Genomic DNA, 72,089 nt, shown 5'->3' with positions numbered 1-72,089 from the left:
ATGCCTCTGGTCCTGGGGGCAAAGGTCCAGGTCGAGGTTCCCAGCGGGCTCCCTGGACCCGGGTTGGTGGGCTAGGCACCTCCCCTAGTACTCCAATCTCGGAGGGTTGCTCCCCCTTGGGTTCTCTTCTTCCTCTCCCCCTCCCTACTATTCCCCTAGGGCAGTCACAGCTGCAGAGGGCACTGGAAGGCAGGAGACCAACTCTGACGCCCAACAGGCTTCCCAGGGCCTGCCCATTGCCTAGCCTCTCCCTGGACTACTGTAACGCCTGCCGCACTTCCCCACATCTCCCTGTCTGGTAGGGTCCCTGTCTGTCTCTCTTCCTCTCCCCCGCCCCCTACTCTCCTAGGTCCGAAGCAGCTGGAGGGGGCCCTGGAGTGTGAAACACAAGGTCCGTGTGCCTAGCAGGCTTCCCAGGGCTAGTGGGCAGGGGAAATACCTTCTCTGCCTCCCTTGATCCTCCAATCCCAGAAGGCCCCCTCTCCTGCCCAGCTCTCCTCTTCTCCCCTGCTTTCCTTCTACACCCCTAGAACCAGTGAGACCTAGAGGGTCCCCTGGAGGACTGAAGACCATGCCTGGGGGCACAACAGGCCTCCCAGTGCCAAGTGGGTAGGGAGATTTCCCACACCATCTCCCCTGATTCTCTGGTCCTGCAAGGTCCCCCCCCCACCACTGTCTGCCTCTCTTCCTCTTCTCCTCTCCTCCCTCCCTCCCACACCTGTATGACCCACTCAGCCGGAGAGACCAAGGAACCAAACTCAGGAGCCCAGCAGGCCCGCCGGGCCCAAGTGGGCAGGGGAAAGGTCCTCCACACCTCCCCTGGTCCTCTGCCCTGGACCATGCCACCACCAGTCTGCCTCTCTTCCTCTTCCCCTGCCATGGTCCAACATCCCTGGGACCAGCACATCTGGGAGGGGACCCTGGAGAGCTGGAGACCAGGCTCAGGAGCCCAGCAGGCTTCCTGGACAAGTGGGCAGCTGAAATGCCTTCCGCTCCTCCCCCGATCCTCTGATCCCAGAGGGTCCCTCCCCACTTCCGCCTATCTTCTTTTCCCCCCACCACATCCCTCCTGCACTTCTAGGACCAACGGCTGGGAGGAGCTTTGGAAGGTGGAGGACCCGCCCAGAAGAAATACCCAGTGGCGCCTCCCCTATTCTGACCTGGAGAGATCCCTTCCCACCCCCACTGTCTGCCTCTCTCCCCCCGTCCCCCTCCCCCCCATGCCCCCAGGATCCTCGTGCCAGAGGGGGACCCAGAAAGTGAAGGACCAGGCCTGGGAGCGCAGTCAGCCTCCCTGGCCAAGAGGGCAGCCAAAACGCCCTCTCACCTCCCTGTCCCCCAATCTCAAAGCCCCCAACCCCACCTGTCTGCCTCTGCACCTCCTCGCCCCTCCTCCCTCCTTCCCACACCCCCAGGACCCAGGCAGCCCAGAGGGGGCCCTGGAGGGTGGAGGACCCCACTGGGGAGCCCAGCAGGCCCCCAAGCCGGGGCGCTCAGCAGGCCTCCTGGCCTCCCGGGTGGGAGAAACCGAGTTGCGATTTCGGATCTCCCCAGCCCCCAATGGTCCCTCCAGGCAGGAACCTCCTCCCTCACCCAGCCACCCCCCAGGGGTGCCAGTCCCATCTGGCTTCCCCTTCCCCACCCCCCTGACTTCCTCCAGGTCCTACCCAGTTGCTCCGGGGTTCCTGCGATCTGCTTGGGCCTCAGGTCCCCCACAGGCCTCCAGCAACCTATCTATTTGTGGGGAGACACAATCTGCACATCTTCCCATACCGCCATCTTGACTCCGCCCCAGCTCTTCTTTATATGTTTGGTAGAATTGCCTTGTGAAGCCATCCAGTCCTGGACTTCTGCTTGCTGGGATTTTATTACAAATTCAATTTCACTACTAGAGATGAGTCTGTTCAGATTGTTTATTTCTTCTTGACTCAGCCTTGGAAGATGTTATGTTTTTAGAAATTTTTCCATGTCTTCTAGGTTGTCCAATTTATTGACTATACCCGTTCATAGTGTTCATATTATTTTTTGTATCTCTATGATATGGATTATTATTTCTCCTCTTTCATTCCTCATTTTATTTGGGTCCTCTTTTTTTCTTGATGAGCCCGACTAAAGATTTATCAATTTTATTTATATTGTAAAAAAACCAGCTCTTGGTTTTATTGATCTTTTCTATTGTTGTTTGATCTCTATTTTATTTATTTCCTCTCTGATATTTATTATTTCCTTCCTTCTGCTGACTTTGAGCTTTGTTTTTTCCTCTTTTTCTAATTCCTTTAGATGGCTGGTTAGAGTGTCTATTTGAGATTTTTGTTTCTTGAGGTAGGCTTATATCATTATAAGCTTCTCTCTTTGAACTGCTTTTGCTGCATCCCATAGATTTTGGAAAGTTGTGTTTCCATTTTCATTTGTCTCAAGGTATTTTCTGATTTCCTCTTTGCCTTCCTCATTGACCATTTGGTTTTTTAGTAGCATGTTTTTTAGTCTCCACCTCTTTGTGCTTTCCTACTTTTCTTCCTGTAATTGATATCTGATTTAATAGCATTGTGGTCAGAAAGAATGTTTGATATGATTTCTAACATCTTAAATTTGTTGAGACTTGTTTTGTGCCCCAGCATGTGACCTATCCTGGAGAACATTCCATGTGGACTTGAAAAGAATGTGTATTCTGCTGTTTTTGGATGGAATATCCTGTAAATATTAAGTCCAACTGGTCTAATGTGTCTTAAAAGACTACCGTTTCTTTATTGATTTTCTGCCTGGATGATATGACCATTGGTATAAGTAGGGTGTTAAAGTCCCCTAGTATTATTGTCAATTTCTTCATGTCTGTTAATATTTGCTTTATGTATTTAGGTGTTCCTGTATTAGGTGCATATATGTTAATGAGTGTTATATCTTCTTATTACATTTATCCCTTTATCATTATATAATGTCCCCCTTTGTCTTTTGTTATAGACTTTGTTTTAACATCTATTTTGTCTGCGTATTGCTATCCCTACTTTTTTGTCATTTCCATTTGCATGAAATACCTTTTCCCATTCCCTTTCAGTCTCTGTGTATCTTTAGCTCTGAAGTAAGTCTCTTGTAAGCAGCATATGGATGGGTCTTATGCTTTTTTTCATCCAATCAGTCACTCTACATCTTTTGATTGGGGCATTTAGTGCATTGACATTTAAAGTGATTATTGATAGGTATGTTCTTATTGCCATTTTGTTTTCTGGTTGTTTTTGTAGTTCTTCTCTGTTCTTTTCTTTTAGTTTATTCAGTTGTGGTTTGATGATTTCCTTTTGTGGTATGCTAGACTCCCTTTCTATCTATTTTTTGTGTATGTATTGTAGGTTTTTGATTTGTGGTTACATGGGGTTCATATATGTTGACTTATAACTATATTTACCAGTTTTACACTGGTAGTCAAATTCAAACACATTTTAAAAGATCTACATTTTTCTCCTCTCCTCTGCCACATTTTGTGTTTTTGATGTCCTACATTACATCTTCCTGTTCATCCCTACTCATTATTGTAGTTATAGTTGTTTTACAATTGTTGTCTTTTACTATTTGTACTAGCTTATTTAACTGGTTGAACCTCAGCCTTTAATATATTTTTGCCTTTACTAGTCGGATTTTTCTTTTCCTATAGATACTTACTTCTTGTTATAGCCTTTTCTTTTCCTCTTAGAGAAGACCCTGTAACATTTCTTTTAGGGTCAGTTTAGTGTTGATGAACTCTTTTGGTTTTTGCTTGTCTGAGAAGTTCTTTACCTCTCCTTCAATTCTAAATGATAATCTTGCTGGGTAGAGTATCTTAGGTTGCATGTTTTTCCCTTCAGCACTTTAAATATATTATGCCACTCACTTCTAGACTGCAAGGTTTCTGCAGAAAAATCAGGCAATTGCCTTACAGGGGCTCTCTTGGATATGACTCTTTGTTTTTCTCTTGCTGCCTTTAGAATTCTATATCTTTAACTTTTGCCATTTTAATTATACAATGTCTTGGTGTAGGTCTGTTTGGGTTAATCTTCTTTAGGACCCTCTGCTTCCTGTACCTGGATATCTGTTTCCTTCTTCATATTTGGAAAGTTTTCAGCCATAATTTCATCAAGCACATTTTTTACTTCCTTCTCTTTCTCTTCTCCTTCTGCAACCCCTATAATGTGAATGTAGGTATGCTTAATATTGTCCCAGAGATCCCCTTCTAATTTTCTTTATTTGCTTTTCTTTTTGCTGTTCTGATTGGGTGATTTCTACTAGCCTATCTTATAGACCACTTACGTTTTCTTCTGTATAACCTAGCTGCTGTTAATTCTTTCTAGTGTGTTTTTCATTTCAGTTATTGAAATCATCAGTTCTGACTGGATCATTTTAATATGTTCTATTTCCTTGTTAAAATTCTCACTGTGTTCATCTATTTTTTTTCATAATTCAATTAACATTATTACTACTAATGCTTTGAATTCTTTTTCACGTAAATTGTTTATTTCTAGGGAGAAGAAATGATGGCAGCGAAGTAGAAGGACATGGAGATCATCTCCCTCCACAGATGCATCAGGAATACATCAAAAGATGCAATAATTCCCACAGAAAACCAGCTGAACACCAGCAGAAGACCCTGGACACCAGAAAGGACTGCAAAGATACCTATATAACTGGGTACCACGGAGGGGAAAAAAAAAGGAGGAAGAGGAGGAGAAGAAAGGAAAGGAACAGGTTCTACACCATGGGGCGGAGGGAGGTGAAACAGAGGAGAGGTTGCTCAATTCAGGGAAACTCCCCTTATCTGACAGGGAAACCCCCTCTCCAATGGGGAATTTGGTTGGGTCAGAAGGGAGGCATTTGGGACTGTCCAAAGAGGGTGAAGCAGCCAATCTGTGGCAGACGTGAAAGAGTGAGAAACACACAGAGGGTCCGCACCACAGCCCTGCGTGTCCTGGACTGAGACTTGGGTTCACAGCAGTACAGGGGTTGTAGGAGCTAGAATGTGGGAACTGGAGAACTGGTTCAGGGTGAGAAGCACTGTTGGCTGTGGGAAGACGGACTGAGGGGACAGGAGGGAAGAAATCTGCAGCAGAGAATGTCCACCATGGACAGCTGGGCAGCAATGGTGGTTGGCACTACTGCTGAGTCACACGCAGTAGGGAAGAGCCACTGTTGTAGCCACTCTCTTTCTGCACCTGCAACAAACAAAGGGAGGCCCCTTCTGGGCCTGGCTGTCACAGTCAACAAGTGATAGAAAAAGCCCCCTGGCACAGCTGGCCTGATGTGCCTGCTGCCAAGAGTCAGAAGAAGTCCACAGAGCAAGCCATCTCTGGAGACATTTCACTTATACCCCAGCCCACTGGCTTCCCTCTGCAATTGGCACCGCCACTGCCACCAGGGCTCCTGTGATTCAAGCAGGGCACTAGGCTAACTCACACGCAGGGGAAGAAGCCACTATTGTACCCTCTCTCTCCCCACACACCAGCACCTACAGATGAACAATAAAGGAAGCTCTGCTAGTCGCAGAGTAATACAAAAAGCCTCCAAGACTTGCGCCAGGCACGAGGAAAGAACTACACTAAGACCAGATTTCCTATGCCCATGGTTGCCAGCATCCCTGTGCATTTGGCATCACCCCCGGGGCTCCAGCGGTCCAAGCAGGGCAATATTGTTGAACCACACACAGGGAGAGAAGCCACTATCAAAGCCTCTCTCTCACACACCTACATTTGCAGATGAACAATAAAGGAAACCCTTACTGAGGCAGACCCAAAGAGCTCCAAGGCAGCCTCAGGACCAGACTCTGGTGGTTAGACCACACGCAGAAGCAGGGACAAAACCAAAGCTGAAAGCTATGGACAGGGGGACTAAGGAAGAGATTCTAAAACCTTTCCATCAGATATAGAGGCTGCAGACTAAATCTCCATGATCAGCTGGGTAGCCCCTGTCTTTGGAATATCTGAGTAGACAATGAATGTTCCTACAAATGAAAAAGGTCTAGCCCCAGCAGCTGTGGACTGTGGGAGCAAGCACACACAGGAATTGGGCCAGATCAAAGCCTAAGTGGACTCCATAGGACCCACAGCAGGTCCAGAGTCCAACCCAGAGGCAGAGGCAGGGCTCTTGGGGAGGCAAAGGTGGCTTGAGGCTCAAGGCGTCTACAAGGACACTTACAGCTGAGAACCCAAGGAAACAGAATTATTATTATTAATTCTATTGATCTGATCCATTCCTTTGCCAGTTCTAGCTTTTTCTTTTTTAATTACACTCTTAGTCCTAAGGGATCTTCATGTTTTATAACATATTTTTTATTCTATTTTTTACTTTTTATTTTTTGCCTTTTTATATATTTGTATTTCTAGCTAGCTTTTCTGTAGTACTGAGTTTATCTCCCCTATCTTCTTTTCTTCTTTATCTTTAATACATTTCTATTTTTTCTTTTTATTTTTATCTTTCCAGTCATACTATGCTCTTCTGTTGCTCTGTGTTTTACCCATTATTATTTTATTTTATTTTGATTTATTATACTTTTAATCAAGATTATTTGTCTCCTCTGTTTCCTTACTTTACTCTTCAGATGACACACTGCATTGGTTTCTGTTATTAGGTTTTGTCTTTATCTTAGTTCTAATTATAATTGTTTGATTTTGTTTTGGGGATCTTCAGTATATCTGCTTGTTCTCTTGCTCTTCGTTATATTTGCTCCATGTTTCTATTTGGTCCCTGTTATATTTGGTCCTCGTTTTCACAATTCCTCTGTTTGTTTGTTTTGTTTCTTGTTTCTTTTTTTTACCATGCCTGTCACTTTGTTTTGTTTCTTTGCATCACTCTTTAGTTGGCACACTGTTTAGGTTTTTTTTGTTTGTTTGTCTGTTTGTTTTTGGTTTTGAATTTTTGTTGGTTTTCTCTTTAATTGTCTGATTGCATTCTGGGGTTTTTCTGTCAGGTGGTTCTAGTGCTTTATGTTCTATTAGGCTCTGCTTTTGTTTTTCTTGTGAGTGTATGTGTTTCCTTGATTCAATATTTGTTTGTTTGACTGAACCTTTACCATTAGCCTGGGGCTTGGATAGCCTTTTGTAATCCCTTTTACTGCCAGGACAAGTGCTGTCTGTAGTCTGGATTCCTCAACCAGAAGTAAAGTCTGAGGCTCTGGGGAGGGAACACACTTAAGACACTGAACCAACCTCACCACAGGGGGCAGAGAACAGAAACAAGAGGAATTACTACCAGGCAGCATAAGAAAAGGAGACAGCAAATACTATAAATTAGACAAAATGAGAAAACAAAGAAACATCTTGCAGGCAAAGGAGCAAGATAAATACCCAGAAGACCAAATAAATGAAGAGGAAATAGGAAAATTGCCTGAAAAAGAATTGAGAGTAATGATAGTAAAGATCATCCAAAATCTTGAAAACAAAATAGAGAAAATACAAGAAACATTTAATAAGGACCTAGAAGAACTAAAGAGCAAACAAACAGTAATGAACAACATAATATTGAAATTAAAAATACTCTCGATGGTATAAACAGCAGAATAACTGAGGCAGAAGAACGAATAAGTGAGTTGGAAGATAGAATGGGGGAAATAACTGCCACAGAGCAGGAAAAAGAAAAAAGAATAAAAAGAAGGGAAGACAGTCTCAGAGATCTTGGTGACAATATTAAGTGCACTAACATTCAAATCATAGGCGTCCCAGAAGAAGAAGAAAAAAAGAAAGGGTCTGAGAAAATATTTCAAGAGATTATAATGGAAAAATTCCCCAACATGTGAAAAGAAATAGTCAATCAAGTCCAAGAAGGGTGGAGAGTCCCATGCAGAATAAACCCAAGGAAAACACACCGAGGCACATATTAATCAAACTAACAAAAATTAAACACAAAGAAAAAATATTAAAAGCAGCAAGAGAAAAGCAACAAATAACATATAAGGGAAAAACCCATAAGGATGACAGCTGATCTTCTGCAGAAACTCTGCAGGCCAGAAGGGAGTGGCAGGATATACTGAAAGTCTTGAGAGAGAAAAACCTACAGCCAAGAATACTCTACCCAGCAAGATTCTCATTCAGATTCGACAGAGAAATCAAAAGCTTTACACAGAAGCAAAAGAATTCAGCACCACCAAACCAGCCTTACAACAATTGCTAAAGGAACGGTTCTAGGCAGGAAACACAAGAGAAGGAAAAGACCTACAAAAACAAACCCAAAACAATTAAGAAAATGGTAATAGGAACACACATGTCAATAATCACCTTAAATGTAAATAGATTAAATGCTCCAACCAAAAGATACAGACTGGCTAAATGGATACAAAAACAAGACCCTTATATATGCTGTCAACAAGAAACCCACTTCAGACCAAGGGACACATATAGACTGAAAGTTAAGGGGATGGAAAAAGATATTCCATGCAAAGGGAAGTCAAAAGAAAGCTGGAGTAGCAATACTCATATCAGACAAATTAGACTTTAAAGACTATTACAAGACACAAGGAAGGACACTACATAATGATCAAGGGATCAATCCAAGAAGAAGATATAACATTTGTAAATATCTATGCACCCAACATAGGAGCACCTCCATACATAAGGCAAATGCTAACAGCCATAAAAGGGGAAATTGACAGTAACACAATAATAGTAGGAGACTTTAACACCCCACTTACACCAATGCACAGATCATCCAAACAGAAAATAAATAAGGACACACAAGCTTTAAATGACACATTGGACGAGATGGACTTAATTGATATTCATAGGACATTCCAACTAAAAACTACAGAATACACTTTCTTCTCAAGTGCACATGAAACATTTTCCAGGATAGATCACATATTGGGTCACAAATTAAGCCTTGGCAAATTCAAGAAAACTGAAATCATATCAAGCATTTTCTCCAACCACAACACCATGAGACTAGATATCAATTACAGGAAAAAAATCTGTAAAAAGTACAAACATATGGAGGATAAATAATATGCTATTAAACAACCAAGAAATCACTGAAGAAATCAAAGAGGAAATCAAAAAATACTGAGAAACAAAGGACAATTAAAACACAATGATCCAAAACCTATGGGATGCAGCAAAAGCAGTTCTAAGAGGGAAGTTCATAGCAATACAGTCCTACCTCAAGAAACAAGAAAAATCTTGAATAAACAACCTGACCTTACACCTAAAACAATCAGAGAAAGAAGAACAAAAAAACCCCAAAGTGAACAGAAGGAAAGAAATCATAAAGAACAGATCAGAAATAAATGAAAAAGAAATGAAGGAAAGAATAGCAAAGATCAATAAAACTAAAAGCTGGTTCTTTGAGAAGATAAACAAAATTGATAAACCATTAGCCAGACCCATCAGGAAAAAAGGGAAAAGATGCAAATTAACAATTAGAAATGAAAAAGAAGAGGTAACAATGGACACTGCAGAAATACAAAAGATCATGAGAGACTAATAGAAGCAACTATATGCCAATAAATTGGATAACCTGGAAGAAATGGATACATTCTTAGAAAAGTACAATCTTCCAAGGCTGAACCAGTAAGAAATAGAAAATATGAACAGACCAATCTCAAGTATGGAAATTGAAACTGTGATTAAAAATCTACCAACAAACAAAAGCCCAGGGTCAGATGGCTTCACAGATGAATTCTATCAAACATTTAGAGAAGAGCTAACACCTATCCTTCTCAAACCCTTCCAAAATATAGCAGAAGGAGGAACACTCCCAAACTCATTCTACGAGGCCACCATCACCCTGATACCAAAACCAGGCAAAGATGTCACAAAAAAAGAAAATTAGAGGCCAATATCACTGATGAATATACATGCAAAAATCCTCAACAAAATACTAGCAAACAAAATCTAACAGCACATTAAAAAGATCATACATCATGATCAAGTGGGGTTTAATCCCTGGAATGCAAGGATTCTTCAATATACACAAATCAATCAGTGTGATACATCATATTAACCAATTGAAGGCTAAAAACCATATGATAATCTCAATAGATGGGGAAAAAGCTTTTGACAAAATTCCACATCCATTTATGATAAAAACTCTCCAGAAAATGGACATAGAAGGAAGTTACCTCAACAGAATAAAAGCCATATATGACAAACCAACAGCCAACATCATTCTAAATGGTGAAAAACTGAAAGCATTCCTTCTAAGAACAGGAACAAGACAAGGGTGCCCACTCTTACCACTATTATTCAGCATAGTTTTGGAAGTATTAGCCACAGCAGAGAAGAAAACGAAATAAAAGAAATCCAAATTGGAAAAGAAGTAAAATTCCCACTCTTTGCAGATGCCATGATATTATACAGAGAAAACCTGAAAGATGCTACCAGAAAACTGCTAGCACTGATCAATGCATTTAGTAAAGTATCAGGATACAAAATTAATGCATAGAAATCTCTCACATTCCTACACACTAGCAACAAAAGAGCAGAAAGAGAAATTAAGAAAGAATAACATACTTAGGAATAAACCTACCTAAGGAGGCAAAAGACCTGTATGCAGAAAACTATAAGACATGGATGAAAGAAATCAAAGACGATACAAACAGATGGAGAGACATACCATGTTCTTGGATTGGAAGAATCAACATTGTGAAAATGACTATACTACCCACAGCAATTTACAGATTCAATGCAATCCCTCTCAAATTACCAATGGCATTTTTCACAAAACTAGAACAAAAAAATTTTACGATTTGTATGGGAACGCAAAAGACCCCGAATAGCCAAAGCAATCTTGAGAAGGAAAGATGGAGCTGAATGAATCATGCTCCCTGACTTCAAACTATACTACAAGGCTACAGTCATCAAGACAGTATGGTACTGGCACAAAAAACAGACATATAGATCAACAGAACAGAATAGAGTGTCCAGAGTTAAACCAACGCACATATGGGCACCCTATCTTTGACAAGGAGGCAAGAATATACAATGGAAAAAAGACAGCCTCTTCAATAAGTGGTGCTGGGAGTATTGGATAGCTACATGTAAAAAAATGAAATTAGAATACTTCCTAACACCATATACAAAAATAAACTCAAAATGGATTAAAGACCTAAATGTAAGGCCAGTGACTATAAAGCTCTTAGAGGAAAACATAGGCAGAACACTCTATGACATACATCAAAGCAAGATCCTTTTTGACCCACCTCCTAGAATAATGGAAATATAATCAAGAATAAACAAATGGGACCTAATGAAATTTAAAAGTTTTTGCACAGCAAAAGAAACCATAAACAAGACAAGAAGACAGCCCTCAGAATGCGAGAAAATATTTGCCAATGAAGCAACAGACCAAGGATTAACCTCCAAAATATACAAGCAGCACATGCAGCTCAATTTCAAAAAAGCAAATAACCCAATCGAAAAATGGACAGAAGACCTAAATAGACATTTCTTCAAAAAACATGCAGACACATGAAAAGATGCTCAACATCAGTAATCATTAGAGAAATGCAAGTCAAAGCCACAATGAGGTATCACCTCACACCCATCAGAGTGGCCATCATCAAAATATCTAAAAACAATAAATGCTGGAGAGGGTGTGGAGAAAAGGGAACCCTCCTGCACTGCTGGTGGGAATGTAAATTGGTACAGGCACTATGGAAAATGTACGGAGGTTCCTTAAAAAACTAAAAACAGAACTACCATATGACCCAGCATTCCCACTCCTGAGCATATACCCAGAGAAAACCATAATCCAAAAAGAAACATGTACCGTAATGTTCATTGCAGCACTATTTACAATAGCCAGGACATGGAAGCAACCTAAATGCACATCAACAGATGAATGGATAAAGAAGATGTGGCACATATATACAATGGAATATTACTCAGCCAAAAAAGGAATGAAATTGAGGTGGATGGATCTAGAGTTTGTCATACAGAGCAAAGTAAGCCAGAAAGAGAAAAACAAATACCGTATGCTAACTCATATATATGGAATCTACAAAAATGGTACTGATGAACCCAGTGACAGGGCAAGAATAAAGATGCAGATGTAGAGAACGGACTTGAGGACACGGAGTGGGGGCGAATGGCAAGATGGGATGAAGTGAGAGAATGGCACTGACATACATACACTACCAACTGTAAAGTAGCTAGCTAGTGGGAAGCTGCTGCATAACACAGGGAGATCAATTCGATGATGGGTGATGACTTAGAGGGCTGGGATAGGGAGGGTGGGAAGAAGTCATGGGAGGGAGGGGATATGGGGGTATATATATAAATACAGCTGATTCACTTTCTTGTACAGCAAAAACTGGCACAACAGTGTAAAGCAACTATATTTCAATAAAGAGCTTAAAAAAATAAATAAAATCTTTAAAAAACTGTTTCATTAGTTGCTTTTTTCAGAGCTTTTCTCTTGCCCTTTCAATTGAAACAAATTCCTCTGTCTTATTTTGCTTAACTTTCTCTATCTCTATGAAATTAGGTGAAACAGTTACCTATTGCAGTCTTGAAGGGGTGTCCTTGTGTGGGAGCAACACTATACTGTGTGCATGTGCCCAGTGGCTTTGAAAGAGGAACTGGAAGTGACATGAACAAAAGTCACAAGTCACATGAACAGAAGTTTCCCCAGGGTGTGCAGGCAGTTATCACTTTGGTAGGAGGTGGGGCTGGAAATGGAGGGGCTAGGGCCTGAGCCAGGTGTTAGCCAAGGGTTCTCCTCTGCTCAGTGGCCATCCCCACCCTTTCTGGGTTGGGACTGGATCTCAAGTAGTTGGAGTAGAAGCCCTGAGGATGGAGTCCCAGCTGGCTCCATTCCCTTCAAGTGTGTGCTCTCCCCACTCCCAGCACCAGCACCCTCGCCCCAGATGGGAGCAGTGTTGGGGCAAGAGGAGCTGATGTAGGTGCTGGGCATGGTTTGGGGTGCAAGCTGTGGGGGTCAAGCCAGTCAGTGACCCTGGCCACTTTTGATGACTTGCCTGTGTACGCACCAGTAATGGCTGCCCCTGCCCTGCTCAGATGTTGCTCTTGGACTGGGCCACCTTTATCCTTAGCTGTGGCAGCCCTTGCTCCAGTGTGGAGCTGCCTCATGAAACTGTCACTCAGCTCAGGCTGGGGTACACACTAGGGTGGTGGTGAGAAACTGGCCAGTGACCTATAAAGATTCAATGTGCCCTCTCCACCCTGTATTGGGAGTAAATGATTGCTCACTCCTTATGAGTGGAATCCAGGCTTCCCACAGCCTTCCTATTAGTCCCACTAGCCCTCCAACCAGCCAAGGGAACTCATCTTCCCAGTGTCAGACCCAAGGGCTGAGGCACCCACCCCACTCTGTGGCTCAGGCCACCACTCCCCAGGGAGGATTTCTACCTGTGTAATCTCCCTCCTCTTCTGAGTCCCCTCCTAGGGGCACAGGTCTCACCCTGATTGCTTCTCTTCCCTTCCATCCAATTCTGTGTGGATCTTTCTTACAGCCTTGGTTGTATAGGAGTTGTTCTGCCAGTCTCCTGTTAGCTCTCAGGGAGAACTGTTCCACGTGTGGATGTATTTTTATGCGTTCCACCTCCTCCTACTCCACCTTCTTGGTCTCCTCCTCTGTCTTGGCATTTTTGGATTTGGCATTTAGATTATCAAAAATCAACTGACCATAAATAAAGTTTATTTCTGGAGTCTTAATTCTGTACCATTGTCTGTCCTTGTGACAATACCACACCGTCTTGATTACTGTAGCTGTTTAGTAATGTTTTGAAATGAAGAAGTGAAAATCCTTCAACTTCATTCCTCTTCCTCAAAAATCTTTTTGCTATTCTGGGCCATTTTAGGATCAACTGGTAAATTTCTAGGGGGCAGGGGAGAAGCCAATTAGGATTTTTATAAGGATTAAGTTGAATCTATAGATCTAGCTAACAGAATTTGGTTTTCTAATCTATTAACATGGACTGTCTCTCGGTTTACTTAGATCTTTAATTTCTCAGCAATATTTTGTATTTTCAGTGTACAAGTCTTGCATTTCTTTTGTTACATTGATTCCTAAGTATTTTATTATCTTTGATGCTAGTGTGGATGGAATCCTTTCCTTAAATTTCATTTGCAGACGGTTCACTGCTAGTATATAAAAATACAATTGATTTTTGTGTATCAATCTTGTATCCCACGATCTTGTTCAACTTGTTTACTAGTTATAGTAATTGTTTTTTGTAGATTCCCATAGGATTTTCTTACATACAAGGTCATATAGTCTGCAAAGAAAGATAGTTCTACTTCTTTCCTTCCAATCTTGATGCCTTTAATTTTTTCCCTTGTTGCATTGGCTAGAACATACAGTTCAATGTTGAATGACAGGGGCAAGAGCAAACATCCTTGCCTTGTTCCCAATTTAGGGAAAGCATTCAATCTTTCATCATTACATAGGATTTAAGCTGTAAGTTTTTCACAGATGCTATTTATCTAATTGAGGAAGTTCCTGCTTATTACTAGTTCGCTGGTAGGTTTTTGTTTGTATTTTTATCATGAATGTTAGATTTTATTAAATGTTTTTTTTTGTATCTTTTGAGATGATTCATGCATTTTTTATCAATTATTCACTAATAAAATTTATTATATAAATTACTTTTCAGATAATAAGTCAATCTTGCATTCTTGAAATAAATTCCACTTGGTCATGGTGTATAATCTTTTTTATATATTGTTGAATTTGGTTTGCTAATATTTTGTTGAGGATTACTGTTCATGAAGGTTATCAGTCAGTATTTTTTACTTTTTTATTGTGCTATCTTTGTCAGGTTTGGGTATCAGGGTAATATTGGTGTTACAGAATGAACTGGGAAGTGTTCCCTTCTCTGTTTTCTAGAAAAGTTTGTGAGAATCAATGTTAATTCTTCTTTAAATATTACATAAAATTCACCAGTGAAGCCATCTGAGCCTGAACTTTTCTTTGTGGGCAGAATTTTAATTACTAAATTCAATGCATTTACTTATTATAGGTCTATACAGATTCTCTATCTCTATCAGTTTTATCTACATTCTATCAGTCTTGGTGATTTATGTACTTCTAACAATTGGTCCAAATTATCTACATTTTCTAACTTGTTCGCATAAAAAGTTGTTCATAGTATTCCCTAACAGTTCTTTTCATCAATAGTGAAAGATCAATAGTGATGATGTGTCTTTCATTCCAGATTGTGGTAATTTGTGCCTCTCTTTTTTTCTTAATCAGTCTAACTAAAGGTTTTTCAAATGCATGGATTTTTTTCTAAGAGCCATTTTGGTTTCAATGATTTTCTCAATAGTTTTGTTGTTATTGTTTTCTATGAAATTGATTTCTACCCTATTATATTCTTCCTTCTTTTTGCTTTAGTTTGTTCTTTTTTTAATTTCTTAAGACATATGCTTAAGTTATTGATTTGGTATCTCCTGTTTATTTTCTAATATAGGTGTTCAAAGCCATAAAATATCCCTTTAAGCACTGCCTTAGCTACATCCCATAAAATTTGATATATTTTCATTTTCTTTCCCTTCAACATATTTTAAAATTCCTTTTGTGATTTTTTCTTTCAATCAAGAGTTATTTAGAAGTTTGTTACTTAGTTTCCAAATATTTGCAAATTTCCCAAATTTCATTCTTTGTGGTTTCTAATTCATTTCTGTTGTGGCCAGAGACTATGCTTTGCATGATTTCAAATCTTTTAAACTTACTGAGACTTTTTATGGGCTAATACGGTCTATCGTAGAGAATGTTTCATTTGCACTTGAAAATAATGTGTATTCTGCTTTGGTTGGATGGAATGTTTTACAGATGTCAGTCAGTTCAAGTTTGTTAATAATGTTGTTCAAGTCTTTTGTATCCTTGTTGATTTTCTATCTAGATTTTTCATTTATTATTTAGAGTAAGGTGTTGACATCTCCAACTACTATTGTTGAGTGTCTATTTCCCCTTTCAGTTCTGTCAGCTTTTGCTTAGTGCATTTTGGAGCTCTGTTGTCATGTGCATATAGGTTCATAATTGCTATAGATTCCTGGTCAATTTACACTTCTATCATCATGAAATATCCTCCTTTAACTCTGATAATACTTTTCTGTCTTACAGTCTATTTTGTCAGATATTAGCATGGCCACTTCAACACTTTCATAGTTGCTGTTTGTATTGTATATCTTTTTTCATCCTTTTAGTTTTAATGTATGTGTCCTCCAAAATAAAGTGTGTCTCTTACAGACAGCATACAGTTGGATCTTGTTTTCTGTCCTAACAATGTCTGCTTTTTGACTGGAATGCTTAATCTACTCACATTTAATGTAATTATTTATATGGTGAACTTACATCTCCCATTTCACTGTTTTTTATATGTCTCATGTCTTTTTTGCTTCACTGTTCCTCCTTTACTTTCTTCTTTGGTGTTATATATTTTTCTATATTATACCAGGTAAATTCCTTTGTTGAACTCTTTCACTATATTTTTTTTAAGTTATGATCTTAGCTGTTGCTCTAGGGATTACTATATATATTTTAACTTGTCACTAACCACTTCATATTAATACTAACTTACCTTTGGCAAAATATAGAAAAATTGCACTAACATAGCTCCACTTCTTCCTCCCACTTCTTTGTGTTATTATTGTCATATATATTACATCTTTATGTTATAAGCACAACAGAGGTTTATAATTATTATTTTATGAAATCTTATATCTTAAATCTGTTAAGAAAAGATTTTAAAATATACACTATTTTATATTTACTTACATATTTACCTTTTCTGGAACTTTTTATTTCTTTAGGTGAATTAGAGCTACCATCTAATATTATTTCCTGTCAGCCTGAAGGACTTTATGTGTTATTTCTAGAAAAACACATCTGTCTACAAAAAATAAGGTTATTTTGGCTTTACAAAACACTAGGTAACCCAACCTAGAGGCAGGTACAAGGATAAAATGGGAAGAGTACAAGTATTTTATTTATATCAATTAATTTCCTGTAGATTCATGCTCTTATGTGGTGTCTAGACATAGTTTGGAAAATTTAACTGTAAGGTTGCCAAGATCTTGCATTATCAGCCTATGATTTTCCTTCAACCTTTGTGAGAATAGGTTGGATATTTCTTTTTAAAAAGTATTTTTTGAAAGGAAACCTTGCCGTAGAGAGAACTTTGCTGCTTTCTTTTGGACCTCACCACCACCACAAGTTAAGAGGAGAGCCCCAAGATAACTCAGAATAATGGAGGTTGCCTTTCAGATGGGGAGATTGAGACCTGTTTCTTTCCCAGCTGCCAAGCTGCAGAAATTCACAGACCAATCCTGTCTCTCTGAGGTGCAACTTGAGAGAGTTGTTGGTAAAGCTTGTCCTCAGGATTTTAGAGTGTTGATAAAGATAAAGACTGATGACTACTCCCACATAGGTGAACTTGTAGAGTGGAGACTCGTATAGCAGTCTGAAGTGGTAATATGAGGAAAGAGCAGCAGTGAAGACGGCCTGCATGTCCAGAGTTTGGTGGAGTGAGAGTGTTTGGGTTTTCCCAGGGGCCAAGAGGATGCCACAGAAGGCATCCAGCTGGAAGAATCTTGAAAGGTCTTGATCCAAGTGGACAGTCTGTCAGGTGAGGACACTAGGGGTAAGGGTAACCCCTGTGGTAGAAACTGAGGCAGTAAGTAACAGAGCTGAGGAGTAAACACTGAGGAATTCAGTGTTCTTGGGCTCATAGGACCATCAGAATGACCCTATATTCTCTCCGGTACTCTTCTATACCACTGCTAAACCTGTGCAAAGATCTTGCTGTTATTAATGTCTTGGTTTCATCCATTTGCACTATAGCGTTCTTGGGGACGCTTGTCACCTTGTCTTGTTCAAAATGCAGTCTGTGAAACTTTTTTCTTTTGCTATCATAATGGTTCTATTTTTAAGATAGTATGCAGGGGAATTAAATCTCCACCATCAGCATCACCTTGCTATGACCTGTTAGCCTAATACTGACCTTCTGAAGAAACCAGGCCGGATGACTTATAGAATGTCCCACATTCCATATTATCTGATTGTTACCCCATGATGTCATCTCAACTTTTCTTTTCTCTCCTGTATTTTCTACAGACTTGAAGTTAGCTCTAGAAGTCTGATCAGTTTTAGGTTAAACATTTTTAACACAAATACTTAATAATTGCCAAGAATACTTCATAGGTGCTACTGGGAAACCCACTATTAATGAAGCAATCAGCAAATAGTTTGTAAAGTAACATTTTGGTGCTACGTGAGCATCCTGTTCAAACAACCTTTTATCAAATGCGTTTAACATCTGCTATGGACTGAATGTGTTCCCCCCCCCCCAAATTCTTATGTTGAAATCCTAACCCTCAATGTGATAGTGTTTGGAGTTGGGGCCTTTGGGAGTTGATTAGGTCATGACGGTGGAGCCTCACGAATGGGATTAGTGTCCTAATAAGAAGAGGCCAGAGGGCTAGCTTGCTCCTCTTCCACCATGTGAGGATACAACAAGAAGTTAGCTAGCTACAACCCAGAAGTGGGTCCTCACCAAGAACCCAACTGTACTGGCACCATGAGCTCCAATTTCCAGGCTCCAGAACTGTGAAAAATAAAGTTCTGTTGTTGATAAGCCACTCAGTTTATGGCATTTTGCCTTAACAGCTTAAGCTGACTAAGATAACATCTCTTGAGGTTCCTTACCTGAATCAATTATCTAATTCTTTCTATATTTACTGGGTGGCATTCTTCTATAAATAATTGCTGTAGTGAATACCGTGGTGTTGTGCTCAGATCTCCTTTTCGGGGCCAATACATTATCCCCCAGCTTCTGGGAAAATCAGCTACTGACCTCATAGCTACATCTCTCACTGAGAACTGCCCTCAGCTACAGGGAACTGCCTCACTCAAAGTTATGCCCTCACTTCCCCATCTCTACCCAGGGAGCAGGCAGCATTAAATGAGTGTCTTATGTAGGAATATAAAGGTCCAGCCCTCAACTTGGGACAACTCCGAAGGGCCATCCCAGCTCCAAAGCTCCCTGTAAGACTGTCTGAGGCCTCAGTTGCAATTGCATTGAGAGTAAATTCTCCCTCTGTCCAATCCTATCTACCTCAACCTCTTACAGATGTTTCTCCCCCATAAATCTGTATGCAACTCTCCACCTCTGTTAACCCAGAACTCATTCTAAGACAACAACAAAGAGCTTTCTTCTCTTTTCCTTTCATCGTTTTTTTCATTTGTTTGTTTTTGGAGTACCACTATGAACTTATGGCTTTTTATTTATTTAATGTATTACAACAAATTGCAGCCATTTTCTTCTTGGTGCTCAAATGATCAAATGCGGCCAGTGAAGGCCCGTCACAATGCCTCCTATGTCCTTTAGACATTAGTCTTTAAGTGTGCCTTTTCTTTCTTTTTTTTATAAATTTATTTATTTATTTATTGCTGCATTGGGTCTTCGTTGCTGCGCGTGGGCTTTTCTCTAGTTTTGGCAAGCAGGGGCTACTCTCCTTTGCAGTGCACAGGCTTCTCATTGCAGTGGCTTCTCTTGCGGAGCACAGGCTCTAGGTGCACAGGCTTCAGTAGTTGCGGCTCACAGGTTCTAGAGCTCAGGCTCAGTAGTTGTGGCACATGGGCTTAATTGTTCCACGGCATGTGGGATCTTCCTAGAACAGGGATCAAACCCATGACCCCTGCATTGGCAGGCAGATTCTTAACCACTGTGCCACTAGGGAAGTCGTAAGTGTGTCTTTTCTATCACAAGAAGATAACCCATGCTCATCACGTATTCTTCTAGGTCCAGACCCAGAATCAGATATTTCTCTAAAAATCTCTGGTTCCCTTCTAGTGGGAATGATGGTTAAAGATCAAGATCAAAGCACTACAGGTAAAATTTTATTTTAATTTCATTTCCTAAATGTCTTTTTGCTGGTATCTAGAAATACAATTTATTTTTTTTTAATTTTATTTATTTATTTATTATTTTTTGGGGGGTACACCAAGTTCAATCAGCTGTTTTTATACACATATCCCCGTATTCCCTCTCTTCCTTGACTCCCCCCTCCTCGAGTCTACAATTTATTTTTGTATAGACATTTCACTGTGATCACATTAGAATTAGAACCATGTTCTCCCAAATTTCAGTCTCTATTGGTTAGAAATATTTTAAGATGCAAATAACAGAAAGCTGACTTGCAATTGCCCAGGAAAACAAGATGTTTAGTTAGCTCATCTAATACAGAGTCTGATGATAGCCAATCTGGGACTGATGCAATAGTTCAGTGATCCTGTCAGGGACCCAGATTGTTACCATTTAACCACTTCTTAGTTTGTTCTCATGTTTCTTTCCTCATTCTTACAAAATGACTCGTTCTTACCAGATATTATCTATATTCTAGGCAAAAATAAGGAAGGATAAAGAGGTTAATGGTAAAAAAATTTTTCTCCTTTCTAGGCTTTGCTTTCATTTGAGAAAGATGCCCTCTCCATATAATTCCACTTAATCATTATTGGACAGAATTGTCACAAGTCCAACTCTTGATATATGGTAGGTGAGAAAATTGAGGGGTTTTATTTCTTAGCTTCCAATAACTGTTAAAAGAAAGGAAAGTCAGAAGAAGTCAAGAATGGATATTGAATGTACCTCTTCTGGTAACTGCACTAAAGCCAACATTCTTCCCACTAGATAATTTTGTTAGGTAAAGCTTTGACAAAGTGTGCCAAAGCTTCATTCACGTAAAAAAGGATTCCTTTGAATAAAAAGACCTCAAAGTACTTACAGTAGTATGTGCATCTGAAGACTTAAGATATGCTATAAAAATGTGATCCTTGTTCACTGGAGGAGAATTTTTATTTAGTTTTCTCAGTATAATTGAGGCGTAATATTAACAACATATAAGAAAAAATTCTAGCAAAAGATGAATTACTTGTTTTGGACCAACTATCCCATGGAAAACAACTAGAAAACCTCGGGAAAACATGAAAACAACTGTTTGAAGGCATCATAGAACCATAGGCATTAAGACTTTGTATAGCTAAGACCCAGAAGCAAAAGGAAGCCAAGAAAGGCTGTCTTTCCCCTCAAAGTGATCACCATCCTGCACATTCTACAAGTGAGAGCTGTGACTCAGACATTTCAGCTGTCTTATGTGGTCGTTGAAAGTTCAGGGCATGCCAATTCAGAGAAGTCTTTATAAACACTCCAAGATTTTAACTGGAGTAAGTGTGAACTGAAATAGATCATTCCTAGGAATGAAGCTTGGACTTAAATTAGCTCAATACCTGACTGGATTAAGGTGAGAAGTCACAAATAAATATTAGGAATAAAAAAGGGAATATCACTACAGATCTTAACAGACACTAAAAAGGTAACTAGAAAAGATTATGAAAAGCTTTTACTAAAAACATGAAACTGAGATGCAATGAGCTAAATTCTAAGGAAATACTGTAATAAATTGACCCATGAGTACAGAATCTAAATTTTTCTACATCTATTTGTAAACATTTAATCCATAATTTAAAACTTTTCCATAAAGAAAATTCAAGGTTCACATGGCTCACTTGACAAATTTTATCAGGGAGCTAAGGAAGAACTAACACCAGTATTACACAAACTCTTCCAAAGAAAAGGAACTCTTCCAAAGAGAAGAATGAAGGGAACCTTTTCCGTCTCATTTTATGAGGTCAGCATTACTTTGATACAAAAGCTGACAAGAACGTTACAAGACAGGAAAATTCAGTTCAATCTTTTTCATGACATTCTAAGTGAAACATTAGTACATTAACTCCATAAATATATTAAAAGATAATAGGTCATTACTAAACTGGGTTTATTCTGGGAATGCAATATTCATAAATCAATGAATGCAATATTATAACGATAGAATAAAGGGAAAAAATCATATCTCAATAGATACAGAGAACCATTTAATAAATGTAACATCCATTCACATTAAAGCCTCTTTGCAAATCAGGGATAGACGGAATCTTTCTTCAACTGTTAAGTGATATCTATAGAAATTCTATAGCAAGGATTTCTTCTTCCAAATATGACAGGTTATCTTCTCTCATACCAACTCGTTGACTGAAAGAAACTATGAAAACTAGATAAAACACCAAAGATCACAGCTCTTTAAAGGCATCAGAGATAAAGCAAGGAAACCAGCATTAGAGAAATCTAGATGCTTAAGTGAAGGGAAACACACTGAGGTGAGCTGCTTCTTTTTCCCTTGAGGCATTTGTCAATTCCTAAGCTGTGTGGAGCCAAGGTGAAGAGCAGAAAATAGTGATTCAGAGCTTTGAGAAGTCTCATGAAGTAGGGCACAAAAATTGGAATTACTGCTTGTTATTAAGGCAGCCAAGACTTGACAGTCAAGACCCAATAAAAAAAGGAACCACAGAAAATTGAGCTCTAAACTGTGAGCACAGTTCAATTTCTAAACTACACAAGACAAGATGTCATGAAGTCAAGCAGAAAGCAGCAACTAAAAAGCTAAAAACTTAAGCAGAGCTTTTGGAATTCTCAAAGTAATAAAGTGATAGACAAAAACTAGAAAACTAGAGATCAGGGTCTGCCAGGCTTTCATGCAAAAATCCTGAATGGCTTTGTCTTAGGAGAAGCAAACCAGTTATAGATCAGCCCCCATGAAGATGAAACAGATTCTCAAATCATCTTAATCCTTGATGGATCAAGGTTATCTGCTTCTACTATATCTGGTCCCCAGAAGAAAAGTAAATTGTTTCTAGAGGATGAAACATCATCCAGAGAAATTTTTTAAAACTCTTCATATACAATTTCTGGCATTCAACAACAACAAAAAACCACAGGCATGCCATGAGTCAGATGAAGAAAACCAAGATAAAACAGATGCTATAAATAAACCCAACAGTGATCCAAATATTTGAGTTATCAGACACAAACTTTAAAAAAAAAAACCTTATGATTACTATGTTCAAGAAATTAGGTGACAGGACTTCCCTGGTGGTCCAGTGGTTAAGACTTCACCTTCCAATGCAGGGGGTGCAGGTTCAATCCCTGGTCAGGGAGCTAAGATCCCACATGCCTCATGGCCAAAAAACCAAAACATAAAACAGGCACAAAATTGTAACAAATTCAATAAAGACTTTAAAAATCGTCCACATGAAAAAAAAAGAAAGAAAGAAAAGAAAAAAGAAAGAAAGAAAGAAAAGAAAAGAAAAAAAAGAAATTAGGTGACAAAAATTACTGACATTAGAAAGAATCAAATGGAGATTCTAGAACTAAAAAGCAAAGCTTAACTTAAGCACTAAGTAGATATTAGATATTGCACAACAGAAGCTTAGTGAACTGGAAGAGAATTAGCAGAGACTATGCAGGTTGGAGCATTATGAAAAAAAAGGAATGAAAATAATGGAAAGAGTGTAAGAGACACGGAACATGGTGTAAAGATCCAATATATGTCTAATTGGAAGGAATACCAGATTGAAGAGATACCAAAATTGACATATGATATCAAGCAGCTGATTCAAAAAGCTCTACTAATCTCAAGTATAATGAACACAAAGGAAATCATAACTAGGCACATCATAGTCAAACTGCTGAAAACAAAAGAGAAAAAAGGAAAACCTATTTGTAGCCAGAGGAAAAAGGCACATTACATTCAAAGGAGAAACAATAAGAACAGCAACTGACTTTTCAACAAATACAGTGAAATGATATCTTTAAAGTGCTGAAATAAAATAACTGCTAACCTAGAATTCTACTCTCAGGAAAAACATCCTTTTAAATGAAGACGAAATAAAGTTGATTTCAGAAAAACCAAAACTGATACAATTAATTGCCAGCAGACCTACACTAAAATAACACTAAAGGGGTTTCTTAAAGTTATGAAATAATGATCCTTAAAAAATAAAAAGTCCGAAGGGGACGCTGACACGAAGTGAGAGAGTAGCATAGACATATATATACTACCAACTGTAAAATAGATAGCCAGTGGGAAGTTGCTGTATAACAAAGGGAGATCAACTCCATGATGGGTGATGCCTTAGAGGGCTGGGACGGGGAGTGGGGGCGGGGAGTCGAGGGAGGGAGGCAATATGGGGATATGTGTATAAATACAGCTGATTGACTATGGTGTACCTCAAAAACTGGTACAAGAGTATAAAGCAATTATATTCCAATAAAGAGCCAAATAAATAAATAAATAATTAAAAAATTAAAAAAAAATAAAAAGTTAAAAAGTTATGAAGAATACTTTAAAGAGTAAATATGTGGATAAATCTATATGAACACTGACTGTATTAAGCAATTATAATAATGCATTGAGACACAAAATATACGTAGAATTAAAATTCAGGTCAACAATAGTACAAACGATAAGGAGATCTGACCTAAAATATTTTCTATCACTGAATTGTGGAGGAAGCCGTAAAAGTATTAATCTATAGAAGACATAAATTGAGAGTGTATGTCATAATCTCTAGGGTAATCACTAAGAGAAGAATTAAAGACTGTAAAACTAACAAGGTGATAGAAGGGAAATGGAATAATAAAAGTTAATTGCGGGACTCCCTAGGTGGCGCTGTGGTTAAGAATCTGCCTGCCAATGCAGGGGATGTGGGTTCGATCCTTGGTCAGGGAACTAAGATCCCATGTGCTGCGGGGAAACTAAGCCCACGTGCCACAACCACTTGAGCCTGCATACTCTGCAGCCCATGTGCCACAACTAGAGAGAAGAGCCTGTGTGCTGCAACAAAGAGCCCTCTTGCCACAACGAAAGATCCTGCATGCCGCAACTAAGACCCGACACAGCCAAATAAATAAAAATTTTAAAAAAGAAAAAAGAAAAAGAAAAGACTTAAAAAAAAGAATTCCTCCAACAGGAACCCAACTTGGGAAATGTGAGTCTTCATTCATTATAATTTGCTCATGTTCACTGAGTCTTTACTGAGTGGACTGGTCCCTCAGGAAGGGGAGAAATTTCTTTCCATTGAAAGGCATGCTCTCAAAGGTGCCATATAAAATAAATCCTGGAATCCATCTCCAGGCTCAGTACCCAGGAGGATGCTCCATACCAGAATGCCCCCATGACTACACCCTTGGCCTCTGAGGTCAGCGGCATTTGGGCAGAATCTAGGAATTTCTCCCAACTTTCTGCAGCCTCCTTGGCCCTATCACCTATGAATGTCTTGGGCTCCTCCACTGTGAAGTTGCTCAGAGCTTTGGAGCCCAGTGCTCTGCACTTGAGGATCTGCTGTCTGAGATGTGGGTCTGTGTGTGTATGTACCTGCACATCTATAAGTACATACCTATACAAGTGTGTACAAAGATAGTGGGGAGCACAAATTAGGGCTCACTCGATATCCACGGGGTCCAGGGCCACGAGAAGAAGACAATTCCATGACACAAACCACTGCTGCTTACCTCAGCAGCTGATGCTTCAGTTTGCAGAGTGACACTGGAGACATCGGCAAGGCTCAACTGCAGTCTGGAAGGAGGAAAAGGGAGACAAATCTTTCAACTTTAATGGGATTTTCAAAGATGTGCCAGGTATTGTCTGTTGGCATTCCACTCCCATCCCTTCCCCTGTACTGCAGGGGCTGGAAGCATTGAGATTACATTTCTCAGACTCGCTTGCCAATGTGGCCTCTCTGCATGAAATTTGGAAGGGAGAAGGGAGTTGGAAACCACACTTTTCCTCTAGCAGGAAGAGTAGACAAGTATCTTTCAGCAGATGTGAGATGTGTTTTGTTTTAATTTTATGTAAGCATAGTTGATTTACAATGTTGTGTTAATTTCTGCTGGAAGCGGAGGTGAGTTTTGCAGCACCTGCTAGACTCCTTTCTATGCTAATCACCTAACCACCTTTGGGCCCTGGGACACCTGTGCTATCAGCAATGGTTTTCTGTAGTTTTTTGCCCTCTGGGTCTCAGAAAATACTTCCTGCCTTTCTGTACCATGGTGATCATGAATCTAGTGGTGGCTCCTAACCTGTGCTCCCCCATTCTCTTTCTCACTTCCAGGAATGATGACAACCAGAGTGCCCTGGAAGCCATGTTGAAGAGGGTAGAGATGCCAACAGCTTGGGTCTATATGGACAAATGCCACCTGTCAATATGGACTACCCAAGGTCGATTCTTATGTAAGCCAGAAAGGGATTGTGTCTGAGCCATTATACTTTTGGTCTAATTATTCCAGTAGTGTGGCTTACCCAGACAAGAGCTGTAGCATGTATCTAGTTACTGGTAGCCCCTGGAGTTTGTAGACAGCCAACTGGGCTTACAAATAGTGTCTGAACACCAGAGAGACTTCTGTGGGTCCATTTTCCCCAGGGTGGTACCTGGATGGGTATGCAGACCTATGAGGAGAGCTACTGGGGTTGGCCCAAAAGTTCGTTTGGGTTTTTCTGTAACATCGTATGGAAAAACTCCAATGAACGTTTTGGCCAACCCAATATTTTGAACTTTCCCCTGGGCTCAGGACAGCTGAGTCCTCTTGGGCAGCTGAGACCTGTGTTCAGTACAGCATAGAAGACAAGGAGGCCTGGAATGGAGATCACCCTGGTGGTTCTTATAAAGTCTTAAATAATCCGTCATTGAACAATGCCCATTCCTTTGCTATTCTTGTCCCCAGAAGCTCCTGTACAACAGAAGGAGGGAAGGAGGAGGGGGGAACATTGGCTGGGAAGTCAGGTGGAATAGGTCCCAGTCTCAGCCTGTTAACAACTCCCTAGGGCTTCCCTGGTGGCACAGTGGTTAAGAATCCACCTGCCAATGCAGGGGACATGGGTTTGATCCCTGGTCCAGGAAGATCCCACATGCCACAAAGTAACTAAGCCCATGGGCCACAACTACTGAGCCTGTGCTCTACAGCCCGCAAGCCACAACTACTGAGCCCACATTCTCCAACTACTGAAGCCCACACACCTAGAGACCATGCTCCGCAACAAGAGAAGCCACCGCAATGAGAAGCCCGTGCACCACAACAAAGAGTAGCCCCCTCTCGCTGCAAAAAGAGAAAGCCCATGCGCAGCAACGAAGACTCAACACAACCAAATATATAAATAAAAATTTTAAAAAGCAAAAACAAAAAAAAACAACTCTCTGAAGCATCCTCTCCCTCCATGGGCCTCAGTCTTCAACCCCAGAAGGGAATTAGTGAGGGGGCTCAGTAGTGAGATCAGAGAGCACCCCCATCCTACTCCTCATCCCTGATTCACTATCTGTATCTCCATGTGTGTGTGGGTGTGTGTGTGTTCCCCAAGCAGAAGTCATACCTGCTAAACCAGAGGGTCATTAAAACCTTATTTGGACTCAAAGTGTGTTCTGAGGACCAGCTTAGTAATACCACCTGGGAGCTTGTTAGAAATACAGACTCTCAGGGCCCAACATAGAACTGCAGAATCAGAAGCTGCAATTTAACAAGAGCCCTAGGGGATCCCTATGTGCATTCAAGTCTAAGATGCACTACTCCAGAGGACTGAGGAAAAGACAAATTACTTTGAAAAACAGAATGCGATTTGGAGTCAGAAGACCTAAATTCTAGTTTGAGTTCTGCCACTTACTTGCTCTACAAAATTCACCAAGACATGTAACCATCCAGATTCTTTTTCTTAAATGAGGTTGCTCTCATGACTACTGAATGATGTAGATAGAGGTCAATGGTATGTATTCTGGAGCCAAACTGCCTAATCGTAACTCTTTACTTCATGTACTAGCTGTGAAGCTTTGGGTAACTCACTTGACATCTGTATGATTCAGTCTTCTTATCTGGAAGGTATGACATAAAAATAGTGAGGGATTCTAGTAATAATTTAAAACTAGAAATGAATATAAATAACACAGCACAGTGTCTGGCACAGTCTAAGTCCACAGTACATGTTATTACACCCTGGCTTATTGCAACATCGTTCAATAACAGAAAGAGACCTTGAAAGTAGAATCGTCATCAGCTAGCTGAAGTCCTCCTCCTTTGGGGTTTATTGTGGTACACACACTTCTCAACTAACAGACACAGTCATCCAAAGACTGAAACTCTAACCTCTGTGCCACCAGACAGCCATGTGATTGCCTTCATGCCACCATGTTGGAGCCATCAACCAGTTCCCTGGGGTGGATTCCCATATGGTCTATTCCAGCTCCACTCACTCTGCACACTCTCCAGCTTCTGGGGAAGCTGCAGAGGCACAGGCACAGAGGGCAATGCAGTGCAGCAGGAGACGAACACTTGCTACTGGCCTTCCCTTTCCTGCAGGAACTCACGCAGCTCAAGGAGCAGAACGTCATCAAGGTATTGGCTGATGGACCTGCCACCACGGTCATGACAGGGAAGACTTCCAGGAAGAGGCAGGGACCAGGGACCCTCAGCAGAACCCTGCACCACAGCAAGAAAGCAAGCTCCCCCAGCTGCCGCCCGCTGCAAGGACTCAGGACCTCCGCTGCTCGGATGTGGGAAAATCACAGCAGTGTCCTCCGGGTCTACAACCTCCTCACAAACACCAAGCACGTGTACTGCGGGGGGCAGAGTCAGACTGTGTTCATGGGGTCCACCCGCTGGGATGGTTGAAACCAACCTGAGAATCTCCAGCAAGTGTGTTCAGGTTCCCCAAGACCACCCTCAGGCTTGATGATTCCCTAGAAAGACTCAGGATTCAGAAAAATTGTTTTTACTTTTCAGAGTCTGTGAGTACTGCTGAGCTGTTATATACATAGTTTTTTTTAAATTTATTTATTTGGCTGTGCCAGGTCTTCATTGCAGCATGCAGCCTCTAGTTCCCTGACCAGGGATCAAACCTACATCCTGGGCCCCCTATGTTGGGAGCGTGGAGTCAACCCTGGACCACCAGGGAAGTCCCATATGCATAGTTATGCTTTATGATGGTGAAAGTAAAATCAGCAAAGGGAAAGTGCAGGGGTGAAGTCCAACAGAAGCCAGTGGTGAGATCCAGTTGTCCTCTCCCAAAGGAGTCACAAAAAACAATGCTTAATTCTCCCAGAAATGACGTGCGACAACACATGCAAAGTGTTGCCAGTTAGGGAAGCTCACCCGTACCTAGGGTGCTAGAGATTGGACTGGAGGTCAGTCACGCAGGCATGCAGCTCCCATGTGACTCACTTTAGCTACTCAGTCTACAGCCCCCAGATGTCAGACTGATACAGCATGGCCGAGGGCCTCAGACACACAAAACAGACGCTCACCACATGTCACACTGTTAGCGTGAACTACCTGGTCAGATGGAACAGAGATGCTTGGATTACAGAAATACCCTACTAGGCAGAACATGCCGGGGACTTCGCAGTGGTCTCCCAGGAGCTGGACAAGGACCAGTCCTCCTGAGACAGGCTTTTCTTTGGAATGTAAGAGCTTGAGTAAGTGGGGCCTGTGGGGGATTACTTTACAATGGATTTTCACTTCATTAGAGGCCTAATTGCCATTTTAAAAAATGTTTTCAGCCGTACACCTGAAACTAACACAACATTGTAAAGCAACTATACTCCAATAACAAATATTTTAAAAAAATGTTTTCAGTTGGATATGAGTGGTGATCCTGGGCAAGGGTGGTAGCAAAGGGGAAACCCACAGTGCGGGAAGGAGCAGTACTGGGACCAGCATGCTCCCGAGTGTTGGGGAGAGGACAGCGGAAATTGCCACCACTTAAACCAGGTGCCTGCTGTGGCCTAAGTCCTGGGCTTGGAGCTCTGAGAAGTTCCCTGCAACAAACATGATGGCCATGTGATCAGGTGATCCTAAGCTATGACCCAGAAGAGGGACAGAGGCCCAAAGGGCCAGGAAGTGGTGGAGCCAAGCCTTCTCTTCTATGAACTGGTACATGCCAAGAGCTGGGCAGGGTGTGGGCTGGAAGAACACCTTTGCTTGTTTCTTGGTTCCTGGATGCCCAAGTCACACTCGGAAATGCTGGCACTGAATGAGCAACAACCACACGCCCTTCGCCAGCCCCTTCTCTTTCTGTGCAAGCCCTTACTCCTGCAGAGTCAGGATATGGGAAGAGTCTGACCAGGGCCAATGGCCAGGTCTTTCTGCAGCTGGGAGTTTCTCTTCTGCCCTCAGGACACTATCATACTAACTATTAGCTTTCTCCTGCCTCCTGACAGTGATGTCAGTAAAAGTTATCATTTCTCCTCCAGAAATAAAGAGGTTAGGATCTCTAAACCTGGCCATCATTCACAAATGCACAAAGAATCACAGTGGGGGTCAAGTGCCCACTCACGTGCCTGACAGAAAACACTCTTCTCCTGCGGCTTCCACACAAGACTGGGACAGAGTCACTTCCCAGGAGACCACCAGGTTGTAGATTTGGCCTATGATTCATCCAACCTACCTGGGAATATCAGTTAACTCAGAAGGGAAAGGGAAAGAGAGGGAGAAAGCAATATATTCAAATGGAAGAGTAAATAAATGTATGTTGGATTCCATGATTGCTTTTGTCACTTGCTTCTCTCAACAGTGCCTGGCACCTGTTGGCTCTAGCACAGGAGTGGGTGTACTGAGCCTAGACCCTGCCTTGCCCAGCGCAATGAGTTCTGCTTGGTGACCAAGCAGGTATCACAAGCACACAGCACACACTTGGCCTCCTTCTCCAAGACCCTGACAGGAAACAGAAAACTTTCAAGGGCACTACAGGACTTTCAGCAGGCCATGTTGCCACTGGCTGGCATCGTCAGAGAAATAGCTCTCCCCAACTCTGTGCTGCGTTTTCAAAACGGCAAAGTCCAGATTCTCCAAGAAACCCCAGGGTCCCAGAAACCTGATTTCCTCGATTTATTTCAGGAAAATCAGGCATCATGGTTTCTTTCCCACTTGTGCAAGCTGCCGGCCCTCCAGCCCAACTCCCAGCCCCTCCTCCAGGCTGCCTCCCCGACTGAGCCTGACCCCTGTCCTCTGACCCCTGACCTGAGACCAGAGCCCGGCTCCCAAGGGCCGGCCCCGCCCCCAAGATGGCCGCGCCCACGTGCCGCCTTGCGGGTAGCGGGCACCACTACCAGTTTTCTTATTCTGAGGACCTAAAGAAAGAGGAGAGCGTGGCTTTGGGGGATGGAGGGGTAGGAACTCCCCAGGGAGCACAGCAAGAAGGAGGCCCGGCCGCGCAGGTGAACGGACTGGGAGAGAGGGCCTCGGCCTCGGAGGCGGCGGACCCGGGTTGCTACGACAGTCTGCGCGGAGCCCGCTCGCCTCCCGCCGCCCGAGCCCCCTCCCCAGCCTTTCCTACGACTCGTCGCGGAAAACTGTCGCACGTTGTTGTCGCTCCATCTAACCTCAGAAGGAAGCACGTCAGAACCTCTGTCCCCCAAAGGCGCCGTGTTGCCCATTGGCTGTGTTGCCCCCCGCTCCGCCCCCCGCTGCTGCGCGTGCGTAGCACTCGGGCTCCCGGGGCGACGGGGAGCGGAAATACCCTGCTGACCCCGAGGGCGGTGCGAGTTGACGCTGGCTGTTGTTATCCGCCCTGAGACCTCCTGGTGGTGGAGTAAGGGGAGGCGGAGTTGGGGATGGACTGGATGGGGTGGTCGGAGGGGCCGTGGGCAGTGAGCTCGCGCCCCTGGGGGATTGAGTGACAGGGCCGGGGGCGGGGTGGGGTGTGCCTACGGGGGTCAGCGAGTGATTGGTTCATTGATTGATTCATTCAGCGACCTTTTACTCAGTGCCTGGTAAATGCCAGGCACCCTTGTGGTTCACATTAGTCTTCACAATAGCCCTGTGAGGAGGTACTTACGATTCTCTTCGTTTTACAGAGAGAAAGCAAGAACAGAAAGGCTCGGAAACCTAACCAAAGTCACACAGTAAACTGGAGGGATCCTTTTTCTTTTTTCTTTTTTTTTTTCGGTATAACACATGCCTTTCTAACAAACACACCGTAAATTGATCAGTTTTGTTGCTTGCTGTCTCTCTTTCCCCTGCTAAGAGTATGGCTCCGCAAGATGGAGGAACTCTGATTTTTTTTCACGTTGAACAGTAGAACACCTAGAACAGTAGAACAGGCACATAGTAGGCACTGACTTCTTATTAAATGAATAATTAGCGGCAGAGCAGGCGATCAGTTTCATTCCAGAGCCCAGACTTCGGAAGTAAGGCAGTGCTTAGCTTCTTATCTGGAGGTAATTGAGCTCTTAATGTCAATTCATAAAACTAGAGTGAGGCACTAGTGCCTTCCAGTGGCAAGGAAAACTTTGGGTTTTCCTCAACTTCGCTCCATCATGGAGATTGCTAATTGCATCGCGTGTTTGGTCATTGCCTTTCCAGAGTCAGAGTTCATAACTGAGCCTATGGCTCACCAGCTTCAGACACCAGCTGATCTGCCCTGGGCTTCCTTAGTTAGTGTACAGAAGACCCAGCCTGAGGCCTCAGAAGGAGGTGAGTTCCCCGGGTCAGGCAGAGACATGGTCCTGGAGTGATGGTCCCAGCAAAGGTACCTTTGTCTTTCAGTTCTTCGGTCCTTCCTCCTTAGGAATAAGGTAGCTCCTCTGAAGGCAGCTGGAAGAGAAGCACCAGCCCAGACCCCAGGGCACAGCAGGGAGGTTCATAGGACAGACCCAGATGCTCTGGTTAGAGGGAAGGGGCTCACAGCATAGCAGGTCCTAGAAGAACTGAACCTGCAGTGCCCTCTGTGCCTTCCTTCAGCTGAGAGAGAGCAAGGCTGACTTGGTGACTCAACTTCTAGCCACCATCAAAAGCTGTGTGATGGTGGTCAGTTGAACCCCTATTGGAAGAGAGATGAAAGTTACAGATGGATGGAGGGACGCTGCCCTACTGTAGTGCGTGCAAGGGCACAATCAGGTGGGAAAGATTGACTACCTGCCTCACAGGACTTTCTCCACTCCTGACACATTAGTGCACACATCTTTATGCCTCCCTCTTGTACCATAGGATTTGTTTGTTTGTTTTTTGTTTTTGGCTACGCCGCGTGGCTTGCAGGATCTTAGTTCCCCAACCAGGTATGGAACCTGCGCCCCCCTGCAATGGAAGTGCAGAGTCTTAACCACTGGATCACCAGGGAAATCCCCTGGGCTATTTTTGGATTTGAGTCAGTCCCATAGTACCCACTTACTCACTTACCTGTAGCAGAAGTGTTGAATCTCCTCTACCCTGACTAAATGACCAAAGAGGTGTTTTTGGTTTCTGTGTGTCTCTGAAATTTCAGAGTAGTCTCTGGGTAGGCCATCACCTAGCTCTGCTGTCTCATTTTGATGCTAGTAACTGGGCCTGGGAAAGTGACTGATTAAGCTCCATCTTGCTGAACCCTGCTGTCCTGATACTAGGGCAGGGATTGCTACAGTACCAATGGTGAACAAAAGCTCCTCGCTGAAACTTTGTTTTGAACACTGCCAAATAAGGACGAGCATGGCAATCAAATGGACATAATGGGAAATAAGGAAGTATTGAGGAGGGAATGGGGTAGTGGGGGGCCAGCGAAGGGCGGAAGGAGCAGGGGGCAAGGTCAGTGGTTTCCATCTCCATGTGGAACTGCCCAATGCCTGGCCCTTAACCTCCCTCCGCCCCCCTCCCTTCCTCCCTCTGCCCCCCTCCCTTCCTCCCTCCACTCCCCTCCCTTCTGCCCTGCACTCAGTCCTGCTTTATCTCCTTCCTCCAAACCACAGCAAGACGTCCCTGTCCTCCAGACTTTGCTCAGGGTCTATCACCTCTAGGGCTCAGTGTGATAATTGGTGATTTGTAATAATTTCTCCTTTTTATTTTATTAGTAAATGATACTGTCAAAAACGAAAAAAAAATGCAAGTAAATAAAAGAGGAAAGGTGAAATCACCATTGGAAGGTCAGCAGGGTCAACATTTTAATAAATGTTCTTCCTCAATACATGCATATCGCTTAACAAAGGAGATGCCAGTCATTTGTTTTCTTGTAACCTGCTTTTAAATATCTTAAGAAATGAGAACAGGATTCTATTGCATTTTTCGAGCCCATGTGGTACTTCCCACTTTGTGTGTCTTATTTTTCAACTGAATCCCCTTTGCTGGAGGTTTAGTTGCTTCCAAATTGTTGAATGGTGGAAACACCTACAGTTAACATCCTTGCAGCCTGTGCTCATTTTGATTGCCTTTTTATGATAAATTTCCAGGCATGGAATTCTTGAGAGAAAGATGTCAGGTTCTTAATGACTTCTGAGTAGGTGTCTTTACACACAAGTCACACATTGTCCTGGAAGAGGAAATAAATTCACGTGCAAAACCCATAGGATCTTAGCCACGTCCCAAGGGAACAGGCTGGAGCTACCAGGCCACGAGTCCAGATCATCCCCGCTGCAGGGCAAGGGTGATTGTTATTAGGCTGGTGATGGCGGTCTCATGACTGTACCCACTGATTTCCACCCTCCTCATTTTGCCTTCGTAGATCTCCATCCTTTGTCAGGGCAGAACCAGATGGCCCTGTCCCAGGTGAGTTCCTAATTTACCCGTACTTTGTTTCCAGGGAATTTGAGGCAGCAATAAGGAAATTATATTGCAACCTGGAAAAATCTGTCAGTACCCTCAGCTCTGACCGTTTTCTATTCAATTCGTAATCCACCTCGGCTTTCTCCAATCCTTCTCCTTCCCACCAAAAAGAAAAAAATTTTTTTAAAAAAACAAAGAAAAGAAAAGGAAAAAAAGGGGGACAAGAAAAGATAGAAAGGAAAAGACTTTTTAAATCTACTTCTTATTCTTGGAACTGTGCTTCATCTTTTTATCTTTTCCTTCTCAGAGAAGATTGTTTAAATACATAGACTCATCTTGCTTTTTCTATTTCTTCACCTTCAGTTCACTTTTTGATTTTTCATTATTTTAAATCCGTGCCTCATGTTCTAATAATCATAAAAACAGTATTCAAAGATCCCTATTTCTTCTCCCCCCAGTACCACGTCTTCCTCAGAGATGCCCACTGTTAACAGTTTGGTGATAAGGTGCTTTACGTGCATTTACATCAATTTACTTAACTAAAAATGGACATGTATGTAACGTGTTTTTGCACAAATGCCGTCACACTCCCATACCCATCTTGCTTTTCCCACCTGATTACATTCTGGGTGTTGCTCCTCATCAATACACAAAGATTATTTCCGTTCCTATCTCGTGGTATGGATGTATCATTTAACTATTTCTCTGTGAGTAGATACTGAGATTTTCATTTTCTTTTTCTATTGTAAACAGTGCCTCATGAACAACTTTCTATGTATCTATTGGCCCAATAGTACAGGTATTTATGGAGAATATACCTGGAAGTAGGATTTTTGAGTCCAATTTGAGTTAAATTTGCTTTTCCAAATCCTGGACTAATTGCTACTTTCACAAAATTTTAAAGACCAGATAATTTCTGTGTTCAACTTTTCTAGGATGTTGACAGATGAATCCAGTACATGTTATGACTCCACTTAACTTAAATTCAAGGAAGATACTACAAAAAAGCAAAAAGTAAAAGATCACTTTCAACTTTAAAAAGACCATTTTTTAAGAATATGGATGCCAAAATTCTAAAAACATGTTCTGAATAGAGCATTAATAAATTGAATTGAGCATTTTTAAAAGTACTCTGTGCATACGGTAAAAAATCCAAACAAAAACATTGTTCGACAAGGGGTGAAAAATAATTTTCCCTCTCACCCCATCTCCATGTCTCCTTCATTTTTTCATGCATTCTTCCAAAAATCATGTGTGCCTGTTTATCTATCTCGATATAAGAATCCCTTTTTCCTTTTTATTTTCTTCTTTTTCACATATTACAGCAGATTCCAGTCCCTTTCATGATCATTCCTTTTCACTGGTCAACCCCAGGTTTTCTCACCACGGCCCTCTTGACCTTTGGGCCAGATAATGCTACGTTGCGGAGGGCCGCCATGTGCATTGGAGGATATTTAGCAACATCGCTGGCCTCTACGCACTAGATGCCAGTGCTCCACCCCCATTGCCCCCCTTGTTGTGACAGTAGGCTAAGGAGGAGTGTGCTGTTGCAGGGCACCTTGACCTTCAGGGACGTGTTTGTGGACTTCACCCTGGAGGAGTGGCAGCAGCTGGACCCCACTCAGAAGAACCTCTACAGGAATGTCATGCTGGAGAACTACAGCCACCTGGTCTCCGTGGGTGAGAGACCCTCCACAGGGTGACTGGAACACACCCCCTCTTGTCTCCCTCTCTGGGCTGCTGCCGCTCAGGGGCGTCTGGGCCCTGAATGAGTCAGGCCTCAGGCTGGCGGTCGGGAATTCATAATGGCGTTTGCACCCTGCACGGGGTGTGCGTGCTCTCGCCTTCTCTGTGGATGGTCTGCACTGAGGGCCCGCTAGCTGGGCTCACAGGGCCGTCACCGAGGCCAGACCATCCCCGCCCTGCAAGGATGGGCCTCGGTTCTGGAATGCCTCGGGTGTCAATAATGAAGTCCTCTGTCATTTCCCCTCAACAGGATACCTCGTGGCCCAACCAGATGGGATCTTCAGGTTGGGGCAAGGAGAAGAGGAGGCCGGCATGGCAGCTGGAGAAAGCCCAACGTGGAGCTGTCCAGGTGAGCTCGTGCCGGGCCAGTTGGGCCAGGGCAGGGAGACCTGGTAGGTCAGGGAGAGCTTGGCCTCAGAGGCGTGCCCAGGAGCTCTTCTCAGAAACCCCAGACTTGGGGACACGACTCGAATCTGATGGAACGAGCTGCGGTGACATCCACACGATGCCCCCCCTGCTGCCCCTCTGCAGCCCCTTGTTCTTGGGGTTCAGACAGAGGCGGCCACTGCTGTTCTGTAGATCCCATCTCCACCTTCCAGTGTCTGGGTGGCTAGGGAGACGTGCCCAGCCTTGTCTCCTTCCTCCTCCCTCTCCTTTCTGGAAGCTGTTAGGACTTTCCCCCTCTCTTGGGCATTCGCGTGTTCATCAGAAGACAAGCAGATGGAGGGGTGATGTTTCCTCTTTACTTGCCATACTGTGGGTCCTCGAAGTCTGGAACGTGGAGCCTTTAACCTCAGGGAAATTATCCTACCTGGTTTCTTGGAGTTGGGATGGACAAAGAAGCTTTGCTAGTGACCTTCGGCTCTACCAGGTCAGGTACCCACCATGTCCTTGCCTGCCCACACTTTGTGGTTAAACAATGTCAACTTCACACAGGTTTCTGTTTTCTTATTTCTCCGAGGCTCTTCCAAATCGGAGTGAATTCCGCCTGTTCTTAGATTCCTCCCCTTATCAATACTTCCCTCCCACTCAACTATTTTGTCTTTTTTGTTATCTCTGTTTATTAAAAAAATAAACTTGAGGGCATATTACTCCCACAGTGGCATGCTTCAGTGAGCAGCGTCTCAGTCCTAGACAGAGCTGCTTCTTTCCTTTTCGGTTGTTTCTTTGTTTTTGCTCAAGGTCCCTTATGGGGATCCAGAAAGTCTTCAGACGTTGGTCTTCCTCTTTTTCTCTCCCACTCACAGTGGGCACTCAGCGGCGCCTCCCGAAGAAGTCTGTCTAGATCACTGTCACTATTCACGACGGTCTGTGGACCAGCAGCCTGGGCATGGCCTGGGCTCGAAGTAGAAATGCAGACTCTTGGATCCACCTCGGATTTACTGAATCTGAATCTGCTTTTCAACAGCTGTTTAGAGATTAGTTTCACAGCTGCAGCTGTAGTCAGATGCTGGCCCAGCTGATCCCCAGGTGACTCCCCAGACCCCACTCCTGCCTGGCACCCTCTCTCTCAGAGCCTCCCTGTGCTGGCGTGTGCACGCACCTCCCTGTACCTTCTCCCAGGGATTTTTTGGGCTGCAGTTTCCTCTTTATTGCTCTGTCAGTCTCATATCTGAGATTCATCAGGGTTTCTGGTCTGCTGATGGCATGCTTTATCTTGCTTCCAGTGTTTCCAGGAATTGAGTCTCATTCTTATTTCAGTGTTATTCTGGAAGGAGGAAGCACAAACTCAGAGGCACCTTCCACCCTTTGAGTCATAGTTCCCTTATATTACAAGCTGCATTATATTAAAAGTATCACATGCACATGTTCAGTCTAAGTGTGCAGAAGATTATGGGATTCAAAGTAATCTCGGTGCATTCCGAGTCACACCTCCAAGGGCAGCTTGTTTTTAAGGTTTCTGTTTTTAATTCCTTTGATGTGCATCTCCATAGGTCCAGAGAATGCCTTCACACCTGCACTTCTGGAGCTCTCAGTTTTCTCTCCCCTCTGTGAAAAAAATAAGGATTTACCTCAGTTACACCTTGGCCTTCTGCTCCCCTGCTCTTCACAATGCTTGTTAAATTTTTTTTCCTGTTTCTTTGTTGGCTACATTTATAAGTTTAAATAACATAGCTAAGCTTTTATGTTTGCATTCCATTTGGTAACTTTTTTAAAACCTAGCCAAGTGCCTGTGGCTTTTTTCTCTGCCTGGAACACAAACCCCTAGAGGCGACAGCCTGCATCTTATTCTCATTTATCCAGGTGTGGGGCTGGTAGAGGCCCTGGATAAGTATTGCTTTGATTGTTTTGGACCGGGGCAGAAGAAGGAGGTTTGTTATCGTTCCACAGCCCAGTGGTGAAGAGCTTGAGCTCTGGAGCTCACAGCCTGAATTCAGATTCTGGCTTCTTCACTCACAAGCTGTCACTTTGCACAGGTAGCTTAGCCTCTCTTCGCCTGTTTGTAGAACAGGGCTAATGCTAAAACATAGGATTGTCAGAATTTCATGAGTCGGTGAATGTAAAGCACCAAAAAGGGTGCCTGGGATAAAGGAAGTTCTCAATATATGTTATCACTGTTTTTATTGTTGTTGTTAGCCATACAAAATATATGTTGTCACTGTTTTTATTGTTATTAGCCATACAAAATTTTTTTTTAATGTAGTGGTTGTCAACTGGAGGTGTATCACATAGTGACCTGTGGAACCCTCGGGATACTCACCAGTAGGCACCACCCTCTAGAAATTGTTTCAGAAATTCTGGGGTAGGCCTAGTTATGTGCATTGTGAATAACACTCCAGAGAGTTCTGATAGCCATGTCTAGTTCAGATTCATTGCTTTTTTTAAATTTTTGGCTGCTTTTTTATGGGTCTTCATTGCTGTGTGCAGGCTTTCTCTAGTTGTGGCGCGCGGGGGCTACTCTTCATTGAGGTGTGCCGGCTTCTCAGTGCAGTGGCTTCTCTTGTTGCAGAGCACGGGCTCTAGGCACGTGGGCTTCAGTAGTTGCAGCATGTGGGCTCAGTAGTTGCGGCTCAAAGGCTCTAGAGCGCAGGCTTAGTAGTTGTGGTGCACGGGGTTAGTTGTTCCTCGGCATGTGGGATCTTCCCAGACCAGAGATTGAACCCCTGTCCCCCGCATTGGCAGGCGGATTCTTAACCACTGTGTCACCAGGGAAGTCCCCAGATTCATTGCTTTAAATGTCTGCTGAGAGGAGTTCAAAGGACTAGGAGACTTAGCAAGGCCGTCACCTAGGAGTACAGGTCAGGTGGGTTGGAAAACAGGAGCACACAGCCTCAATACCGGACAGCTTGGTTCTCTTCCCCCATTCCTCTATTCTTTAAGCTACTCCAGGGCCTATATTCTCCTCTGGACCCTGGATGAAATCTCTGACAGGTCTCATAAATTCTCTGGTCATTCTGAGATAATAAAAATCTTCTATCAAGATCCAAGTATCAAGAGTAGCCTCACTATCATATTTATTATTTTAAGTTTGTTGAGCTTTTCACAGAAAGAACTTTTACCTTTGTTAATTTTCTCTGTTGTGGGCTTTCCATTTTGTTGATTTCTCCTTTTACTTTTATTTCCACTTCTACTTCTTTGAGTTTACTTTGCTGTTCTTTATCAGCTTTTTTTTCCCCCAGCATTTTATTATGAAAATTTTCACACAAAACAAGCAAAAGAATTATGGTTTGAACATCCACATAATACCACCTAGATTCTACAATGAATGTTTTACTGTATTTGCATTATCTCCTATTTGTGTACCAATTCCTCGTGTACCAATTCCTTGTGTACCAATTGCTTCCATCAATCTCCCTTATTTTTCGCGTGCGATGCATTTCAAAGGAAGTTGTGGAGATCAGTCCACTTCACACCTATATACTCCCACAGGCATATCATTAACTAGAATTAAATATTTGTTAGTATTTTTTCTGTCCTTAATGCTTAAGAGGTATTTTAATAAAAGGAAATGCATAAATAGCACAATATGTTAGTGAGTTGTATGTGGTGATGTTTTAACCTAATTTCCATATGCATTTTCCATGTATTGTCATGATATATTTATTCTGATGTAAATGCATTCTTTTCTTTAAAATGAGGTTTATTGAGGTATAATTTACATACCATGAAGTTCACCTCTCTTAAGTGTACACTTCTATAGGTTTGACAAATATATAGTCATTCAAACCCCACCACAGTCAAGATATTGGACATTTTCATTCCCCCTAAAACATTCCCTTGTTCCCTTTTACAGGCAAACTTCTCCTCCACTCCCACACCTGATATTGTTTCTTCTTGTTGTTTTGTTTTTTTCTAAAATGTCATATAAATGAATCTTATAGTATGTGGCCTTATGTATCTTGTTTCTTTCATTTACCTTGATGCTTTTTAGGTTCATCCATGGGATGACATGTATCAACAGTTTGTTCCTTTTTGTAGCTGAATGATATTCCATTTGCTTATCCATAGACTGGTGTATGCACTTTTGAATTTTTTCCAATTTTTGGTTATTAGGAAAGAAGCTGGTATGAGCATTCATGTTCAGGTCTTTGTATGGACATAGGTTTTCATAGTTCTTAGGTAAATGTCTTGAGTGGGATTGCTTGGTCATGTGGTAAGTGTATATTTAACTTCACAAGACCACACTGTTTTCCAGTGTAACTGTACCATTTTGGATGCCCACCAGCAGCATATGAGAGTTCCGGTGTTTTACTACCTTGCCAGCACTTGGTATTATTAGTATTGTTAGTCTTTCTTTCCAGTAGCTGTGTAAAGAGTATCTCATGATATTAATTTGCATTTCTCCAGTAACTGATGTTCAGCATCTTTTCATGTGCTTATTTGCCATCTATACATTTTTGGTGAACGGTTTCTTGTAATCTGTTGCCATTTTTATTATTAAGTTGTGAGAGTTCTTTATATATTCTGGATGCAAGCCCTCTATCAGCTATGTGTTTTCCAAGTTTTTACCCCCATGCTGTGGCTTGTTTTTTATCTTACCAGTGTCTTTCCATAAAAAGACATTTTTAATTTTGACAAAGTCCAGTTTATCAAGTTTTTCTATTATGGTTCATGTTTTTTGTGCCCTATATAACAATTCTCTAACCCAAGGTAACAAAGATTTTCTCATATGTTTTATTTCAGAGGATTTATAATTTTAGCTCTTGTATTTAGGCCTATGGCCAATAGTTAGATGAAAAGTTTTACCTGATATGAGGTAAGGGTCAATGATTTTCTTTTCTTTTTTTCTGGCATATGCATATTTAATTGTTCAAGCAGCATTTTTGAAACGACTGTCTCTGCTCCATTGATTTACCGTGGCACCCTTGTCAAAACAGTTGAGCATGTAAGCGTTCGTCTATCTGCCGATACCACACTGTCTTAATTACTGTAGCCTACATTAAGTGTTCACATCAGGTACTGTGAATCTCCCAACTTTGTTCTTCCTTTTCATAATGTTTTGGTCCTTGATATTTTCATATAAATTTTAGAATCAGCTTGCCAATTTCTGCACAAAAGCCTACAGGGATTTTGTTTGGGATTACATTGAATCTGTGGATCGTTGAAATACTAAGGATATCGAGTCTTCCAATTCACAAAGATAGTGTATCTCTCAATTTATTTAGGTCTATAAAAATTTATCTCAGTATCTCAGTAATATTTGGTAGTTTTCAATGCATAGGTCTTGCATAGGGAATGCAACTGCAATTTACATATTTCATTTTAAGCATATCTATTTGCTCTTTTGTCAGTATCTCCTGTGGGGTTTTTTTTGTTTGTTTGTTTTTAATTTAGTGGTTGCTCTAGGGATTAAGATATACATACTTAACCTTTTCACCACCTATAGTTATATTTTAACACTTCAAGTCATATATAGAAGGTTTATAGCAACATAGGCCCCTTACCTTCCCTCCTTTTTGTTATAGTTTTCAAATGTATTATATCCATGTATATTTTAAACCCCTCAGTGTTTGTTTTCAACTGTCATACATATCTTAAAGAATTCAAAAGGAGAAAAGTAGTCTATATATTTACCCAGATATCCCACCATTTCTGTTGGTCTTTACTTATTCCTGAAGATCCGTGTTTCCCTCTGATGTGATTTCCCTTCACCCTGAAGAAAATCCTGTATCATTTCTCTTAGAACAGGTCTGCTGGTGACAAGATCTCTTAGTTTTTCTTCTCCTGGGAATTTTTAGATTTTGTCTTCAGTCTTGAAGAATATTTTTACTTCAGTGTAAAATTCTGGGTTGACATTTCCTGTAGTATTTTTAAGATGTTCCATTATCTTCTGGCCTCCATTGTTTCTGATGAGAACCTCACAGTCTTTTGAATCATTGTTTCCTCATATGCAGTGTGCTTTTTTTTTCCTAGCTATATTCAAGATGTTTTCTTTAACTTTGCATTGCAGATATTTGATTATCTTGATGTTTCTTTGAATTTATCTTGTTTCTGGTGTACTGAGCTTCTTGAATCTGTCGATTTATGTCTTTCTCCAAATTTGGAAAGTTTTTTGGCCTGTATTTCTTCAAACCTTTTTTTCTGCACTAGTCTCTTTTCCTTTGAGGACTCCAATGATGTGAATGTTGGACATTTTGACAGTGTCCCAGGAATAACTGATGCTATATTTCTTTCTTTTATTTTTCCCAGTCTTTCTGTCTCTACTCCTCATGTTGGCAGGTTGGATCATTTCTGTCAGTTGAACTCCAAATTCATTGACTCCTGCCTCTGTCATCTGCATTCTGCTGCTCAGTTCACCCCATGTGTTGTTTTTGTTTGTTTGTTTGTTTGTTTTAATTTCAGATATCCTCTTTTTTAGTTCTAAAATTTCAATTATTTTTTTTTACGGTTTCTGTATCTCCAGTGAAAACTTCTGTTTATCCATTCATTTCAGGTGTGTTTGCCTCATAGAGCTTAGTTTCAACAGCTGCTTAAAATGTCTTTGGTATTTTCAGCATCTGGCATCTGTTGATTATCTTTTCCCTTGAGAATTGGTCACATTCTGCTAGCTGTTTGTTATGTTGAGTGATTTCCGATTCTATCCTAGATAGTGGTGATTGTTTTGTTGCTTTTAATCTGGTAGGTTTATCATGTAATAAACCTAGTTAGATTCAGACCACTAGTTTTATCTTGCCTTCTGTGGGTGTTGATTCCAGTTCGTTTGGTGTTCAAAGCCTTTGCTGTGCTCATTTGCATCTGTGTTGTGTATGCACCATTTGGGAGTTAATTTGACTCTTTAGACTTGAGTGGTGGTTTAAGTCTTTGTGCAGTTTTTAGAGCCTTTGCTGTCCTGCTTCACATGTGTCTCCATTCATTTGTCACTCAGTTGTTTGTCTCAGACTTGAGCTGTGGTTGAAATCTTAGTTTAGTTCAGTTCTTAAAGCTTTGGTATGAGGCTTTGCTTTCCCTTGTACACACAGCTCTTGGATGAGCTCAGGACTTCAGAAGGTTGGTATCCCATTGGGACAGAGTCTTGTGAAAAAGGAGCGGGGACAAAAATGAAACTCACTGGTGTACAGGCTGCTTCTCCACTTTTTGACTCACCTTCAGAGTCTGCCTGCTTTTTTTTTTAACTTGTCAGTCCTAAGTAGCTGCTTTACATCTTTTGTCCAGAGTTTTTAATTGCAATAATCAGTAGGAGAGAGGGGCTATAGTAGACATACTCCATTGTGGCTAGAAATGGAAACCTTGATTTCATTCGTTCTTGCTTTTATCTTTATTATTTCTGTTCTTCTTCTAAAATTGAATTTAATTTTCTGTTTTCCTAATTTCATAGGGTAGAAGCTTAGATCATTGATTTGATAGCTTCCCTTTCTAATAATAAGCATTGTGAATGCTATGACTGCCTCTAAGTACTGATTTAGCTGTTTTAGCCTCTGTATTGTGGTATAATTGACATAAAAAAAACTGCATGTATTTAAAGTGCATAATTTGATAAGTTTTGACATGCACACACCCAAGAATCCATCACCACAATCAAGATAGCAAAGTCATAGAATAAGCTGGGAAGTATCCCCTCCCCTCTTTAGTTCTTTGGAAGAATTTGTATGGAATTGGTGTTATTTATTCCTTAAACGTTTGATAGAATTCCCCAGTGAAGTCATCTGGGCCTGCAGTTTTCTTTGTAGGAGGGCATTAAGTTACAATGCCAATTTCTTTCATAGATATTGGATTATTCAGATTATTTCTTCACGAACAAACTTTGGTAACTTGTCTCTCAATTTCACCTAAAGTTGTCAAATTTATTGGCATAAATTTGTTCACAATATTTCCTTATTATCCGTTTAATTTCTCAGGGTGTGTAGTAGTCTCATTTTAGTTTTTAAAAAAGTCTAATCACATGTAGAAATAAAAACTATGAACTTAATTTACAGGGAAATCTCTCCCCCAGCTAATGCCTCAGTGCTTCAGGCTGGAAGTTTTTAGTGGCAAAGGAAGCATGCTCTGCTTTTCTTTCTTTACTCCACCTCACTCCCCTACTCAACAACTAGGCCATCTCTGGCTCCTTGGGTGAAACAAGTGAGGAAGGAAGGAGATACAAAGGACAAAAATAGTTTGCCCTAACTGATAAAGATGTAATCTGATATCAATGCCCTCTGCATGTGGCAGATTCCAAAGATCTGGCACATTTATTGGTTTCCTTGGAGGCACCCCAGCTAGGAACAATGACTGCAGTTTCCTCAACATAGGCCGTGCCTCTTTCCAACAAGTTATTTACTATATCTCCTCCCTGCCCTCACCCTGCAACACCATCATATACCTCCATCTCTTTTTGCTCAGGTCACCTTGATGCTAGCAGAAAGCCCTCTCTCCACAGTAACCCAACCCTGTTCCTATCTAGAGGGTCCACATCTGGCTTGTGGAGTATGTGTGTGTGTGTGTGTGTGTGTGTGGTGGGATCTGCACCTTGATCTCCACCCCTTCCCCCTACACAACCTCTTTTCTGCAGCCACAGACTGCCTCAGCCTGCCTGTCACCTGTAGAGTTTTTTAGGCACAAATCAGGTGCCAAGTCCCCTGCATCCCCCAAACTCTAGTGGACATATGTCAAGCAAGTTGTCTCCTTGAAGTTTTTCTTACTAGATTAGGGCTGAGGCGAATGTACTCCTCCTGCCCCTATTGTTGGAGAGAGAAAATGCCACAACTTTCCAACAGCTCTCTCTGAAGAAAGTTTCTTCCTCAGCTTCTTCAACCTTAATACTTATAGTTTTAGGTGTCTGTTACTGCTGAGGGACATTAAGTGGTTTTGGCCTACTCATTTTAAGTTCTTCAAAGGACTCTGGACTGGGGAAGCACTTGGTAGTATTTTATTACCAGCCTTTGAAACAAAAAGAGTGGGTTTTTTTAAATTGTTTTTATTTTCTTTTGATAACTTTGTTTTAATTGTTTATAAAACAATTTCATCATAGATTTTTTAAATTGAAGTATAATTGATTTACAATGTTGTGTTAATTTCTGCTGTACAACAAAGTAATTCAGTTATACATAGATATGTATATATTCTCTTTTATATTCCTTTCCATTATGGTTTATCACAGGATATTGAACATAGTTCCCTATGCTATACAGTAGGACTTTTTTGTTCATCCATTCTATATATAATAGTTTGCATCTGCTAATCCCAAACTCCCACTCCATCCCTCCCTCACCCTCCTTCCCCCTTGGCAACCACAGGTCTGTTCTCTATGTGTGTCAGTCTGTTTCTGTTTTATAGATATGTTCATTTGTGTCATATCTTAGATTCCACATGTAAGTGATATCATATGGTATTTGTCTTTCTATCTCTGAACTTACTTCACTTAGTATGATAATCTCTGGGTCCATCCATGTTGCTGCAAATGGCGTTATTTCATTCTTTTTAATGGCTGAGTAGTATTCCATTGTATGTATATACAACATACATACTTCTTTATCCATGTGATAAGAACTTTTAAGATTCACTCTCTTAGCAACTTTCAAATATGCAATACAGTATTATTAACTGTAGTCACCATGCTGTTACATGGGTTTTAATAAATGCCATGTTAAATGAATTGCCTAAGAGCATGGATTGCAGCTGGGTGGGCAGATGTAGCTTCTGAAATTTCTGAAACTTTAGCTTTTGAACAAGAAGCATCAATGTAACAATGCAAAGCTCTGTAACCTTATGCAGCCAAACTGATGATACAGACAATGCATGATTCAGACCAGTGCTGCCCAATAGAACTTTCTGCAGTGATGGCTCTGTTCTCTCTATATATAGAATTGTAGTATGGGCACACTCTTTACATTTTGGTAATCTGGTAAGTATGAACTGGTATCTTGTTATAATTTTCATTTTCCTGATTATGAGTAAAGGTATTTATCATTTCATATTTCGTATTGACTGCTTGGATTTCCTCTTCTGTGGCTATTTGTGTTTTGGTTGGGGTGTTTGTCTTTTTTGATTTATATAGATTCTTCACCTAGTCTAGATTCCAATTTTGTGTGTAGTCAGTATCTTTTCTTCATCTTGGTTATTGCTGGTGTGTTTTTAATAGAAGTTTTAATTGTAATGTAATTAGATTGATCAATTTTTTACTTTGTGCTTTTTGTATAATTTTATGTAAATTTTTTCTGACAGCTCATAAAGATGTTGTCAAATAATTTTCTTCTAAAATTTTCAGATTTTGTTTTACTTTCTTTAAATCTGCCCAGAATTTACTTTTACATAACTCGTGAGGAAGGGAACTATTACATTACCTTTTTTCCCCACATGGACATCCACTTGTATCATGTCGCATACTGAATGCTTTCAACAGTGGGGTGTGATGCCCCTTCAGCTAGAGGTCAAGTTCAATATCCATGTGGGTCTGTTCCTAGGCTATTTTGTTCCATTGGTCTATCTGTCCCTTTGCCATTCACATGTTTTTATAACTTTATTCTAGTGAGTTAAAGTATGTAAAGCACTTAAAAGTGCCTGACACTGAGTGAATGCTATATAAATGTCAACTGTTACACCGTTCTTACCGTTATTGATGTTGTAAATAGCTGATAGGATAATTCTCCTTACCTCTTTGAACTCTTTGGTCTTCAAATAGAAATCTTAGGATTAGTTTGCCAAATTTCATGGAAAACTAGGAGGGATTTCAATTGCAGTTGCACTGTGTTTGGAGACAAGTTGAAAGTAGGTTGGGTTTGGTATCTTTATTGAATTTTACCATCAGTGAACTCTTACTCAGCCTGTCTTTTCTGCCATTTTAGTAATGTTTTGAACTTGTTTTCGGGAAGTGCTTGCATATGTTTTCTTAAATTTATTCCCAGATACCTCTTAGCTATTATTGCAATTGTGATTGGGATCTTTTTTCCTATTATGGTTCCTAAGTGGTTAATAATAATGTATGACAGTGCAGTGGTATTTATTTATTCACCTTGTATACAGAAACCTCTCTGAATGCTTTTATTAATACTAATAGTTTTTAGGTTCTCTTGGGTCTTCTATATAAACAATTATCTTCATGAAAACGATTTTGTATTTTCCTGTCCAATTATACATTTTCTTTTCCTTCTCCCATTCTATTAGTCAGGGCCTGTAATACAGTGTTTAATAGGTGCAGTGATAATGAATTCCTTGTTTGTTTCTGATTCTAATGGAAATAATGAGGACAATGATGAGGACAGTGCTAGAAATGTAATGATAGTCAATGTGTGACCGCTTGCTGTGTGCCACAAATGCAGTGTTCCATGTGCTTTGTACACATTACAGAGTTTAATCCTCCAACTGACCCTGTAAAGGAGACTGGTCGTTATCCTCATTTTAAAGATGAGAAACTGAGGCACAGAGAGAGAACGTAACTTCTAAAACTTTTCACCCTTAAGTATATTTGCTGTGGTTTTTTGAAAGATACCTTTCATCAAAAGCTCCTTTTCTATCCCTAGTTGACTAAGACTTTTTTAGAAGAAAATCATGAATGTGTTGTATTTTCTCAAATGCTTATTTTCTGCATCTGTTGGGAAGATAATTTTTTGTCCTTTAATCTATTAAAGTGGTGGATCATATTAATAATTTTCTCATGTTGAACTGTCCTTGCATTCCTGCACTAAATTCTACTTAGTTGTAAAACATTTTTTAAATTAATTGAATTCAGTTTACTCATATTTAATTTCAGTTTTCCATCAATGTTCAGAAGTGAGACAGATCTTAGATTTTCTTGTACTCTACTCTTATTCTGCTATCCAAGGTTATCCTAGCTGTATAAAAGAGACTGGGTGCTTTTCCTTTTTTTTTTTTTTCCTAGTTTCTGAAACTGCATTGACTGAAGTAAACCTGTTCTTAAGAGTTTTATAGCAATGATCTACAGCAACATCTGGAAAAAAAAAACCCTTTTTTATGGGAAGACTTTTGATTACCTAGTGAATTTTATACTTTTTAAAAGTAATTACTGATTTATTCATATTTTCTGTATCTTCTGTCAATTCTGGTCATTTTTTTTAGATAATTATATTTCATCTGAGGTTTCAAATTTAGTGACCTAAGGCAGTAGTCTCTTTTGATTAAAAAAGTTAATTTTTATCACATTAAATCATGCCCAAGATTTAAAGAATAAAATTAATGTGATAAAACTATAATGAGTGTCAAGGGCATGCTCCTGTACTTGGTCTTAGCCAAAAGGCTGAGAAGCAGTCAGGGCATGGCAAACATAAAAATTCAGGATGGTGATTATCTGAGGAGAATGAAATGGGCATATGAAGAACTTCAAAGGCAGAAATAATTTGTTTTTTAATGAGTGGCGTATATGCAGATACATTTTGGTATCTCAATTCTTTATAATTTACATATACCTTATAAAAATTATTTAAAATTTTATGCTATGGAAGATGAAGATTTAGTTCACTTCATTGTTTTTGCCATTCACACACATACACACACACACACACACACACACACACAAAGACTTCTTTTTCGAATATTAATTTTTTTCTTTTGTGTTGAAGTATAGTTGATTTACAGTATTATATTAGTTTCAGGTGTACAACATAGTGATTTGATATTTTTATAGATTATACTCTGTTTAAAATTATTATTAAGTATTGACTAATTCCCTGTGTGTACATTACATACTTAAATTTTATTTATTTTATACCTAGTAGTTTTTATCTCTGGATCCCCTTCTCCTATCTTGCTCCCCCTCTTCCCTGTCCTGACTGGTAACAACTAAATTGTTCTCAGTATCTATGAGTCTGTTTCTGTTTTGTTATATTAATTTATTTTTTAGATTCCACATGTAAGCAAAAACATACAGTATTTGTCTTTCTCTGTCTGACTTATTTCACTAAGCATAATACCTTCCAGGTCCATCCATGTTCTTACAGATGGCAAAATTTCATTCCTTTGTATGGCTAAGTAATGTTCCATTATGTGTGTGTGTGTGTGTGTGTGTGTGTGTGTGTGTGTGTCTGTCTGTCTGTCTGTCTGTGTGGGTGTGTATCTTCCTTATCCATTCATCTGTTGATACACGCTTAAGTTGCTTCCATGTCTTGGCTATTATAAATAATGCTGCTATGAACATTGACATGTATGTATCTTTTCAAATTAGTGTTTTCATTTTCTTCAGATGTATACCCAGGAGTGGAATTACTGGGTCATATGGTAGTTTCTATTTTTAACTTTTTGAGGAACCTCCATAGCATTTTCCATAGTGGCTGTACCACTTTGCATCCCCACCAGCAATGTACAAGGGTCCCCTTTTCTCCACATCCCTGCCAACATTTGTTATTTGTGTTCTTTTTGATGGTAGCCATCCTGACAGGTGTGAGGTGATATCTCATTGTGATTTTGATTTGCATTTTCCTGATGATTAGTAATGTTGAGCATCTTTTCATGCGCCTGTTGGCCATCTGTATGTCTCCTTTGGAACACAAAAACTTGTTCTCCCATGTTCCCAGTATGATTATACCATAAATCTAGTTTACATCAGTACTACTGTTTACAGTATGGTGACTATATAAATTCTGTAGCCAGCTTAGCCATGTAGTCATCTATGATTAATTTACCTTTTCTGCATAACTTTTAGTTTCCTTTGGTTAATAATTGTTTCTTTCAATTGCTTCTTTCTCTATGTACTTATTACCAGTTTAACTTTGAACACCATGACCAGTTGTCTAGAGTGATTCTGAATGCTTCCAGAGCTATCAAGTGTCCCATCAATGTCACACCCCTGAGTTTGTCTGGAGCCCTCTGACCACTCCCTTCTGGGTGGATTATCCTCATTCCTGTTTGCGCAGCCACCATCCTGACATCTCTCTTCACCATTATTCTGGAAATTCCCTCCACTTTTTGCATCGTTGGATTCCTCATTTGCTTTATTCCATGCCTTCTTCCACATTTCACTGGTGCACATTCTTCCAGTACTTTCCTAAGAAAGAATGTAGGTCCATGAGAGGTAACGTTTTTGAGATTTTTGAATATCTGAAAGTGTTTGTTGAATCCTCATCCAAAATGGAGAGTTGAGCTTGGGGTAGGGTTCTAGAATGGACATTTCTTTCCCTTAGACTTTTTTTCTTTTTTTTTCTCTTCTTATCCCCCACCCCCACCCCCGCTTTCCCCCCTTGGTGTCCATACGTTTGTTCTCTACATCTGTGTCTCTGTTTCTACCTTGCAAACCGATTCATCTGTACCATTTTTTCTAGATTCCACATATATGCGTTACTATACGATATTTGTTTTTCTCTTTCTGACTGACTTCACTCTGTATGACAGTCTCTGGGTCCAAACACGCCTCTATAAATGACCCAGTTTTGTTCCTTTTCCCTTAGACTTTTGAAGGCATTGTTCCATTGTCTTCTGATTGTAATTTTCCTTTTGAGAACTCTGAAGCTATTCTGATTATTGATACTTGGCATCATTTTTTTTCTATATGTAAGCTTATAAGATTTTCCACCCTTTATTTCAATGCTTTCTGGCATTTCTTCATGTGTCCTAATAGGGGTTCATTTTCACCAGTATTTCTGGCACTTGGTAGGAAACAAATCCCCACAGGGATAGTTGCTCCTTTCTTGTGCAAAGCCAAGGTGTTACAGGGCTAGACAGCTGCAATTCAAGTCCAAGTGGCAAATAAGGCTTTTTAGAAAGCCCTTTTCACTTTGTCTGTGGGAGATTCCAAACTGACCCACTAAAAATAGGCACCTACAGTGGTCTAGTCACCCAGAAGAAAATCAGGTGTTCAGTGCACCAGGCAGGCAAAAATCATCTTATCAACGTAGGGAACATTCCACAATCTGCATTCCCAAACTTCAGCCAGGAGCCAGGCCTGCTGTGTTAACACTTTGCTGCACATTATCTTTACTGGTGCTCTTTATTTCTTCATGGGAATTGGAGTTACCATATACTGTCCCTTCTTTCTTGGAGCTGAGCTTCAAGTTAGGTCAAGAAGTGACAGCACTCTGGAGATGGGGCTTTTGGTGGAGCTCCCTTCAGTTGCTGTGATGATGCCAGTTTTCACTGCTTCTGGACCACAGAGTTGAGGATCCAGGGGTTTGGGGTGGAGGTGGGGGTGGGGGGAAGTAGCACCAAGTGGAAAATCACAGCCTTGGCTGTTCTTAGTGAGGTTCACTGGTTCTTCTTGAATAAATGCTTTTTAATCTGTTGTGTGCCTTTGGTTAATTTCCAAAGTCCTGAAATGATAGATTTTGATAATTTTGCCAGTATTTTCATTGCTTTTATGGGGAAGAGGATTTACTAAGGTCCTCACTCCACTGTTCCAGAAGCCCTGCCTTAAGGCATTTCTCTTAAAACTGCAGAAAAGTATAGAAAATCATAGTCATAACAAATACCCTTATAGTTACCTCCCAGAATTAGCAAATGCTAAGATTTTGTCATTTGGTGGTGGTGGTTTTTTATTTATAAAAGAAATAGAGGTTTATAAATAAAGGTGAAGGCTCCCTTTTCCTCTCCTGAGTCCTGCTCCCTTCATTCCCTCCCCAGGCAAACAATATCGTGAATTCGGTGCGTATCTTTCTAACCCATGTTTTTATACATTTACTACATAAATTTGCATCTGTAATCAATATAGCATTCTTTTTGTAAATTTACCAGATCAGTGCTCTAGAACCATAGGGGTCTTTCTACAACTTTCTTTCTCTATTCAGTGTTACCCTTTGAGTTTAGCTATGCTGATAGGTTAGATTTAGATCGTTCATTTTAACTCCTGTATAGCATTCCAACATCTGAATATCGCAGTCCATTGATCCAAGCCTCTACTGCTGGGTATTTGGTTGTTTCTAATACCTAGTTGCCATTCTTGTACACGTACATATTTGCAGAACTTCTCTGTGGTACAACTATAAATGGAATACATAGCAGGGTATATACATTTTCAACATTACTAGATGTATAACTGTTCTTCTGTCATAAAATGAATCAATTTGCCTTGAATATTTAAGAGTTTTCCATCTGTGTAAGTGAAATTGCTTTGTAATATTCTCATATTCTGTCCTTATTTGCTTTTGGCATCCAGGTCATTCTGTTTTGTATAACATAAGCATTGTTTTACCAATTTTCCTTTGGTTATTAAGTGCCAGGTATATGTCTATGATTTTATTTTCATTATTTCTCTCTTTTGCTCTAATTGTCTTTTGAAAACATATAGCTGATGTTTAAAAGTACAGTTTAATATGGTTGGCCTGTAATTCATGGGGTTAATATTTATTTATTGTGCTATTACTATATTTGTATTTCTTATTTTATTGTATTTTCTAGATATCCTGCTTTTCCTTTACCTCTTTTTTCCTGCCTTTGCTAGATTTTCTCTACCCTGCCCCCCAACCCCCTCCTTTTTCCCCTTTGGTCATTTTCCTCCTGAATAATTCAGGTACCAAGCATTATTCTTAGCAGGCTTTGTATGTGGCAAATTCTCTGTATTTTCTTGTCCAAAAACATCTTTATTTTGTCATCTTTCATTGCAATAATTTATCTGGGGATAGAGTTCTAAGGTGACAGCTTCTCTCAGGACTTTGAAAATATTTAATCTTTTGGCTTCTTTTTTACCTGATGAAATCTATTGTTGATCTAATTGTTTCTTTATAGGTGATTTTAAAAATTTCTCCATGGTAGCTTTCAATACTTACTTTCTTAAAGTCTTACAGTTACACAGAACTGTGTCTAGGTGCAGATTTGCTTTTATTTACCACACTCAGTGTAGGATATATGTCTTTCTTCCATACCAGAAAATTGCCAGTCATTGTCTCTTCAAATATTGCCTACATTGGGGTCCCCCAAGACCACTACCACATTCAGAGATTCTCAACAGGGACTCCCAGGACTTGGCATCTAGTCGTATTTGCAGCTAAGATTTATTATAGCCATGTAGTAAGGATATACAGCTAAAGCATAAGGGAAAAAGACATTTGCGGAATCTGGAGGACTCCATGCACAGGGTTCCATATGCTCTCTCCCTCTCATCTAGGGTCACACAGGGCACACTTCTCCCAGCAGTGAAAGTGCAGCAATGTGTGTGTGATGTCTCTGCCCAGGGAAGCCCATTAGAGACTCAGCGTTCTCACAGACACAGACTGCCTAGCACATACCAAAACTCCAGACTCCCAGAAATAAAGGAAAGGTTCTGCTTAAATCACATTGTCTGTACAAGCAGCCTTATCAGTTAGGGAACGGTGGGGACATTGCTGAACCCCAAAGTCCCAGATGGCAGCCAACCTTGCAAGCAGACCTTTCTAAGTTTAGCAGTCTCAGGGTTGCTCTCTTAACCCATTTCTTGGCATATTGCCCCTCTCTCTTTTTCTCTAGTCTTCCATTTGGATTTGCTATTAAACCTATTTTGGAACTTATCATTTCTCTATTTCTCTTACCATATTTCCCTTGTTAGCTCTTCATGCTACATTCTGGGTGATTTCTCAAGATCTGTCATCTAATTTGTTAAATCTGTCTTTATCTGTGACTAGATAGAAGTAGTAGATAGAATTATCTACTGTTCAACCTCTTTATTTAGAGTTTTAAAAATAATGCCTGTATATAATTTTCCTAGTTTTCCCCCCATGGTCTAGTTCTTACCTTATTTCTCTGAATAGTTGAAATATATTTATTTTGAAGTCCACATGGTTCTACTAGCTACAGTTCTAGGAATGGGAGTATCTTTAAATGTATCTGCTGATTCAATTTCATGATGGGTCTTTTCCTTGTGAAGTTAATTTTTTACTGTGAACTCTTCAGTGATAATTGGTATTCCATAGACATCCTGTGAGCCCTAAGCTATAAAAACATAAGACTCTTTTGGAAAGCTTGCCACTGCTAGGAACCTACTAATACAGGACCAATTTTTAGTTTAATTTTTCAGCTTATGGGCTCTGTACTATGCTTATAATCATTTGGATTGAGTTACAGAACTAGGCTTTTGATTTTTTTTTAATTTTATTAAAGTATAGTTGATTTACAATGTTGTGTTTAATTTCTGCTGTATAGCAAAGTAACTCAGTTATACATATATTCTTTTTCATATTGTTATCCATTATGGTTTATCACAGGATATTGAATATAGTTCCCTGTGCTATACAGTAGGACCTTGTTGTTTATCCATTCTATAGATAATAGTTTGCATCTGCTAATCCCAAACTCCCAATCCATCCCTCCCCCATGCCCCTTCCACCTTGGCACAGAGACCTTGGAACAGACCAGAAGTCTGTTCTCTATGTCTGTGAGTCTGTTTCTGTTTCATAGATAAGTTAATTTGTGTCATATTTTAGATTCCACATATAAGTGATATCATACGGTATTTGTCTTTCTCTAACTTCCCTTAGTATGATAATCTCTAGGTCCATCCATGTTGCTTCAAATGGCATTATTTCATTCTTTTTATGGCTGAGTAATATTCCAGTGTGTGTGTGTGTGTGTGTGTGTGTGTGTGTGTGTGTGTGTGTGTGTGTGTGTGTGTGTATCTATGCCACATCTTCTTTATCCATTTATGTGTCTGGACATTTAGGTTGCTTCCATATCTTAGCTATTATAAATGGTGCTGCTGTGAACATAGGAGTGCATGTTTCTTTTCGACTTATAGTTTTGTCTGGATATATGCCCAGGAGTGGGATTGCTGGATCATATGGCAACTCTATTTTTAGTTTTTAAAGGAACCACCATACTGTTTTCCATAGTGGCTGCACCAGTTTACATTCCCACCAACAATATAGGAGGGTTTCCTTTTCTTCACACCCTCCACAGCATTTGTTATTTGTAGACTTTTTAATGATGGCCATTCTGACTGGTGTGAGGTGGTACCTCATTGTAGTTTTGATTTGCATTTGTCTAATAATTAACAATGTTGAGCATCTTTTCATGTGCCTATTGGCCATCTGTATGTCTTCTTTGGAGAAATGTCTATTTCGGTCTTCTGCCATTTTTTTGATTAGGTTGTTTGTTTTTGTGTTATTGAGTTGTATGAGCTGTTTCTATATTTTGGAAATTAAGCCCTTGTTGGTCACATCATTTGCAAATATTTTCTCACATTCCTAAGTTTTTTTTTCATTTTGTTTGTGGATTCCTTTGCTGTGCAAACGCTTATAAGTTTGATTAGGTCCCACTTGTTTATATATACTTTTATTTCTATTGCCTTGGTCAACTGACCTAAGAAAATATTGGTAGGATTTATGTCAGAGACTATTTTGCCTAGGTTCTCTTCTAGGAGTTTCATGGTGTCATGTCCTACATTTAAGTCTTTAAGCCATTTTGAATTTATTTTTGTGCATGGTCTAAGGGTGTGTTCTAACTTCATTGATTTACATGCAGCTGTCCAACTTTCCCAAAACACCTTGCTGAAGAGATTGTCCTTTCTCCATTGTATATTCTTGTCTCTTTTGTCAAAAATTAATTGACTATAGGTGTGTGGGTTTATTTCTGGGCTCTCTATTCTGTTCCATTGATCCATATATCTGCTTTTGTGCCAATACCACACTGTTTTGGTTACTGTGGCTTTGTAGTATTGTCTGAAATCTCGGAGGGTTATGTCTCCTGCTTTGTTCTTTTTCCTCAGGATTGCTTTGGCAATTCTGGGTCTTTTATGGTTCCATATAAATTTTAGGGTTATTTGTTCTAGTTCTGTGAAAAATGTCATGTGTAATTTGATAGGGATCACATTAAATCTGTAGATTGCTTTGGGTAGTATGACCATTTTAACACTATTAATTCTTCCAATCCAAGACTATGGGGTATTTTTTCTTCAAATCCTCTTCAGTTTCCTTTATCAGTGTTTTATAGCTCTCAGCATATGTCTTTCACCTCTTTGGTCAAGTTTATTCCTAAGTATTTTATTTTTTTGATGTGATTTTAAAAGGGATTTTTTTACTTTCCCTTTCTGATATTTCATTGTTAGTGTAAAGAAATGTAACCGATTTCTGTGTGTTAATCTTGTATCCTGCTACCATGCTGAATTTGTTTTATCAGTTCTAGTAGTTTTTGTGTGGAGTCTTTAGGGATTTTTATATACAGTATCATATCAGGCTTTTGATTTCTTATATGTAATAGCCTTCTTTCCAATTTCCTTGACCAATGGGGAGTCTTTCTAGTTCCTGTTTAACAAGCATGGATTTCCTTTGTGGCTCCTACTTTAAGTGCAAATTATATTCCAGTTTCCTGAACATTTGTGCCCTGTGGTCTGGACTCCCCTGCAAATCCTCAAGCTTCAGTTTCTGTTCACCCCATCACTTTAAATTCCCACTTCACTTTTGAAACCTAAAAAATTTCTTTCCTTGGTTTTGAGCATGACTGGGTATTCAATTATTTTTGTTAAATATGGGCCAGCATTTCTTTGTATTTACAGTTGAGGGAGATGGTGGTAGTGGAGCATAGGGAGGGTTCATCCACATCAGCTCAGGTCCATTAACAGGAGTCCACAGCAGGGAATTTATGAATTAATTTTATGCCATAACATTATAATAGAAATATTTACAAGTTTGATGATTCACTGCATTTTTTCCCTAGAATTCTGGCAACTTGATGACCCAATAGATAACCACAAAGAAAGCCAAGACAAACCTCTGTGGCAGGCTGCATCCATAGATAAGGAAACACTGAAGGATGGAAGTGGCCAAGAATTCAGAACATACAGAAAAATCATTTATCCAAGCACAGACTTTGTTCCTGTAAGACAGAGACTCCCTAAATATGATTCATGGGGAAAGAGTTCAAAACATAATTTAAATTTTCTTAGTCAAAGTAGAAACTGTGTAAGAAAGAAAGATGATGAACGTAAGGCATATTGGAAATTATGCTTCCATTCTTATCTTGATAAAGCTCAACCTGGAGAGAAATTCTGTGAGCTTAATGAACATGGGAAAGCGGTCCACCATAAGCAAGCCCTTAATAAAAGTCCAAGAATTCAAACTGGGGAGAAACTCTATAAATGTTCTGAATGTGGAAAAGTGTTTATCCAGAGAGCAAACCTTGTTGTACACCAGAGAACTCACACCGGAGAGAAACCTTATGAATGCTATGAATGTGCAAAAACCTTCAGCCAGAAGTCAACCCTCATTGCACACCAGAGAACTCATACAGGGGAGAAGCCGTATGAATGCAGTGAATGTGGGAAGACATTTATCCAGAAGTCAACTCTGATTAAACATCAGCGAACTCATACAGGAGAGAAACCATTTGTATGTGGTGAATGTGCAAAAGCTTTTATGAGTTCATATCACCTTATTAGACATGAAAAAACACACATTAGACTAGCATTTTATGAAGCTATCAAATGTGGTAAGTCCAGCCTTATACATCAAAGGACTCATACAGGTGAGAAACCTGAGTGCAATAAACATGGGAAAGCCTTTGATGTGACACCCACACCTATTAAACACCAGAGAACTCATACAAAAGAGAAACCTTATGAGTGCAGTAAATGTGGAAAAGGCTTCAGGGGAAAGTCACACCTTTCTGTTCATCAGCGAGTTCATACAGGAGAGAAACCCTATGAATGCAGCATATGTGGGAAGACTTTCAGTGGAAAATCACACCTTTCTGTCCATCATAGAACTCATACAGGAGAGAAACCTTATGAATGCAGAAGATGTGGGAAAGCATTTGGTGAGAAGTCAACCCTTATCATACATCAGAGAACTCATACAGGAGAAAAACCCTATAAATGCAACGAATGTGGCAAAGCCTTCAGTGAAAAGTCACCACTGATTAAACATCAGAGAATTCATACAGGAGAGAGACCCTATGAATGTAGTGATTGTAGGAAAGCTTTCAGTAGGAAGTCAACTCTCATTAAACATCAGAGAATTCATACAGGAGAAAAGCCCTATGAATGCAGTGAATGTGGCAAAGCCTTCAGTGTGAAATCAACTCTCATTGTACATCACAGAACTCATACAGGAGAGAAACCTTATGAATGCAGAGAATGTGGCAAAGCCTTCAGTGGGAAGTCAACTCTCATTAAACATCAGAAAAGTCATTCAGGAGATAAAACCTATTAATATACTTTAGAGTGAGATAATTTCACTAGTTATAGCTCTTTTTTATTATATATCAATTCATTCAGGGAAGTAACCTTATAAATATTAAGAAGGTCAAAAACTTCATATAGTATTTAATGTTCATTTAACTTAATAAAATGCACAAATGTATAGTTCCAGAAGCATATAATAAATGTGATCAATTTTTCACCCAAAATTCTTATACAAGTGGAGAATTGTATATCAGAGAATTCCAAGTGGCAAAACCGTGAGTATATTGATGTGGAAAAGACTTTAGAAAGAATGTCCTTGCTTATCAGAGTATTTATGCTGAGGAAAAACTAAGAATTTAATGAGTTTAGAAAACTGCATTAGAAATTATGAGAGAAATACATTCCGTGTTCTATACCACACATTTTGTGGGAGAGGTGCAGAGGTTGCAAACAAGCACTCAATCATTAAGATATGTTCACTGTGGAGTAGAGTATGACATTTTTGAAAGAAAAATATAAAGCATAAAATTATTAATCCTAGCTAGGGCAAACTCCCAGTTTACTTCTTAAACAGAAAAATCGCTTCCTTAAGTGTTGTGAAGGAGGATGAGTCATGATCCCTGAAACAAAGGAGCTCAAACAGGAGATCTTACATATATTCATCAATACTTTCAGTGCAAAAATGCAAACCCCTTACAGAAAAGGCATGTAGTAAGCTTTGACACACATCTCTTAGGAACAGTGCTTACAACTTAATATTTAAGGGTAATAACTTTATGGTTACATTTTATGCCTCATTTTATTAGTCAATAAAAGATTTTAAATTTTCAGGTGATCTCCCTTAACACAATATTATTTAAAATAGAAAAAAAAATAAAATTGAATATCCAATAGCCAATTGATTAAAAATTGAAATATCAATAAGATAGAATAGTATACACTAATTAAAATTTTTCCTATATTTGAGGACTTGGGGAAATGTTTATGGTAATTGGCTAAGTGAAAAAACATAAAACAATGTACCACAATTTACATTGTAAAAATACATCAAGGATGAATAATGCACCATTATATCAGTGATTCAGGATGGCAGAAAAATAGTTTTATGCTGAATAAAATTATGTGCACATATATATGTATACAAATATATTTGTTTTATATTTGTATCTGTTTTAGATGTGTGTGTATAGGTAGACACACAGAACAAAATCTCGGAAGGAAATACACCAAATTATTAAGCAGATTATCAAGATTATCATTTGAGTGGTAGGATTATTGATTTTTTTAATTTTTTTAATGTAGTCTACAGAAACTACCAATAAAATAGTTTAATCTTGTGCATGCTCAATTCTATCGTCCCATCCATTTTCCCATTCAGCTTTGTCTTTAATATGACATCATTCTGCTCTTAAAATGACCCAATTTTCACATATGTGTATATATTCCCTATTCCTTTTCCATGTGGTTGTCCGAGTGTATGGTTTTGAGTATATGTTTTGCATCTTGACAATGTGTATCCTGTGATTTTAATATCTGTATGTTATTTTTTCAATAAAAATCAGTATCTCCATAGTTCTTTACTCTGTAACCATCAAATCCTGTTACATAAATTATCAGCTAACAAATGTTACAGGTGAGGAGAGAGGTAGTAAATGGTCCAACTACTAAGTATATGAATTCTAATTATACACTGGGAAACTGAGGAAATGACCACTGGGTGGGTCTGCATGTGCAGTGGGCCACTGTGAATCAGATTTAAGCCAGGACTCAATGTAATACCTGGATCCAGTAAGCCCCCACTCTTAACAGGAGGGCAGTGGTGATGCTTTGCATGTCTTGGTATTAATGTCAACTCAGAAAGCTGTGTCAAATAGTCCTAAAAATATTCCCTTTTCCCCAGTAACTATAGTCATCCAAGTAAATGGCCATAGGTTCCTTTGGGAAGGGACTAAGGTAAGTATTATATGTTTGCTACAATGTTGTAGGGTTCTTCCTCTGAGGGACAAGGGCACCTCTCTAGACAATTGGTTCAAGATCTAAAATTTGGCTAAGGTCTGGGAACTGAGCAAGGAAGCCTCACTTTTTAATGAAGCATTTGCCCTCAGACTCCTCTCTTTGAATCTTTCTTTTTTTGGGGGGGCGGGTGGAGTGCTGCACCCCCCAGCTTGAAGGATCTTATTTCCCTGACCAGGGGTCAAACCAGGCCCCCTCCAATGGAAGCGAGGAGTCCTAACCACTGGACCACCAGGAAACTCCCAAGTCTTGCTTTTTACTGATTGTAACATTAAAACAGCAATTCTATTGGCCGCCCATCAATCTTACTCCTAGGGATGCCAGCCTCATCAATAGACTCAATACAGCCAAGGAAAGAATGAATGAGCTTGAGAGAAAGCGTTTAGGCTTGCACCATTCAGTATGATGTTGGCGTATTACAGATGCCATTTAACAGACTGAGGAAGTTCCTTTCTATTCCTAGTTTATTGAGGGATTTTTTTATCATGAACATATATTAGTTTTGCCACATTTTCCTGTAACCATTGAGATGATCATGTTTTTGCCTTTATTCTGTTAATATATTTAATTAAACTGAATTCTGAATGTTAACTTAAACTTGCATTCATTCTCATATATTACTGGATTCCATTTGCTAAATATTTTGTTAAGGGTTACATCAATATTTGTGAAATCTATTGGTCTGTACTTTTCTTTCCCTTTAATTTCTTGGTTGGGTGTCAGGGTAATTCTGGTCTAAAATATTTACTGGGAATTATTTCCTCTTCATTTTCTTTAAGAGTTTGTATAGGATTGATATTATATCATTTTTTAAAGCTCTTTATTGGACTATAATTGCTTTACACTCTTGTACCAGTTTTTGAGGAACACCAAAGTGAATCAGTTGTATTTATACATGTATCCCGATATCCCCTCCCTCCCGCGACTCCCTTCCACCCTCTCTGTCCTGGCCCTCTAAGGCATCACCCATCATTGAGTTGATCTCCCTTTGTTATGCAGCAACTTCCTGCTAGCTGTCTATTTTACATTTGGTAGTGTATATATGTCTATGCTACTCAATATTATATCATTTTAAATATTGGAAGACAATCTCCATGAGACCACTCTCACTTGCCTGGTAGAGCTGAAGGTCACTAGCAAAGCTTCTTTGTCCATCCCAACTCCAAGAAACCAGGTAGGATAATTTCCCTGAGGTTAAAGGCTCCACGTTCCAGACTTCGAGGACCCACAGTATGGCAAGGAAAGAGGAAACATCACCCCTCCATCTGCTTGTCTTCTGATGAACACGCGAATGCCCAAGAGAGGGGGAAAGTCCTAACAGCTTCCAGAAAGGAGAGGGAGGAGGAAGGAGACAAGGCTGGGCACGTCTCCCTAGCCACCCAGACACTGGAAGGTGGAGATGGGATCTACAGAACAGCAGTGGCCGCCTCTGTCTGAACCCCAAGAACAAGGGGCTGCAGAGGGGCAGCAGGGGGGGCATCGTGTGGATGTCACCGTGGCTCGTTCCATCAGATTCGAGTCGTGTCCCCAAGTCTGGGGTTTCTGAGAAGAGCTCCTGGGCACGCCTCCGAGGCCAAGCTCTCCCTGACCTACCAGGTCTCCTTGCCCTGGCCCAACTGGCCCGGCACGGGCTCACCTGGACAGCTCCACGTTGGGCTTTCTCCAGCTGCCATGCCGGCCTCCTCTTCTCCTTGCCCCAACCTGAAGATCCCATCTGGTTGGGCCACGAGGTATCCTGTTGAGGGGAAATGACAGAGGAGTTCGTTATTGACACCCGAGGCATTCCAGAACCGAGGCCCATCCTTGCAGGGCGGGGATGGTCTGGCCTCGGTGACGGCCCTGTGAGCCCAGCTAGCGGGCCCTCAGTGCAGACCATCCACAGAGAAGGCGAGAGCACGCACACCCCGTGCAGGGTGCAAACGCCATTATGAATTCCCGACCACCAGCCTGAGGCCTGACTCATTCAGGGCCCGGACGCTCCTGAGCGGCAGCAGCCCAGAGAGGGAGTCAAGAGGGGGTGTGTTCCAGTCACCCTGTGGAGGGTCTCTCACCCACAGAGACCAGGTGGCTGTAGTTCTCCAGCATGACATTCCTGTAGAGGTTCTTCTGAGTGGGGTCCAGCTGCTGCCACTCCTCCAGGGTGAAGTCCACAAACACGTCCCTGAAGGTCAAGGTTCCCTGCAACAGCACATTCCTTCTTAGCCCAGTGATTGGCTTGCGGATGGAGACAGTGTGTCACATCAAGTGCCCACTCTATGCCCATCCTACGTCCTTCACACGCAGAAAGATTTCAATCCTCCCCACCACCCAGGAGAACCCTGACAGATGAGGACAGGAAGGCTCACAGAGTGTGAGATCACCTGCCCAGGGTCACACAGGTAGGAATCACAGATTAAAATCCATTCGTTCTGGTTTCCACATGCACATTTTTAGACACTGCGTTGCCTTTCTCTGTAATTGTTCTTACGCTGTTCACCGTCCAAAATTTGATACAGTGTGCTTATGTAACGAAAATTATTTTCAACTCTATAGGGAAAGAGATCAAGTGTTAGAAATATTTTACCCTGGAAATTCATTCTTCTAACACATGTATTGACTAGAGACTAAGCTGATAAGTTCTAAGGATGGAAAGATTAATAAAAACAAACACCGCTTGAATTGGAGGAGCTACATACAGTCTAGCAGAGGGAGAAAAACAACACTTACAAACTCACACATGAAAGGGCAGGAGAAAAGGAAGGAGGCTATGGCAGAGGTAGGGCAGGGAGCCCAGGAGAGGAAGAACTCAGTTCTGCTTGGGGCTGACAGGGAAGCCTTTAAAGGAGATGTAGATCTAGAACAAATAATTCTAAACACAGCTATTCAATTATGACCTACAGTGCTGATTATCCAGTCAATCATGACAGGACTGTATCTGGCCTGGTCAGCAGATTGAGGTAAAAAAGGAAAGGCCTGTATTTGATCTTAGCACCACCAAACAAGAATTTACTTCGCTAAGTGCCCGAATTCCTATCAGAGAGCAATGACCCACCCACTTACGCTCTGGATCCCATCCTGCCCACCCACACTTGGTGACCTTAAATTCAAGGAGACATTTTGCACCCACAAGGCCTCATGGGCAATATGTGGCACCAGTTTACTCAGCTTTGCAGAGGGAGACAGGAAATAGTGGGCCAAAGGGCAGTGACAGGCCTGTGTCCCTAGCAGGAGGCATTCTCAGTACAATCCAGTAGCCCAATCTGCCCCTGCCACCCATGTGATAGCTGAGGTGCCCAGGGACAAGGCCACACAGGCAAGTGCAGGCAGCATCTGGCTTAGAAACCAGAAGCTGTTCCATATACCAGTATCTCTTTTTTTTTTTTAATATAAATTTATTTATTTATTTATTTATTTATGGCTGCATTGGGTCTTTGTTGCTGCGCATGGGCTTTCTCTAGTTGCGGCAAGCAGGGGGCTACTCTGTTGCAGTGCGCAGGCTTCTCAGTGCGATGGCTTCTCTTGTTGTGGAGCATGGGCTCTAGGCACACGGGCTTCAGTAGTTGTGGCGTGTGGGCTCAATAGTTGTGGCTCGCAGGCTCTAGAGCACAGGCTCAGTAGTTGTGGTGCACGGGCTTAATTGCTCCATGACATGTGGGATCTTCCCGGCTCAGGGATCGAACCCGTGTGCCCTGCATTGGCAGGCAGATTCTTAAACACTGCACTACCAGGGAAGCCCCCTATATACCATTATCTCTTGTAACAGGCCCCTGGGCACATCTTCCAGGATCCTGGCAAAGGACATGCCCAGTTCTGAGAGTTACACTGGACTCAGGAAAACCCAAATCAGTGGCTTCTTACCAGCTATTTTCAGTTATTTGCAGTCCTCCCAATCCAGGTGCAGTTTGTTTACCAATCAAGAGTCTTTGGCTTTTCCATCTGGGAAGCGTCGAGTTTAGGTTAAGGAAGCTGAACTAATTGTTCCAATGGATGATGGAAAACATAACAAGATATCAAGAAACCCAAAGTGATATGGGTGAAGTCTTATTTAGCATCCTTCAGTACACTGCCAAACGTGATTTTAAATCTCAAGTATGGTATTTACATGGAGAACAAATGAGTGCTTCCTTGCTATATAAATAAAATGCTTGATTTGTACAGTTAAAAAAAATTCATTTTGATTCTAAGTAACAATGCCTGGTAATACAGCTGTCATTCCACCATTATGGGGCTTCCAGGGACACAATCAGGTTAACTCAAGGTCAGATCTCCCTAACGAGGAGAAAGAGTTTTATTCATGCTGTACTCAGTGTTATGCTTCAGTAATGGCAATGAAGAAAGTTAAAAATCACTCACAGATACCAACACACACAGGGTCAGAATTTAGTTCAGAATGAAAGTATCTCAAATCGCTGCAAAAAGGAAGTCATTAGCAAAATCTGTCTAGGTATTTACGCAGTGAATAAACATACCATAAAACTGCATTAGCTATCTCATTCTGAATTCCAAAATAAACTACAGATATATTAGAGATTTAAATATGTGCAGCTTGACCGCAGAATTACTAGTTGAATGTTTTTGTAATTTTGGATTGGTGAAAGTCTTTCTAAGCCACTCCCACATTCAGAAGACATACAGCTAAAGACTGGCAAACTTGATTACCTAGACATTTACAAATTTCTAGATTTAGGGACTTCCCTGGTGGCACACTGTTTAAGAATCTGCCTGCCAATGCAGGGGACACAGGTTAGATCCCTGGTCTGGGAAGATCCCACATGCCACGGAGCAGCTAAGCCTGTGCGCCACAACTACTGAGCCCAAGTGCCACAATTACTGAAGCCCGCGTGCCTAAAGCCCGTGCTCTGCAACAAGGGAAACCACCGCAATGAGAAGCCCACGCACCACAACGAAGAGTAGCCACGTCTCGCCACAACTAGAGAAAGCCTGCGCGCAGCAACAAAGACCCAACGCAGCCAAAACTAAAAATAAAATTCTAGATTTAGCAGAAAGAAAATAATTTTTTCAATTCTCAAACATCAAAGTGGTAAAAATATTTGTAAAATATATAACGATGACCTAAATTCCTTCATACACTAAAATTCTAACAAATCTTTAATAGGCCACAACCTAATATAGTATAACTGGATGAATGTGAAGTAAATGTATAATAGTATACTATTTATCACTCTTCAGGTTCTTTTTCTTATTGAGATATAATTAACATATAACATTGTGTAAGTTTAAGATGTACAATGTGTTGATTTGATACATTTATATTTTGCAATATGATTGCCACCAGTAGTTAGCTAACCCCTCTACCATGTCACACAGTTATCATTTCTTTCTTGTAGTGAGAACAATTAAGATCTAGTCTCTTGGCAACTCTGAAGTTTATAATACAGTACTGTGGACTATAATCACTATACTGGGCATTAGATCTCCAAGACTTATTTATACCCTTCAGCTTCTTAAACATTAAACAGGTTGATGATACCTAGTGCAGTCAAGTGTGTAGAAAAACATCAAAGAAGTTATAAACTATTTACTGCCTTGGGGGAGGGTGGTGGAGCAACTGGTTAATATACATCAAAATATATGTTGCAAATCCTCTTTAATGCAGCAGTGTCCTTTCTAGGATTTTTTACCCTAGACTTTTCGATGTCAGCTAAGAAAAGACACCTCAACAGAATGGACAAAAGATTCATAGCAACAGAAATATAAGCAGCTGCTAAACATACAAAGAGATTATAAACCTCATTAAAGTTCAACTACATGCTAATTAAACAGTAAGATACTGTCTTTTACCTATAAAGTTGGTAAACATTCAAAAGATAGAGAAGAGACACTATTCATGAGGGTATAGGAACATGAGTACCCTCATAGAAGGCCAGTTGACAGGTAGTTTGGCAGTACCTGTTACATTTTTTTCTCATATTTTAGCCTGGACTCTATCCTACTGAAATATTTATATGGCCATGTGGATGGAAAAGGCAGCATTATTTGTATTAGCAAAAGGTAAGTGGAGATGGCCCTCAATGTCCCATGTTCCTGGGAATCCAATAATGGTGGCATGACAGTTACATCACCAGGCGACATTACTTCTGATAAAAATGACCCCTGATAGTCAACAAGCTGCATCTGGACTGGGAGGAGGACAGAGTGGTTAAATAAACTGTTATAGCTCTACTCTAAAATGGCCATTATAAAAATTGGCTGACATGAAAGGCTGTCTGTTAAATTTAAAAATGCAAATTTAAATGAAAAAATGCAAATTTCAGAGTATGCATAGTAGGAGCATATTTTCATTAAAAACAACCCATGTAACAATTTTGGGTTTTTTTGTACATGTACACACACACACACACACACACACACACACACACACCCTACCTGGAAGGCAAAGAATTAGTAGAAGGGCCGAGACTGCTTTCATTTGTTGGACTGCAACAGAAAAGGAGGAATAAAAGTGAGCCCTATTCTCTAGCCTTGAAAACTGGAAAGGGTAAACACTTTTCGTTACAGCATCACTCTTTTTTCTTACAGACTGCCTGTACTATATTTCTGATTATTTTTCTATCGCATTTTTGGTGTTTTCTGTATCATCAGTTTGCATTTTCTGCATATAAATCCTCTACGTATCATACGCACTGCCTTTCAGCCTCAAATGTCTTTTGACTGTACAGATTTTAATATTTTAATACAGTCTAAGCTGACAGTATTTCTCTGTATAGCTTCTGGGTTTTGCATTTCATTAAAAATATTTCTTCCATTGAGCAAGGTTATAGAAATATCCTCCTAAATTTTCATCTAATTTCTCAAATATATATGCAGTTCTTTGATCAACCTGGAATTTTACTTTTATATGATGTAGAAGAGTCTAGCTTCGTTTCCATCCAGATGGAAACTCAGTTGGGCCACCATCATTCATTAACCACTTCTTTTCCACATAACTGAAATGGCATTTTTATAATATTGACTCACAAAAGGCTTTTGAAGCAATACATGAAATCTAGAAGCCACTAAAGACTGTGAAATTAGAGCACATTTTAAAAATTTAAGTGTCTACTCTTCAAGATACGTAAGCCCAGTCAAATGACAAACCATGAAAAAATATTTACAACATACAGGACAGAGGTCTAATTTACTTATTAACTTAATATAAAGAGCTAGCAATCAGCAATCCAAGTAATTCCACACCTAAGAGAAACATGGGCAAACAACTTAGAATAAATATCTGAAAGGAAAAATTGCAAATGGCATTTAAAAATAAGAACAGACACTCAATTCAAGAAATGCAAATTAAAATGCACCACTCTTTTCTCCCCTCACAATGGCAAAAAATCACTGTGCTTGCCTATTTATGGGAAAAGACATCATACTGCTACTAGCAGTGCAAATCAGTACGTGCTATTTGGAGGGCAATTTGACAATCTTAAATCAAAATCCAAAATGTGTGCAGCCAATGACCTAGAAATGTCACTTCTAGAAAGATATACTCACATGCATACAACTAGAATGTACATGGATATTCACTACTATGTTGTTTATGGTAGCAAAAGACTAGAAATATCCTATATGTACATCACTAGGAGAAAGGTAAATAATAAATGGTATTTCCATCCCATAGAATATCAAGTGGCTATTTTTGTAAATAATGTAGACCACTGGTTTGAAACCTTGTGTAATTTTGTCCCGCAGGAGACATCTGGCAATGTCAGGAGACATTCTGATTGTCAGAACTGGGGGAGGGAGTTCTACTGGCATCTAGCTGATAGAGGCCAGGGATGCTGCTATAGGCCAGGGATGCTGCTATATATGCTAAAATGCACAGGACCATCCCAAACAACAAAGAATAATCTGGCCCAAAATGGTGATAGTGCCACAGTTGGGAATCCCTGGCATAAGCTATGTACAAGTGCAATGGAATAATCATTAAGACAAGGACCAGGATGTGTTTTAAGAAATTTTTTTAAGAGATTCATATATCTAGATAGATACGCATACATGATCTCTGGAAGAATGTATGAAACACTGCAGAAGGAAATATGGGGACAGAGTGAGAGGGAGAATTATTTTTTACCTTTTCTTGAACAAAGCTTTTGCTTGAAATTTTTACCCTGTGCATGCATTACTTTAAAACCTGTATAATTCAATTTATTAATGTTCTATTCAGAATATTTTCAAATTTTGGGCATCCATATTCTTAAGCTAAACTGGTCTATAATTTTCTTTTTTGTAGTATCTTCATCACATTTAAATTTAAGTGGCTTCATAAAATGAATTGGGTACCTTTTCATCTTACAAAAGCCTGGAAAATTGGATCACAGAAATTATTTGATCTTCAAAAATTAATGAAAAGGGGGAAAAATGGTGGTGAAGTAGAAGGACATGGAGTGCATCTCTCTCCACAGATGCATCAGGAATACATCAAAATATGCATTAATTCCCACAGAAAACTGGCTGAACACTAGCAGAAGACCTTGGACACCAGAAAGGACTGCAAAGATCCTGACATAACTAGGTAGGACAGAGAGGGGAAAAAAGGAGAAAGAGGAGCAGGAGAAAGGAAAGGGACGGGTCCCACACCCTAGGGCAGGGGGAGCTGAAACAGAGGAGAGATTGCTGAATTCAGGGAAACCCCTCTTATCTGATGGGGAAACCCCCCACTCCAAAGGGGAATTTGATTGGGTCAGAAGGGAGGCATTTGGGACTGTCCAAAGAGGGTGAAGCGGCCGATCTGTGGCAGACGGGAAAGCATGAGAAACATACGGAGGGTCCGAACCACAGCCCTGCATGTCCCAGACTGAGACGTGGGTTCACAGCTGTACAGGGGGTCTGGGAGCTGGAACGTGGGAACAGGAGAACTGGTTCAGGGTGAGAACCATTGTTGGCTGTGGGGAGATGGACTAAGGAGACAGGAGGGAAGAATCCACAGCAGAGAATGCCTACCGTGGAAAACTAGGCAGCCATGGTGGTGGCTCGCTACTGCTGACTCACAAGCAGAGGGGAGGAGCCACTGCTGTAGCCTCTCTCTCTCTCTCTCTCTCTCTCTCTCTCTCTCAGCGCCTGTAATGAACAAAGGGAGGCGCCTCTGGGCCTGTGTGTTGCAGTCGACAAGGGACAGAAAAAGCCTCCTGGCAGGGCTGGCCTGGTGTGCCCATGGCCAAGAACCAGAAAAAGTCCACAGAGAAAGACATCTATGGAGACATTCTTATTACACCCAAGCCCACAGGCTTCCCTCTGCAATTGGCGCCGGTACCCCCAGGGCTCCCACAAGACAAGCAGGGCACTACTTCTGACTCATACGCAGGGGAAGGAGCCACTATTGTACCCTCTCTCCCCCCACACACTGGCACCTACAGGCGAACAATAAAGGAAGCTCAGTTGCTCACAGAGTAATACAAAAAGCCCATCAGGTTCCTTACACCAGGTACCAGTAAAGAACCACACTAAGGCCAGATTTCCTATACCCATGGCTGCTGGCATCCCTGCACATTCAGCGTCATCCCTGGGGCTCCTGCAATCCAAGCAGGGCACTACTGGTGAGTCAAATGCAGAGAGAAGAGCCACTATCAAAGCTTCTCTCTCCCCACACACCTGCATCTTCAGATGAACAATAGAGGAAACCCTCACTAAGGCAGACCCAAAGAGCTCCAAGGCAGCCTCAGGACCAGACTCTGGCAGTTAGACCACATGCAAAAGCAGGGACAAAACCAAAGCTGAACAGCAGGTACAGGGGGACTAAGGAAGAGGTTCTAAAATCTTTCCATCAGATACACATGCTGCAGACTAAATCCCCGTGATCAGTTAAGTAGACCCTATGACTTTGGAATATCTGAGTAGACAATGAATGTTCCCACAAATGAAAAAGGCCTAGCTCCGGCAGCTGTGGACTGTGGGAGCAAACACACACAGGAATTGGGCCAGGCCAGAGCCTAAGTGGACCCCATAGGACCCACAGCAGGTCCAGAGTCCAACCCAGAGGCAGAAGAGGGCCTCTTGGGGAGGTGAAGGTGGCCTGAGGGTCAAGGTGTGTACAAGGACACTTACAACTGAGACCCCAAGGAAACAATTATTATTATTAATTCTATTCATCTGATCCATTCTGTAGTCACTTCTAGCTTTTTTTTTTTTTTACGATCTTAGTCCTAAGGGATCTTCATGTTTTATAACGTATTTTTTATTCTATTTTTTACTTTTATTTTCTTTTTAGCCTTTTTACATATTTCTATTTCTAGCTAGCTTTTTTCTGGTGCTGAGCTTATCTCGCCTATCTTCCTTTCTTCTTTATCTTTAATACATTTCTATTTTATTTTACTTTATTTTATTTTATTTTTATATTTCCAGTCATACTACGCTCTTCTGTTGCTCTGTGTTCAATCCCTTCTTATTTTATTTTATCTTATTATACTTTTAATCACTATTATTGGTCTGCTCTGTTTCCTTGCTTTATTCTTCAGATGACACACTACTTTGGTTTTTGTTATTAGGTTTTGTCTTTATCTTAGTTCTAATTATAATTGTCTGATTTCATTTTGGGGATCTTTAGTCTATCTGGTTGTTTTCTTGCTCTTTGTTATATTTTCTCCCTGTTTCTATTTGGTCCCTGTTATATTTTGTCCTCATTGTCACAATTTCCCTGTTTGTTTCTTTGTTTTTTATTTTGTTTTGTTTCATTTTGCATTTTTTTTTTGTCTTCTCTGTAAATGTCTGAGTGCGTTCTGGAGTTCTGTCAGGTTGTTCTAGTGCTTTATGTTCTATTGGGTTATGTTTTTGTGTTTCTTGTGCATGTACATGTTTCCTTGATTCAGTATTTCTTTGACTTAACCTTTTACCATAGTCTGTGGCTTAGATAGTCTTTTTTAATCCCCTTTATTGCTGGGACAAGCAACCTCTGGAGTCTGGATTCCTTGACCAGAAGTCAAGTCAGAGGGTCTGGGGAGGAAGCACTGAGTCCAGGATGCTAGACCACTAGAGAGCCCTCAGCCACAGGGAAGATTAACTTCAGAGAATTCTCACGGAGCCCTCTATCAGAGTCTAAGACCGAGCTTTGCCCGACTGCCTGCAACTGCCAGTGCTGGGCAACTCACACCAAACTACAAACAAGACAGGAACACAAACCCACCCATCAGCACACAGACTACCTAAAGCCATATTAAGCTCACAGATACCCTAAAACACACCACCAGACATGGCCCTGCTCATCAGAGTCAAAAGACTCAGATACACACACCAGAAAACAGGTACCAGACACCCCATCCAGAAGCCTACTCAAGACACTGCACTAACCCCTCCATGGGGGCAGAGACAAGAAACAAGAGGAATTACTACTAGGCAGCATAGGAAAAGGACACAGCAAATACTATAAATTAGACAAAATGAGAAAACAAAGAAACACCTTGCAGCTCATGCAGCTTAATACCAAAAAAGCAAATAACCCAATCCACAAATGGGTGGAAGACCTAAATAGACACTACTCCAAAGAAGACATACAGATGGCCAACAAACACATGAAAAGATGCTCAACATCACCAATCATTAGAGAAATGCAAGTCAAAGCCACAATGAGGTATCACCTCACACCAGTCAGGATGGCCATCATCAAAAAATCTAGAAACAATAAATGCTGGAGAGGGTGTGGAGAAAAGGAAACCCTCCTGCAGTGCTGGTGGGAATGTA

At 40.6% G+C, this 72,089-nt stretch overlaps 1 protein-coding gene across 4 annotated transcripts; it reads left to right on the top strand.

Moving 5' to 3' along the window:
* Positions 1–31,289: 31,289 nt before the first annotated feature.
* On the top strand, positions 31,290–60,027 carry ZNF674 (zinc finger protein 674). Of its 4 annotated transcripts, none has more exons than XM_057719230.1 (5): positions 31,290–31,373; positions 34,251–34,294; positions 35,845–35,971; positions 36,288–36,386; positions 56,957–60,027. In XM_057719230.1, exons 2-5 carry the CDS (start codon positions 34,280–34,282, stop codon positions 58,447–58,449), a joined length of 1,734 nt encoding a protein of 577 aa, XP_057575213.1. In that variant the 5' UTR covers positions 31,290–31,373; positions 34,251–34,279; the 3' UTR covers positions 58,450–60,027. The 4 variants fall into 4 exon arrangements, with proteins under 4 accessions (XP_057575213.1, XP_057575212.1, XP_057575211.1 ...); XM_057719229.1 differs by lacking the exon at positions 31,290–31,373 and adding an exon at positions 33,472–33,675; XM_057719228.1 differs by lacking the exon at positions 31,290–31,373 and having other exon boundaries at positions 33,472–34,294.
* Positions 60,028–72,089: the final 12,062 nt, after the last annotated feature.

Source organism: Hippopotamus amphibius, chromosome X (assembly GCF_030028045.1).
Source record: "Hippopotamus amphibius kiboko isolate mHipAmp2 chromosome X, mHipAmp2.hap2, whole genome shotgun sequence".
NCBI lineage: Eukaryota > Metazoa > Chordata > Mammalia > Artiodactyla > Hippopotamidae > Hippopotamus > Hippopotamus amphibius.
The sequence above is the reverse complement of the archived record's forward strand: the minus strand, read 5'-3'. Positions and strand labels throughout refer to the sequence as shown.

Bases quoted from the DNA above. Each gene is read 5' to 3' on its own strand.
- ZNF674 (XM_057719228.1), top strand. From the start codon at position 34,205: ATGACTGTACCCACTGATTTCCACCCTCCTCATTTTGCCTTCGTAGAT. The intron at 34,295-35,844 runs GTGAGTTCCTAA...GTGCTGTTGCAG, and splicing joins ACCAGATGGCCCTGTCCCAG to GGCACCTTGACCTTCAGGGA. The intron at 35,972-36,287 runs GTGAGAGACCCT...TCCCCTCAACAG, and splicing joins CAGCCACCTGGTCTCCGTGG to GATACCTCGTGGCCCAACCA.